A 72,089-nucleotide genomic window follows, 5' to 3' on the forward strand; every position below is an offset into this window, starting at 1 on the left:
GGACTGATGGTTCATCCCCTTTGCTGTATTCTATTCATTAGAAGCAAGTCACAGGTTCCATCGTCACTCGAGGAGTACGGATCATATGAAGGTGTAAACATCAGGAGATGGCAGATACTTTAAAGGCCGTCTGCCACACTTGCCTTCCTCACTTCCTACAGGTGTAGTTTCGAGGGCAGTCCTCAATAAACCTTCGGCATGCAATCGTCCACCTTAGAGTTGATATCCAGGGAGCAATGCCGGAGGCAAGGCAGTGAGCTAGACACTATTGCGGCAATGGCAACTATGGGCAATAGCAGTGGGAGACTGAGTAATTAATTTTCTTTCTATTAACAAATGTATAATAATTATTATAAGAATGACACATGGCCTATCTGTAAGGAAAACCAAGCCTAAAAATTACAAGGCGTCTTCAAGCAAGGATACAAAACAAAAATAATTGATTTTTAGGGCTGTAGAACAGATTAATATAAATAATAACAATTAGGCTTATTATGTTTCACGGTGTGAAAATAAACCTCAGACCACAGTCACACAATCAAAAAGAGATAATTAGCACTTTATTATATTAGCCTAGATTGTACTCTTACAAATTGCAGGACTACTCAACAAACAGAGCTGCCCTATTAGAGACTGATAGAAATTACACAGGCAACTGTTGGTATAATTACAGGATCAAATTCCACCTTGTTTATCAACACTCCCATTTTTATCCATCCCATTTACAATAATTACTTTTATTCTTGCTTATTTCTTGTCAGATACAGAGTGATATAAACAATATTCAAAAGGATCAATTTTCAATGATTTCTACACCATATTATAGGTATTTGCCACTGGAAAAATGTTTTTCCTTAGGTCTTCAGAGTGTGAAATATATATTGTGCCCTGACCTTATTTTTAATGCTTAAATACTGATGGGTTTTTAAATCAAGAGTTACAAACACCAAATGACTACACTTACACATTGCGTTGTCAGGGAAATATTTTAGAATACTTGGAGTATTCAACAGCTTATGATTCCAATGGTATTCATGGGTATAACTGATTGCCTTGCACTTTCGTGTGCATTCAAAATTTCTTACAAAAGAAGAAAGGTGAAAAAAAATATGTAATCTGCCCTTGATAATTTGTGGTGCTCAACAGCTGCACAGAAACAAGCGTTGAGTTTCTTGGGAAGCAAAACTGCAGCCCTTTAGAGAGGGGTGAGCCGCTCATCCTCTGTCATAAAGGTGTCATTGATGTGCCATCTCTTCGAGTCCAGGGGGTCACAGGGGATGCCATTTTCAATTGTGACGGTGTTTTCGCACTTATCTTCAGCGTCCTCCACTTCAGATGGTCCTTTGTTCTTCCTAAATGCACATAAAAAGAATGACTGGGATCTAGGAGGAGAAAGCATGGTCTTTTGCACAAACAGGGAGAGCAGAAAAGGAAAGGGGAACCTTAGAATGATAAAAAAAATTGATGCCTGTTTATTTTCAAATAAGCTTCAAATATCATAAAGAGCTGATGTGGTAAAAAGATGCTACCAAGATAAGACGTCTACATGGATGATAAATACATATTGATTAAAACGAGTGGTCTTATTTGGAATACTAAAATAAATATATATATGAATATGTATATGTATATTCACATGAATGAATGTTTGTATATACACATATATATGTATCATTCACACACATAAACTGCATGAAGGAATGTAAGGAAAATATATGGTAAATTGGCAAGTTAAAAAGTTTAGCTCTAGGAGGACTTCACAAAAATCGATTTTAAAAAAGTAACAGATTCCTCTCACAGGATTTGACAAATGAATGGTCTGCAAATGTTAAGTGAAAATCAAATTGAAATGAGATTATCAAGGAGCAAACTCACATTACTTTGTCGAAAAGAAGTAACCATTATAAATTGCAGGTATCACTGCCTGGTTCTACTCATTACAGAACAGTTGTGTTCATTTGTAAGCTGAGTTTTTGGAAATCAGAACACACTTCAGTGATTACTTTATAACTCATAGCTATAATTCCAGGTCATTCTCCCCAAAAAATCCTATATGACAGGATAAATTTTGAGTTTCTCTTTCTCAGACCCTTTGTAGACCCTGCTACCCCAACCCAAGTGGTAACCAGACCCTTAATATTTCCTTGGAGTGTGGAAAGCTGTATCCTTTAATTCAAAGGTTCTTCCTTTCTTTTGTGAAAGGCCAAAACAGATGTGAGCCAATTATGATTGATATCATAGAGTTAGGGGGCAAAAAAAAAAAAAAAGAGGTGGGTACCTCTAGACAACCACAGAAAGGAAGATTTCTCCCTAAGGCTTACCACAATTCACGTGTTGGGCACTGTGGAGGCATGTTGTTAAGCCTAAAGTTCCCAGGTTTGCCAAAGATTCTATTGTGCCAGAAACCTAAGGAAACTCCAAAGAGGCAGAGCTCAATGGATCACATGGCTGGGATGGTGGGCACTGCTGTGGTGACCAAGAAGGACTCCCACCACCAGGAAGGTCCCGTAGAACCTTAGTGAGTCTGTGACATGTGAGGAGGTAATGAAGACGCCCCAATGATGACTGAGGTAGAGTTTCCTATTAGTCCTATGTGAAAGTCCACTTTAATGTGCTTTAAAGAATATGGTGGAGGAAGAGAGACAAGAATCATGTTTATGAAAGAATGGCAGCTGATACAGAAGAAATAACAGAAATAGAAAATTGCTACTACAATAATAATTGATTCTGATGAAGCCCTCAATGTATAATAAACCATAAAGTGAGACATAGTTAGGGAACAGGTTATTTTCATGGTCTCAATGTATCACCCCCACAAGCAATGTACTAATTATAAAGAGACATTTGTATTTTGTCAAGGGAGGAATTTGTTGAACATCGCCAACAAAAAATCCATCCAATGTGACAAATTGACAAGTGAGTGCCTCCAGATATGACAAACTAAAATTATATATATTATATATTTAATTCTGTGTTCCTGCCCCACATCATCTCCAATTTTTTTAACCTCTCTCAGAAGGAGTTAAATTGACTCTCTCAGGAGGAAATAATCAGGAAAATAAAAATCCAAATTTAAAGATATTTTGTAAAACAGCTGATGTGGGCTCAGCACAGAGTAGGCAAAGAATTGGATGAACAGATACATAGGTGGCTGACTATCTAGTTAGACAGATGGATGGGTGGATCATTGAATGTATATCCATTGCTGATTGTCTGGATAATAAATTAATGGATGGATGGATGATACTGTAGACAAAGTTACTCAGACAGTAGCCCAAGGTAGATCTTGAATGGGATCCACTGGGAGGAAGGAAGAAAGGAAGGGAGGGAGGGAGGGAGGGAGGGAGGACGGATACATATGCATGTGATATTTCTTGTATCTCTTGTTATTTTCTCAAATGGATAGAGAAAAATATTCATTTTCCTACCTTAGGAATTAGGAGTTAGTATAGATTTTGCCAGGCTTCACTGATAACTTTTATTAGATAATTCCAAATGGCTGGAGTTCATAATGAAAGGTAAAATAACATCCAATAGTGTAGATCCTATTGTCATCACTTGAAAGTGCCATTCTATATGCCATTGTCAAATGTGTCACTACAGACCCAATGCTGGGTTGAAAGTTGGGGGTTTTAGTCCCAGAGACCTAGGAAAGGATAGGCTGCTGTGTTTTTCCATCCTCAAAGCGAAGACACTGCACTGGCTGGCTATTCTAAGCTCCAGAAATCAGCAATCAGTGCCGGTTAGGGTGGGCATAGAGTGTCATGTGATAAGGACCTCCAGCCAGGTAAAGTCACCTACCAGAGGACTAGAATACTTTAGTCCCATCTCCTGTGGACAGGACTATGGTCACTTTCCATGTCCTCCAGAACACAAAAGCAATTGATATTCTATAACCATCAGTCATACCACTCCATTCTTAGTATCCAACATTCATTCAATAACAATGTTTTAAGTGCCTACTGTGTGTTGGAAGAGATACAATCCATGTCCTAAAGTGAAAAGAAAGGATTCAATAAAAGGGGAAAACTCTAAATTTTCACTCATGCTCCCTCCCACCTATTTTTTATGGATCATAAAAGGAAAGAGTGATGTTTCAGCAGGGATGAAGCCCTGGTAACAAATGTATATTTATAAACTATCATCAAAAATTGCCTCGCTCAATCAATTTTCCCTCAAACTACTCCTCATTGGGCTTGGAATGAATAATAATCTCCATAACAAGAAACAGATTTTGAACAGTCCAATCTTACCCTGAAACTTCTGTAGGTAAGTATGAAAGCCTTATTACAAAAATCTTAGTGAATGGAGCAGTCTGAAGTAGGTGGCAATGCAACGCAGTCTTAGAACAATGGTTGCCAGTATTTATTTACCAGTTTCTTCACTTTAAAAAAATGTTTTTATTGAGTTAGAAGAAAAATTGCCAAGAGCTGAACCCAGACAGATCATTGCAAGGAATCCTGCCTCCGTCTCCTCAACCACAAAGGAAAAATAACTCACCAGGCATCCCAAAGGAATGGGAAAGAACTATAAAGGGAGATGCAAACAGATGAGGACAGCTTTCTCTTCTTTAGAAGAAGGACTTCTCGACCGAAAAGCTTCTGAGTGAAATTGCTGTGGAAATTTGGCAAACCGGGCTGTGTTGGTGGCTAATTAAGTACATATTGTTCTTTTGTGACCTAGAGTCAGCTGTACAGAGTCTTGGCATTGCTGGGCTTCACAAATTGCAGTGTCAGTAGCAGTGTGCTGGCTGATGGACATGATAAAACAGCTCAAAGGTTATCTTGCAGTAGTAATACAGCACTTTGTCACGTTTCATAGTGTGTACTGAAATAAACTGATTCATCGCCTGTGCATTGCACTAAGACTAATAAAACTTAACTATCTTTCTGAATCATCCTGATTTGATTTTCTGCTAAAAACGTGAATTCCTTTTCCTGCAAACTAAAATCGAGTGCTAATGACTTCCGCTATTCTTGCAAGGTCAGGTATTTCAAGAAGATTTTAAAAAGTGACTAAAATACCTGAAACTCCTAAGAGTCTTAAGAGTGAATATTTCTCATAGATCCAGAGAGAACAGGGGCAAAAGAGGGGACAAAAGAAGCATCAAGTGGCTCTCAGGACTAGGGGGTGTTAAGGAATAGGGTTTGCTCATGATAAAGAAATGGCACCTAAAAGCAGAAAGAGTATTTCTGTCTTCCATCAATAAGATAGGGCTGAAGAGCCAAGGCCCATGAATAGCCAGATAAACAACAAGGAACAGACAAATATGATTTTTAAGGACAGAATCAATTATTGGAGAATTGTGACTGTCCTCACAATCAACATGGATGATTCCTGGGGAAAACAGTGTTGCTGGAACTTTCAGTGGGCTTTGCAGCATGGCGCGATTGGTGAGCTTTGGGATCAAGTCCATCTGGTTTTAAGCAACGGTACCAGTACTTTCTAACCATATGACTGCAGGCAGGTCGCTTTATATCTGCCATGTGATAACAATAATAATAATAATCTATTACATGGCAGAAACCAGAGCTTTGCATACATCATTCATGTAATTCCCACTGCATTAATACGATGAATATTGTATTAGAATCCCTGTTTTTCAGATGAAGGAGCTCAGATTTAAATATGTACAGCAACTTGTCTTTCAGAATGGAACAAGACTGGTGAAAGGAGTGGACCTAGAACTCTATTTGGTCTCTGGCTTCACTCAAAACACATATTTGATTCCCACTGAGTATGGACATTTAAGAAAAGCAAAGGGAAAAAGAAAGATTTATAAGCTCTAAAATTTCTGCAACAATTAGAGAGCTAAGTGAAAAATATTATTCTCATTTTCTGTATGTGACCTACTCAAGGTCACCCAACTAAGAAACGCCAGGGCCTGAGACTGGAACCCCTAACCAAGAGTATTAATCCAGTGCTCTTTCTACTAAAACACACACGACATCATTGACATCGGCATCTCTGTCAGCATAAGGCTGACCAGACAACTAAAGCGCCTACTTCTGGACTGGGGCTAGACACAGATCTAGTACAAACATCAGTGCAAAGTATATTCAGTTCATCTTGTCTCTCTCAGGACTAAAGGCTTTGGGGGCAAATCGTATCTTTTCCATGATCAGAAAAGGCTTTCATCACAATTATCAGGATTCTCCGCATTTCACACTGCACCTTCTCCTCCCTTTTAAGCAATACTTTGTGCAAGAGAAACCCACCACAAATGGTATCAAACCTAAAACAGAGCAAACCAATTGATCTTCAGAAGGTTGTCATAATTGTCCTGACTCTATTTGCTAATTATTGATGCTCTCCAGGTTTACAAAAGGATTTGTCCATCTGTTTTCCTAGTTTGAACCCACAATGAATTTGTGAAGGCAAAGCTGTGACAACAGCCTCCCTTCTCCGGGGCAACAGATTATGATGCTACACACCCAATTATTATATTACTGCAGAGTCCGCTCAGAAGGAAATAGCTGATCCCAGTACAAACTAGCTGAAAGGCCAGCAAATGGCAGGATAATAAAATAATAGTAACAGCTAACACTTATTGAGCGCTCACTGTGTGCCAGGCGCCACTCTAAGCACTTTACCATCTTAACTCTTTTTATCCTGCCAAGTTAATTATTTCCAGTATACCTCGCTGTCTCTCTAGCAAAGTTATCTGTGAACAGAAGAAAAAAAATTTAACCAACTTGACTATAGCATCACAGATCAGATTCTCCCGAGCTTCATTTCACTGACTCATTGCCTATGCTTCCGGTTATCCACACAGTTAATGGATTTTATATAAGAGCAGAATTAAGTGATGAAGACCAAATCTAAACAGCCTATCTCCAGAGTCCATTTTTCTAACTCCTACACTGTATCGTACCAGTGAGAAAATTGGGAAACAAGGAGATGAAATCAATTCGCAAAGGTTGCAATCAATAGAAACCATAGACTTACAGCATTTTAGGATTAATACAAACTTTAAAATATTAAGTGTAGGTATTCAAATACTGCAAGAGAATATTTCTTAATATTCTAAAAAAACCCAACTTGTACCATGTCTCTTTGCATCACAGGTCATATAAAGCTCAAGAAAATCAAGCAAGCACAACTTCATCCTAATCTTTGAATTTAATTTGGGGACTAGCCCTGACTGGTGGGGCTCAGTGGATACAGTGTCATCCCAGATACCAAAAGGTCACTGGTTTGATTTCCAGTCAAGGCACGTGCGTGGGTTGTGGGCCAGGTCCCCGGTTGATGCCATACAGGAAGCAACCAACCCATGTTTCTCTCACATATCAATGTTTCTTTCCCTTTCTTTCTCCCTCCCTTCCCCTCTCTCCACATCATGAAAATGAAAAAGGGAACTGACTGTATAGGAGGACATATTTGCCAATGACACATCAGACAAGGGTTTAATCTCCACAATACATAAAGAGCCCATACAATTCAACACCAGGAAGATGACCCAATTGAAAAATGAGCAAAGGATGTGAATAGACACTTCTCCAAGGAGGACATACAGATGACACATAGACATATGAAAATATGCTCAACATCACTAGCCACCAGAGAGATGCAAATTAAAACCACAATGAGATATCACCTCACGCCTGTCAGAATGGCTATTGTTAATAAACCAAAAAAACAACAAGTACTGGTGAGGATGTGGGGGAAAAGGAACCCTAGTGCACTGTTAGTGCAATGTAGGCTGGTGCAGCCACTGTGGAAAGCACTGTGGAGTTTCCTCAAAAAATTAAAAACGGAACTGCCTTATGACCCAGCGATTCTGCTGCTGGGATTATACCCTAAGTATCCTGAAACACCAATTCAAAAGAACCTATGTGCCCCTGTGTTCACAGCAGTGCTATTTACAATAGCCAAGCACTGGAAACAGTCCAAGTGCCCACCAATAGATGAGTGGATCAAAAAAGTGTGGTACATTTACACAATGGAATACTATGCAGCAGAAAGAAAATAGGAACTCCCATCTTTTGCGACAGCATGGATGGAACGGGATACTATTATGCTAAGTGAAATAAGCCAGGAGGTGAAAGATAAATACCATATGACCTCACTTGCAAGAGGAATCTAATGAACAAAGTAAACTAATGAGCAAAATAGAACAAGAGACATGGAAACAGGGAACAGACTGACAGCGGCCAGAGGGGAGCGGGGCGGGGGGTGGATGGTGGAAGGGGAAGGGACTAGTCAAACAACATGTATGAATGATGCATGGACACGGGCAATGGAGAGGAGACTGACTGTGGGTGAGAGGGGTGGGCTGGGTGGATGGGGGGCAGAGGGGGAAAAATTGGGACAACTGTAATAGAATAAACAATAAAAAATTCGGAGACTAGATATAAGTTACGCTTATTCCACAGCATTCCACTTATCATTTGTGAAAAAAATTACAAAGGCCAAGATTTAAAACGATTGCCTTCTGTTAGTAACTAAGGTGAAACACATGGAAAGAAAAAAACCTCAGGAGACACATTTAGTTAAAGACACACTTGGCCAAACACATCTCACATGTCCCATCTGGGCATCAACTCTTGAACACAATGCATGTCCCACTTGGCAGAATTCCCCTTTCTCGTTATCAGAAGGGACAGTTTAGAAGCATTAAAGTGTCAAGTAAAGAGATGAGGCCTGCTTTCAGTTCCCCTCTGGATCAGAGGTACTTGTAAACAAAATTTTCTCCTTTCATCGTGCTGAGAAATCCTGTCTCTTCTCCCCCTGCCCCACTACCTTAGTAACTCTCCCACTGATCTGAAAGTCTCTTGAAATAACATCGTTTAGACAGCAGTGCCCCAGAATCCAGGTAAATGAACCCAAGGAATGGGAATCTATGCATAAGCCACTAAATTGGAAGCTCTCAAACTAAATGAATTAGAATTACCTGAATATTTATTAAAGTGAATCCCATTAAGAGATTCTAATTTAGTGGGTCTGCGATAGAGCCAAGGAACCTACATTTTAAACAAGTGTTTAAGGTGAATGGGATGCAGAGGGTTCATTCAAAGGCCACTTCAAGGAACACTTCTATATAATATCATAAGCACTGGAGGGATGAGCATCCACCAAAGGAAGGAAGTATCTACATAAAACAGCAAAAAAGTGTCTGGGACAAGATACTTGTCCCTGCAGCTGGCAGCTGCAGGCACTGGACAAGATGATGCAGGCCAAGGTGGGGAAGCCTGGAAAGAACTGCGGAACTGCGGGCATTTGGAGGTGAATGATGACCAAAGATTAACTCTGCGGATCCAAAAAGTCTGCTTCGCTCTATATTCAGCTTACAAAATTGTAACACAGACATTGAAATTGACCCTAGATATGTAACATTCATACTGTGTTCAGTAGAGAGAATGACAGTCATACAAAGAGCCATAGTTAAGTATAGGACATTGGACTCCAAAAAGTCTCCTAAAACAAGAGCATAAGTGATATTTTGAAAATCACCATTTTTTCCCGAGTTTCACATAGGAGGCTTCATTTTCAGTTAGAAGCAAATGCTCTCCTTATTTTTCCAAGTTGTGAGCAAATAGAAAAACACGCTTTAAGTCATTCCCTTTCAACATCTTACCTTCTACGTTGCCGGATTCCTGATAAAATCAATAGTGTGATTGCAACTATGACGATACAAAATATCACACCAAATATTATAATCCAGACGGGCACAGATGGGTCAACAGGTGGTGCAAGAGTGGAAGGAATTTTTAAAAATTCCAGAGTCTGGTCATTCAAAGAGAAGGCATTATTGATCCGGTTCCTATTCATTCTAAAATAGAATGAAAATAAAAACAAACAAGTCAGAAAAAAATTAGATGCAGAAGATACAGACCTATCTCTCCATGATTATTCCTCTATAAACACAGCTTCCCCACAGGAAGAGACTTCAGGTTGACTAGAGAGTTTGATGAGCACATTCATGCTGTGGTATCGTTTCACAAGCTGCTGTGCTGACTGCCAAAAGAGGTGCTCTTCTATGCACTACTGCTCTCCATTTTTGCAGACATGGTAGCAGTAACCAGAAGTCTTGATCTTTGATATCTGCCCGCCGTGTTTTATTCCTGATAGGTAGCATCTCGATTAAAATGACAGGACTCTATTTAAGATGATTTACATAAATACCAACAGTCCAAAAAGATAAAATTATATGTTAAAAAGTAGGTGATGAACATGAGAAGAAAATAAAACCAGGAAGAGGGGAAAAAACGGGAACACAGAAGCAGCTGCAAATCCATCAGTTGGATATTCTTTTCTCCCCATCAATTCAACAAACATTTGTGGGAAACTTACTAAGTACGAGATATTGTGCTAGGTGCTATAGATACAAAGTAAAATAAAAATACTACAGACCTTACAGTCTAGAAGGATGACAGATTAGCCCCTCTACAATCACAGTGCAATGCAAAATGTTCTATGAAAGAGGCAAATATGGGCACAGTGGGGGAGCACAGCAGAGGGCTAGGCACATTATAGTGAGAGGTCAGACTTGCTCTCCTGTGAAGGCAACTTCTGAGTGGTGTTTTGAGGAACAAGTAGGAGTTCTTTATACCAAAGTGTGTAGTGAGCACAGGAATGGACACACGGTATAGTATGATTTGCTCAGTAAACTGCAAGCACTTCCATATGACTACAGTAAATGGTGCTTTAGGAATCTGTAAGTCTAGAAAACATAAAGGTAGATGTGCTACTTTTCCTGGGGGAAACCTGCATTTTTGGTGGTGGTAGCAGTTAGGGAAGGGTTGGTAGCAAAGACTTATTTGACTGAATACAAAAAAGTGAGTTTCTAAATGGAATTTGAAAACTAAATGAGAAGATTTCTTGGAGATACTGTATGGCCCTTACTGAATTCACACTAGACAAGCTGACATCATCTACCTCTAGAGCAGCCCTGAAAAATAGAAATATAATGTAAGTCTCATATGTGACTTAAAATTTTCTAGGAGCTATATTATTTTAAAAAAGAAATAGGTGAAATTAATTTTAATAATATATTTTGCTCAATATATCTAAGAAAATATATTTTCAACAAATAATCAATATTGAGTGGGTTCACATTTTATTTTGCACTAAGTCTTTGAAATTCAATGTGCACTTTACACTTAGAGCATATCTAATCTTGGACTATGTTTCCAGGGCTCAATAGCCACATATGGCTGGCGACTACTATATTGAACAGTGCAGGTATTGACCTTGATAGTAAAGGCTTGAGAACCTCTGTAGACCCACACCAAGCTATCAGGAAAGACCTCCTTTAGCAAATAAAAACCTATGCTAAGGCATGATTGTTCATGAATATAAAGGAAGATCACAACCAGACTATCTACAGCGGGGCATAATTTCAATGTAATTTTTACCAAACTGCAGAATGTTTTCTTTTTTAAAACCTAATATTGATAATCTGGGAACACAAACATTTCCACAAAATAATGAACCCCACTACTAAGATCTAACTCAGAGGAAAATGAAAAGTAGCTCTGCATTCTCATTCTATCTACCTGGTTGGTTAACTCTTTGCTATTCTGTCACCTCTTTGGCTAATGAGAAGTTCTAGTTCAGTACAGACCAAACCTCAGTCCACCACTGAAATCCGCAATAGATATCAGTTAACAAGAATGTCTTTCAGCCAACACTGGCCTTGAATAAGGGTAGGTCCTCACAAAACAGCTAAAATAGACATCTTAGAACTGGTCAGTCATTCCCTCACCTCATACGTATAAATACACTAATAGAGAGAGAGAAAAAAAATCAGTGGACATGGTGGCAGCATGCCTGGTTTCAAGTCCTCATTCTTTATATTTCTAGCATGGTGGCCCTGGCAAATCAATTAATCTCCTGGAGCTTCCATTTCCTCCTCACTTATAAACCAGGAATAAGACTAATGTCTCAAAAATCACTGGTGTTGGTATTAAATGCCACAGGTGCATAAGAACATGCCTTGTGAACCAAAAAGTGTTATGCAAATATTATGTGGAACTAGCATCATTTTGCCCACCATGCAGATTCTTCAGCATTAAAATTCCCCTTACCGCCTTCTTTTCCCTCTATCCTTGCCTCTTGGTATTGCTTCCTTTATTTTCATACAATCCTGATGAGCCCTATCCATTCCCTGACATAAATTCCCATTCTGTTAGCCATCCTCACTCCCTATATAGCTTCTCCTGCTAGGACCTTGGAAATAGATATCTTGTGAACATGTTCACCTACATCCTCAACCCTCACTCCAAACACCTGCTCTTCTTCCTCACGTGAACTGAAGCCTGATTTAGTCACAGTGCCTTCATTTTCCTTGTGCCCCGCAAAATCACAGGGCTCGCATAAAATCCCTTTTCACGTGAAATACAATATTCCTGATTCTTATTACCTAAGCGGTGGATCTAAACAGTATTCTTAGTAGCAAAAAAGCAAGAAAAATTCAATTCAAACCTGCTTGTTAAAGCAGATTAAATCTTTCCCATTGATACAGATCATCAAAGACTGCTTCAGCAAGGGAAACAGATGATTGTTCACACACAACCTTTGTCATTTGATTATATACTAATTATCTTAAATGTTAATATTTTACAGAAAGCCAATGAGTTCTTCCACTAGATTCTTCTCCTTGGTAAAGAGAATAATATGCATTTCAGTAACTTACAAATCTTTTGTAAAGAGTTACTTTGTTTCTTTGTTTTTTCCAATATACCTTTGCCCAACATCAATCATGTGTGGGACTGGAAGTTTTGGCACAAGAAATGAACATTAATTGAAATAAAAACAAATTACATCCTTCTGCTTCTCTGAAGTAAAGAATACATTTCACTTTTGAAAGTTTGTTATGATCACAAGGAGAGTAGGAAAAGGAACTGTCAGGAAAAACTGTGCAAATCTGTTTTTTTACATTTTATATGTTTGTTTAGAGAGAGGGGAAGGGAGGGAGAAACACAGGGAGAGTAACATCAATGTGAGAGAGAAACATCAATCGGTTGCCTCTCCTATGGGCCCCAACCGGAAACCAAACCCACAACCCAGGCATGTGCCCTGTGATCTTTCACTTTGCAGAACTACGCCCAACCAACTGAACTATACTGGTCAGGGTAAAAATTGTGTTAATCTTGAAATGGGTAAAAAATATCACAGTGTCTGGCAAGTGCACCTTTCTGGACAGTTTCTACCATTTATTGTCTTTATTTGCAAGTCTGTAAGTTGTGTATAAAACTAACATAATGTAAATTATTCCTGTCCACATAAAATCAAGTGAATTGTGTCTGATGGAACATGACTGACGACTACCTGACGCACAGACTGGTGCATCTTTTTGTAAATGAATATCACCATTCCTCGACTTCTATGTATGCATGGTTCCTTGAAGTCTCATTTGGACTAGTTTTAACATTAATTAACTAGTTTCCTCATTAATTAATGAAATAATAAAGTCTTTGATAGAATTTATTTTTGGCTTGTATGAACCATGACTTGACCATTTTTTAAAAATACCTTTTAAAAAATGGTAGTCACAAAACAGTCATGGGGATATAAAGTGCAGCATAGGAAATACAGTGCAAAATAATGTAATAGCTACGTACAACGCCACATGGAAACTTGAAATATGGAGGGAACACTTTATAAAGTTTATGATTATCTAACTACTATGCTCTATACTTGAAACTAATACGAAACAATATTAAATGTAACATGTAATTGAAAAATTAAAAAATTAAATTAAAAGGTATCTTTTAAAGATAAAGACTATACATTGACTAAGGAAGGTAAGTCCTTAAAGACTCAAGAAATCTGAATATTTTTATGGGTTTTAAATAAATGTCAGAGGTATGACTTGTTCCTCAATATATCTTATGTTTAATCTTCTCAACAACTCTGAGAGAGGAGTACCATAATTATTCTCATTTTATAAATGATAAGAAGAAAGCAAAAGAGATGAAATAATTTGTCTATATTCAAATAATTAGTAAGAGTTAATTAGTAAGAGTTAAACCAGAATTAAAAACCTAAGTATTTGGGTTCCAGAATCGATCTGATGAACCATCAAACAATACTGCTGTACAAGGTGTCCTTGCTAAAAGAAGACAGCACTAAATATCCTCAGCTAATATTTAAACAGTATCTCTCAGCCACAGCACAACTCACATTTGGGCTTGAATAATTCTTTGTTGTGAGGTGCTGTCCTGGGCCTACTAAGGTGTTGAGCAGCAGCCCTAATTTCTGCCTACTAGATGCTGGGGGCAACCTTCCTTACCCATGTCCCACCCCACCCCCCGAACTGTGACCACAAAAATGTCTGTAAACATTGCCAAGTATCTCCTAGGAGGCAAAATTACCCCCGGATGAGACCCGCTGTTCTACACTAATCTCTGATACAAACAAACAAAATTAAGGTTTTGACATCTAATAAGTAAATATCGTGAAGCAGGGAGAAAATCCTTTACTACCTATGAAAAGAGTTGAATTAATCAATAAGTAGATTTACTGGTAGAAGGCATATTTCACAGTGATTACCTTATGGCTGACTGTATCTCATCAGCAGGAAGGGTGTGATTTTTCGAAGGATCTGTAACCACAAACCAGAATGACACCCGCTGGGTCACATTGCAAAGTAGGACATGGGAAATACTGCAGATGAGAAGAGGAAAAAAAACTGTAAGCAAAAAATACCAAATTTCATCAGACCATCCACTCTGGTATTATCGTCATCTTAAGAGATGTCTTAGCTCTCAATGAAAAATCATTTCTACCATTATGAAGAAAGATCTTATTAAGAATAAATTTATATAGAAGTTTACTTGGTTTCAAAATCATATACTTGAGGACCATTCTTTAAATAAAGAATCTACCCAAAAAAAATTTAAAAAAGAGTGACCTAGTAGGCAGCTTTAGGGGCCTCATTCTCCATCACCTGTTGGCTGACAGTTCCCCTGCATCCCCAACACCTCGCCTCTCTGACCCACAGAGGCTGCTCAGACCCAGATAAATACAGTGCCCACTCTTGATCCAATACTTGCTCTGATGAGCACAATTGCTATCCCTCTCCCATCCGGTACTGGGGCTGGACCAATACCAGACCTCCGAACTGAAGGGCTACAATCAGTTTACCATAGGCCTTTGGACACTGTTTCTGCAGTTACCTGCTTTGCAATTGAAAATTAGAAAACATACCTCCCTCTAAGCTTATAAATGGATTACCAGTAGAAATGACAAAGAAATGGCATTGTTGTTTAGAATGAAGACGTTCTATATATGTGATATGAAATTTATGAAGGCTGAAAATTATAGAAGAGTCCATGTGAAATCAACATTGTTGGCACTAAATGAAAAAATCCTGAATGAATCTCACCACTTCCTTAAGAGCAAAACTGCCAACAGGGACATTAGCAACTGTTCCAGAAGAAGGAAACATAAATCCCCTTTACTAGTAAATGCAAATTCGTTGTTTTTCCCTAAAAGAGCATTGAAACATATTGTGTCCATTTTTACAGTGAGGAAAGTGTCCTTCTGTCAATTTTCCGTACTTTTCAGAATTTGATGGAAATGATTATATTCTCTCTCTAAATGTCAAGTACAGGAGTCAAAGCCTCTTAGGCCCCAGAGGCTTTGCCCAGAGCCAAGCGCCTGGGGCCAGCAGTGGGAAGCTGCGGTGCCCCAGCCTCAGGGGAGTGCAGGGGAGGGGTGTTGCTGGCCGGGCGCGTGCAGGACCCGGCACACAGAGGGTCCCCATATGCCAACACCCCACGTGCTGGCCTTGCCCTCCGATGCCAGCAACCTGCTTTGACTCTCCAAACCGTGAATTTCTGGGACCAGAACTGCCCCTGGGAGACCCCAACCACGCAGCACCGCAATCGCGGGCAGCTAGCTGAGCAGGTACCAAAGCACAGCCGAAGCCATGATGCTGCCTCCCGCCACGGCTCACACCCTTTCCACCGCCCCAGTGCGCCCCTTCCCATACAGGGAGCAGTGCCCGGTCTCCTACATGCCCACGTGGTCCTCCGGGACTGGCCCCAAATCCTGGCCAACATACTGAGCCAGAATCAGGAGGGAGGAGACGTCCGAAGCTGGGGGGGCGCTTTCCCAGCCAGCCAGCAGGTCAGAGCCTCGTGGGGCTGCACTTTTCAGGCCATCAGAAGAGAATCATGAAGACGTGGTTTGGAAATGCCCGCCACCCCCAACGCATCAGGAGCCCAGTGACCATCAAAATTGCTCCTCCTCACTGCAAAGGCAGCTGCTTCTACACGCGTCCCCCACTCAAGAGCACCCCGACCCCTGTACCCCAGAGACCGTGCTGAAGGCTCTCCCTCCGCCAATGCGAGAAAGGCAGCAGGAGCTCAGACCCGTCTGGTGGGAGACCGCGGACACAGAGGGCATGAGGCAGAGCCCAGGGCCGAGCCAACTGCCTTCAACCGCAGAGAGAAACGGAGGGATCTTTTCCCTTGTTCCCAGACGGGGAGGAGGCGTCTTTCCCCCATCTGGCCAGTTGTATCCTCACGACTGTGTGCTTATTTTAAATAACCGTTATAGGCATCGCTAGTATCCTGGAGGCTGTCATGCCCTTTCTTGAAGATACACATAACGGGACTTCTTCCCTGCCCCAGTTTCTCACCTTGGCGCTGTTCACACTTGGGGCCAGGTAATTCTTCGCTGTTTGTTGGGCGCTGCCCTGTGCATCGCAGACTTTTAACGCAGTGCCCGGCCTCTGACCTCTACGTGCCGGCCGCATTCCCACCTTGTGAAAATGGTGCCACTGCCAAACATTCCGGGGGGTGCGGGTGGGAGCTTGGGGGGCGTGCGTGTGTCTCCAAACCACAAAAATGACACGGGTAAGAACCCCTGGGGGACAGTGACCTCTACTGGCAGAAACAGTCAAGCTGGGGCTCCAAAAAACGTGCGCTTCTGGAACACATCCAAGATTCGGAGAGGAACAGAATGAAGTGCTGTGTGCTTGGCAAAACACCTCTCCAGTTTTGTAGAGTGCCGCAGCACGCGATTTTGCCCTTACCAATAGTCAGGCAGTGTAACGTTTTTCCTAAGTGAGCTACCCGTGCAAGCTCTTCAGGTTGGCCAAAATTAAAAATGCGAAATAACAACAAATGCTGGTAAAGACGCAATGGGAATCCCAGGCAGTGCTGTGGGTGCCAGTGGGTCCAGCCATTCTAGCAGTGTTTTCTAGAACAGCGTGTGGCTACCAGCAATTCTCTTGCATGCAGAGGGGGAGAGAGCGCACGCGCAGTTAGGATGTTCTCGGAGAAACTCTGTCGGAGCTGAGGACTGGAACCACGTCAATGTCCATCAGCGGGGAACAGAGCAAGTGAACCTGGCACGTGCTATCGAGCGAGTGAGCGAGGGAGCACTAGTCCACAGGTTCGAGGGAAGAGAGCCCAGGGTTTCTCCACTCCTGGGCTATCGGGGCAGGTAAGTCTCTGTCAGGCAGGCGTGCTGGGCATTTCAGGATGTTTAGCAGCTGCCCTGGCCTCTGTCAAGTAAGTGTCATCAGGCCAGCTCCCATAGTGACCATCAAAAATGTCTCCAAGCATCGCCAGATATCCCTCGAAGGACAAAAACCACCCCCAGTGGGAAGCGACCGAACTAGAGCTACACATTTTCTCATAAAGGGATATACCTCAGAAAATGCATTATCGAATGAAAAAGGCAGGGGGTGGAATGTCACGTGAAGCACATGCCAGTTATATAAATTAAACACGCACACAGTAATACTGCCGGCACCAGGGCAGAGGCTGGGAGCCAGGGAAGAGGCCATTTGAACGCTTTGCCTATGTTTTTCTTTCCATCTGAAGTGTCCTTAAATACTAGTCAAACAGGAATTTCGTGGTATTTTTCGTTAGAGAGTCCGAGAATGTGCTGTAAACAAAGCAAAGTCCCTTCTCCCGTGGAGCTTGGTTTCTAAGTGAGTGGAGACAGAAGATAACCAAGTGAATAATGTACACACTGTCAAGTGGGGAGAAGCGCTATGAAGAAAAATTAGAGGAACGCATGCACTGCACCGGCGCAGCAGCGGCCCCCGTGCTCCCTGCTTCCCCTCTCCATGGAACTCTACTGCCCCTTCCCATGAATTCAGGCTCTTCACTCAGTGTTTCTTTAAGGTGGCAACCCATGCTTTCATGTAGCACCTTGGCAAACAAAGTAATAAAATATAAATATCAACTCCAAAATAAAGATTTTCAAAAGATTAAAATGTTGCTAAAAATACATCTTCAATGAAGGCCATTACTGTTAGATACAAAAAGCCTTGGACTGAAACTCTACAAAAGAAACTTTTATTTTAAAGATTACTTCCTGTCATTCGCTGGACTTGGGACGAGGCATTTCATTCTACACCAGTTACTAGAAAGGAGCTGAGATCTTAGTGTGTCGATGAAGGCACTGCTGCTGTTTTGAGTAGGAAATGCCTTGTTATGTGGAAATGTCCTGAGACTGGTATCACATTGATTATCTCTCATCCCCACCCTCTAAATGCCAGAGCAATCTCCAGGCATAGATATAAGCCAACAACATACACATTTCCATATGCTACAATACATGGCTGGGGTCAGTACCATACCCAGGTGAGAAACACGTATAAATCTCTGTAGATGCATAAAGGTCATGAAAACCAAAGGAAGATGGAGAGACTATCAGATTGGATCAGCTTAAAGAGGAATGGATTCTAGAACAGAAAGAGAAAACTGGTGTAAAAAAAGGGAAGTCTGAAAATGCTATAGTTTAATAATATTGAGTCAATGTCAAATTCTTAATTTTGATATATCTGCCATGGTCGCTTAACATAATAACATTAGGAAAATGGGTGAATTGGGTACAGCACAATTTCTCAACTTCAGCACTATTACATTTCAGGCTGCCTAACTCTTGCTTGTGAGAAGCCGTCATTCTTTTGAAGGATGTATAGCAGCATCCCTATGCTCTGCACATTACATGCCCGCAGACATTTCCAAATATCTGTGGGAGCGGCGGAGGCACAAAATAGTCCCAGGATGAGGGCTCTTGGTACATGGAATCTCTCTGTATTATCTTTGCAACCCTTTTATGAATATACCTTTTTTTCAAATTAAATACAAATACAGGCACAGAGCAGTTATTTTTAAAGTTCCCTACGCACGCTAAAATCATCTACAAGAATAAAACAAGGGAATGCATTAATAATGGTTCTTACCGGCTTCATTGATGAAGATATAACAAATACACATATACTTAGAATAAGGAAGAGCTGTATTCACACCTGAAATAATGGGAACTGTCAAGGTAAGGGTGCTGTTAATACTTATTAAAAACTAAAATTTGGTTCTGCTGTGTATTCAACTGTATGAAGTGTTGGTCAGAATACCTCCGACTGTACTACTGCCTTAGGAAGCACCATTTTTATCATTTACCCAAGGTTGATATTAGCCAAAAAAAGGGGAATAGTTTTAACTCAGTCTTAACAGACCTCATCACAAGAAAAGAATCCTGCAACTGTGTGTGCTGACAAATGTTAACTAGACTTCTTGTGGTGATCATTCCCCAATGTATACAAATCTTGAACCACTACGTTGTATGCCTGAAGCTAGTATAATGATGTATGTCAATTATACCACAAATAAATAAACTAGCCAATAGCACAGCTAAATAAATAATCTACATTTTTAGGCTGTAAATATAGAGGGGTCTGCTGGAAATCTTTAAATGTACTTCAATGACCATTTCGACCAATTGTTTTTACAAAAAAAAAAAAGTGATTTTAACACACACACGCACACACAAGCGACTTCTTTCGGCAAATCATTGAAAAGGAAAAGTTCCCATGCCTTTCCTCAAGTGTGGAGAGCCCTGGTCTGAAGGTGATTCTCCAAGAATCGGCTCCCCTGCCATTTCTCTTCAATGGCGCCAGACAGGGCCAACCGCATCCAACGGCTGCTAACAATCGGGCTCTTGTTTCTGGAAATGAAAAGGACTGAACAGGAGCTGGGCTGTGTCTCACAAGCACAGGACGGTTAATCCCCTTACCGTGGCTACAACACCATGTTGTTCCTTTATAGATCACAAGACTTATCCTTGAATAACTTGGCAGAGCAGGAAATCCATTCTATGCCCTACACCATTAACTCAAACAAAATACCATGCCTGAATTAGACTTCTACCTCTCTTGCTAAAAATGACACATTACCTTAAAGCCAATATTTGAGTAAACTAGGCAAATAAATTTCCCAGTTTATCTGGGAAACACACTAAAATTTAAACTTAGAGTCTTATTTTCCATACAAATGACTTTCAACATTTTAAAATTCCTGGGAAACTATTTTAGTAAATATGGCCTAAATCTTATTGTAAAATCTTGAAAACACATGGGTGCTGTTTTCAATAGAAATTCCAACTTCAAGTAACCTCACATAATGAATACAGAACACTATCATTTAAAATTTTTTGTCTATCTTCCATTCTGCTTTTAAGAATGTCCAAAAATAGCAAGAAAACCACTTGATATGAAGATTTGCAAAAATCACATTTAGTCCATCCTCCTATAATTTCTACCAGGGGCAGCTTCTTGGGTGTGGACCCTGCACTGTGTAGAATGTGCTTTTACCCATCATTTAAATCTCAGGGCCTAGCACATAATAGCCTTTCAGTAAACGTTACGGAATTCTGTGACTACAACCACAGCAATGCAGTTGAACAGGCTGGCCTCGGTAGACCACAATAAAGAAAGAGGATCATGTTTCTCACACCATTGCTTTTGGGCACTGCGTCACCTCTTGTTCCGCCACTCCTTGATGGCATCTGGTGCAGATGGGTAGCTTTCCTGTCACTTCTAGCTATTAAAAAGTTCAGAGCAGTCTGATCAAACGTCAGATCAAAGCTGTCTTCCTGCCTCTGACACACAGCTTCTCTTCGAGGGGTGCTGGCCTGAGGGTCTGCTCCATTCTTTTACTGTCAGTGCTCCATGTCCTCCTGCGCATCACCCCTCACCACCCCCATTCTTGCTCATTTAGGGATGGAAAAGGGAAATGGAGATGGCGAGGGTGGGCGTCAGAGAAAAAAAAGGCAAAGTTCTTTTTCTTGCCAGGGCTCCATGTGGGCCCTCTCGCTGTTACATCCTCTGACTTGGTGGGTGCCCTCGTGTTCTCCATCCAGAGTGCGTTTGTGGGGCCTTTGGGGACCTGTCTGGGGACCTCTGCACTGCATCTTCCCCTGATGTGGACGAGGCACTCTGACCAACATGCTCCATCTCACACTCTGCTCTGTCTCCAAGGTGACTTCCAGCCCGGCTCTGCCGCCTTCTCTCCCCCCTGCAGTCGGTTCTCGGCCCCAGCGGGCAGTGACTCCATCCAGCTCCCATTAGCAGCCTCCACTTGGTCCCAGGAACACCTGAAGTACAGACTGCTCGCAGAGCTACCCTCTCTCACCCCGATCCCAGGAGGCTCAAGCCAGCCTTGCACCTTTAGACAGGTCTGGCTAAGAGGCGGGCACCAGATTCCGTCCCACAGTACACTCTCAATGACTGGGGACAGCCTCATAATCTCTAGAACTCCAGGTGCCTCTGCTCTGGTGGCAGCTTGAGATGTCCTGACAATGTCTGCAAGCTGGGAAACATCCAACCAGGAGATAAGACGCCAGTCTCTCCCCTCACAGACAATACCACGCTCTGTGAGCAGTTCTCTGCCTGACTTGAGGCTGGCAGGGGAACGGGCAAGGCTGTCACTCTTATACACACAACCCCTGGTGCAGCACGGGCACCAACTCATCAGCATGGACCCAGCTTTAAGCCCCCTGCTTGGATGCATGATGTCTACGCACCAGAACCAACCCCCATCCCTGTGCTATGGGGGCAGGGGGAAACACCAGGGCCTCTCTGCCGGCCCACATGCTCCACCTGGCTGACCCTCCAGCCTCCTCTTCCGCTGCCTGCCCGGGGGTAGTGGTGACTGCACCAGTTCAGCTCTCTTTAGAGTCAGGGTTACACTGGATCAAGAATATACCAGCTGTAAGTTTCCAAATATGCATGGACATCCTCAGGAGATGCTGAGCTCTCTGTCACTGGAGGTGATCGAGCTCAAGGAAGGAGATACTGTAGTAAGGACCAGACAAAAGAAGGGATGAAAATGAGAGTATTCATTCTTCCGTTTACTTCTGGACTATCTTTAGTGAGTTACTCTTACATTTTCAATTCAGTGCATCTCAGTATTTTCAAGTTTTCTGTAACATTCATAGAATAAGCAACAATGGGGTAGACAAAACAATAAATAGCAAATGTTCCAGATTGGAATGCCTGAAGCCATCCCAGAAAGGGATATTTCCCACCCTCCAGAATTCACACTGCCCCACACTGGCACCTAGAGACCTCTGAAAGGTAGAAGAAACCTGTCCAAGTTGCCAAGCTGCTGGTGGCTTCCACCCACCCACCACGTAGGGTATGGCTGCCTTTCTGCAAAGCTGTCTTCATCCAGTCAAGCATTTCATGGTGCCCTTTCCTACAGGGGGAGCCTATGTGTGTAAAGGTGCAGCCTCTTTTATGGCAGCACGTGTAGAAGGAGGCCCAGCACTTGAATAGCATTTTAAACACATCCCGATTCATGAGGCAGACTCATCACTCAGCCCCTGACAACAGTGTTGCTGGGACTCATACTGCTGCAGCCTTTACAGAAAAAAAACTTTGCTGACCCTGATCTAGTTTTGCACTTTTTGATTCTTTCAACTGATTTTGGCAACAAAACCCTCTATATAGCTTGTGCACCCAATTCCAAGGAAAATGCTTTTGTAATTAAATCAAGTCAGATATTCCCAGACTCCTGCACTTCTCCAGATTCTGGAAAAATATTTTTTTTCTGAAATGAATTCGTCAGAATTAATCTGAAATGTTTAAGCGAACTTTTCCTAAGAATGGGAGCATCTGATTTAACATAGTCATTTACAAGGTGAAATTTAGGCACTTAGAGGAAGTAACTGCACAATGAATACAGCAACACATAAAACTTGCTGAACAAGAAGGACTAGAAGACGAAAGAGACTAGCTGAGGGATTAGCATTGTGAGGTAACCAGGAGCTTTTTTTCTTTTATTTTTTATTTTGATTTTTTTGTAATACTACTATCTAATTTTTATTGAAAAAAGTTATTATAAATAGTTGTGAAAAGAATGTGTAAGATAAAAGTAAATATATTTTTTTCTAAAAAAATCCATAAACTAGAAGTAGAGCTCACTTAGGGCATAATTTTATTTTACTATAGACCTCATTGTTTTAATTTTTGAATCATGTGAATATATTACCTATTTTTAAAATATGTGTATTTATATGTGTATACACACAAATATATATATATATAAAATATATATATACATGCACATATACAAATACATGGATTGTATGTTTACTTTGCTCCCCCCAAATTCCACTCTTCTGTTTTATTCCTTGTAGTTACAGCCCATGTTTGAGGGAGGTCAATAAGTAGCAATCCTCTTTGCCAGCTTCTGAAGCATTATAAAATTAACACAAAAGAATGAAGGCTGGGTTGGAGGATATGACTTTAACCAGCAGACAAATTTCCTTCCTCATTTAAAAAAATCCTGAAATGAGATCAATTCCTCTACACTGTTCCAAATGGAACTGAGCTGAGGCAAGTATTGCCACAGACTGGAGTTGTATGCAAGATACTGAATACCTTATAATATGCACCTACCAAGCTAACCAGTCCTTCCAGGTATATGTGCCTGCCCGTGCAGGGCCAGATTCTGTACTTGCTGTAGGGAGCAGCACAGAAAAATGGCCTCAATCTGAGGGAAGGATGGCTCTGAAAGAGAAGGAAACCTATGCCCTATTTTTCCTTCCAGCTCACCAATCAGATCAGTCATTTCACCCTCGAGGGGAAGAGTGAGGGATGGAGGAGAGAGAAACCAGGAGTGTTACCCTAATCACAGACAGAGATGGTAAGAAACGTTACAAGTACAGAAAATTCCTCCGGAAGAATAGGTAAAAAGGCAAAACCATTAAAAACTGTACTAAAGCTTTGAAGAAAATAAACAAGGTGCTATGATAGATACCAACAGTGGGACAAACCTATAAATATTTAAGTTATTTTCAAAATGAGTGCTATGGACTTATTTGTCCCCCTCCCTCCAAATTCATACCTTGAAGCCCTAACCCCAACTGTGACTGTATTCAGAGACAGGGCCTATAGGAGGTAATCTCGGCTAAATAAGGTCATAAGGTGGAGCCGTGATTACATGGGATTGATGTCTTCATAGGAAGAGATACCAGAGAGTTCACTCTGTCCCTCTCCACCAACTTCCCCCTTACAGAAGAAGAGGTCACATGAGCATACAATGATCTGGTGGCACCTGCAAGCCAAAAGAAGAGCTCTCAGAATGAAATCTACCTTAGTAGCAGCTTGATCTTGGACTTCCCAGCCTCCAGAACTGTGATGAATAAACTTTTGCTGTTTAAGACACCTAGTCTGTGATATTTCGTTATAGCAGCCTGAGCTGACTGATACAATAAGAGTAGAATTCTTATCTATCGTATCTCTTCATCAGCAACAAAAATATGTACATAACAGAAATGTAGATAGCTTATGACATGACTATATTGTTTTAATATTCATTTTCATAGTGCCCATTGAACGAAGAGCATTGTTAAAACATGACATAAACTGTAAGCTGAGCTAGATTACAAAAGATTTTTAAACTATTAAGCAAAAATGTAGATTCCTTTAAGTTAGATTAATAAATTATTTTCAAGATCAAGTTTTAAATTATTCCACTATCTCAAATAACACTACAAATTATCAATTAAAATTTTTTTACTATTTACTTACTCTGTTTTTTCTCTCTTGGGAATTTTTCTCATGGAGAAAGCTACCATTGCTTTGAATAGATATTCTTCATTTGTATCCCAGGCATACTGAAAGAGAAATAAAACAGAAAATGTAAAATAAAGAGGCATGAGGCAAAAATGATGCATTGGGTTCTCATTGCAGTCATAGTTTGTTCTCTCTCATATTCTCTCTCTCTGTCTCTCTGATCCTTCTCATACATTAAAAACTGGAGACCATGACAAATTATGCCTCCACAATGCACAATGTTCAGGATAGAGTTTCTTGGACAGTCTATCATCCCAAGTATGGTATGTTTCCCTTTGCGTCATCTTCTTCAGAATCTGCAGTATTAGTAGCCAGTCAATAAAGAGCACATATGGACATCTAATCCTGGACAAATATAGTCAGTTCCCTCCCTCCCTTCCTCCTTCCCTCAGAATCTGATTCCCCCTCTCAGCTTCCTTTCCTTTATTAACATCAGTACAATTTTTCTTTTTACTTTCTTAGCTGGAAACTTGAGTGTATATGCATGTTATGGGCTGAACTGCCCTCTCCCAAAATTTATATGCTGAAGTCCTAACCCAGTACCTCAGAATGTAATCATATTTGGACATAGTGTCTCTCTGGAGGTGATTAGTTTAAAATGAGATCAATACAGTGGGCCCTAGTCCAATATGACTGGTGTACCTATACGAAGAGGAAATTTGAATAGAAACACACACTGAGAGAAGACATGTGAAGACACAGGGAGAAGACAACCTCTACAAGCCAAGGAGAGCAGCCTGGAACAGATCCTTCCCTCATGGGACTCAGAAGGAACCATCGTCAACCTCGATGACGCCTTGCCTTGGACTTATAGCCTCTAGAACTGAGAGAAAAGGAACCACTGCAGTTTAAGTGACCCACTCGGTGGTACTTTGTTTCAGCAGCCCTAGTAACTAAAGCGGCTGGCCTCGCATTGTAGAGGAGTAATCAAGTATTACTGGAGAGAGTCGCAAAACAGGGTTTGTAGGTTTAGCTCTGAATTCATGATGACTGACTCGCAACTTGCCTGAGAATCCCTTAGGCTTCTCCATCAGTTTTGTGTCTCATGGTTCACAGTGACTCTTACAAGGCCCCATCAGGCCCCTCCAGTCTCAGTGCCTTCCCTCATACCTCACTCTCACTGATGCATTTCATAAAATGCATCATAAAACTGTTTCATAATTTATAGATACGTCTCAAGCCATCAATTTAAACTCCCCCACCCTCCTGTCACCAAAAACAAAATTTCCTCCATAGACACACATCCTATCCACACTCTTCCCTGAAGGGCCAGATGTGGTATTTCTCCTCCTGTCAACGGCTGTCCCACCCCGCTCCATTAGGGTCACTTCCTTCTCAGGATCTCAACGATATGGGTTTCGGCCCTCCTGTTGTTCAATGCTGACTTGAACCTGTCCATTGACTTTTAACCACACTCAAGTCTTTCCCATTAAAACAACAGCAAAACCAAATCACTTTACTCAATCCCCCTTCTTCTACCTCCTTCTGTCTCTCTCTGGCCCTTCACAGCCAAAATTCTTAAAGGAGCTGTCCTTACTTCTGTCATCCTTTGTTCGCCACCCACTTCTTAACTCCCTTCCTCATCTGCCTTCTGGCTCTGCCATTCTACAGAAACGGCTCCCTCTAAAGTTGCCAGTGACTTGCGCATTGCCTAACACAATGAGCATTCTTCAGTCTCATTTTGCCCGGCCCCTCGACAGCATTTGCACTCTCGAAAACTCCCTTCATCTTGAAGCACTCTCTTCCCTGTTGTGATACATGAATTCCCTGCTTTCTTCCTGCCGCTGCACCACTGGCAGGTTCACCCTCTTCCACAAGGGCTTCGAGTTTTAGGGAAACTCTACGCTCTCAGCTAGACTCTCTCCTCATGGCACTCTGTACTTTCCCCCTCAGCACTGTTATTTACTCAAGCCTCCCACAATCACCTTAGAACAAATGACTCAGGATTGTATATCTTAAGCCGGCTCCATCCTTGCCTCTTTGTCAATAACAGCTCAAACACAAGTCCAAAATTAAAGTCTGTTCTTATTTGTACCTGGTTGCCTGGCTCATAAATAGGACATCGCCCTTCAGCTGCATAATTGGAAACAAAAGCTTCATCCTTGACCCCTTGTCCCTTCCTTGTTGTACCATCCCCGTGGCTCTGGAATCCCTTCATTGCTCTCTCCCCCACCAACACATTGTATTTCAAATGGACATCACCTCTCACCTACACTATTCCTATCCCTTCCTGATCAGTGTCTCCTTTCTACTCCAGTATCCTCCAATCTGTCTTCCACTGTGGTTAAACTGTCTTCCAACACTAATTCTGTCATGGCACCTCTTACATAAAACCCCCACTTGCTTTGAAAACAATACGAAAACTCCCACACAGTCCACATATCCTTTGGCCTGACCCCTCTTTTCTCTCTAAGCTCATCACATGACCTGCTCCTCCTTCCACCTCCCCCGCACCGCTCACACCAGGTTCCTTCATGTAATAACTCTTTGCACGTGCTGTTCCCTCTGCCTTTTTTGCTTTTATCCCTTAGTTCACTTCTACTCATGCTTCAGACCTCATGGCAAATGCCAGGTACTGAGGCCCCTGACAAGGCCAAAGCCCCCTTGTACTTCTTTTTCCTGTAATACTTCTCCAGGTAGCACATTTGCATTGGGTACACTGAATATTTATTGGACAACCAATTCTCCCATTACTATAAGCTCCACAAGGACAAGGACAAGCCTGATTTTAGCTGCTCTGCATCCCCAAAATCCAGCTTGGTACCTGCTCTCAGAGGATCCTGGGATAACCAACCCTAGATAGTGGTAGAGAGAGTGGGTTCTGCAGCCAGACTGGATTCAAATCTTACCCCTGCCACTTGCTGACTTGAGATCCTGAGCAGATCACTTAATTTCTTTGTACCTCTCATTCATCTGATAAGAACAGGAATACCCGTACTACCTTCTTGAAAGAGTTGTTGGAAGGGCTAAAAGAGCTGATGTGAGCAAAGGGTTTAGAAGGGGCCCAGCTAGAAAGTAAAGTGGGTTCTCAATAAATGTTGGCTCACATAATAATTATTATTACTTAATAATTATTACTTATTCACCAAGGGGTGAATGAAATCAAACATTGGTAGACTGGCCTCCAAACAGAATACCTCTAAGTTTCTTTGGTGTTCCTTTACTGTTTCTAGCCTTGGGCATCTTAACACATTCTACTGGGGAAACTTCACAGATTAGAAAACTGAAATGAGAAATAGAAAATACCTTCTTATTAATTTTTTAAAGATTTCATTTATTTATTTTTAGACAGACAGGAGGGAGTAAGGGAGGGAGAGAAACATGAATGTGTGGTTGCCTCTCACATGCCCCCGACTGGGGACCTGGCCCACAACCCAGGCATGTGCCCTGACTGGGAATCGAACCGGCAACATTTTGGTTCGCAGGCCGGTGCTCAATCCACTGAGCCACACCAACCAGGGCCCTTCTCATTAATTTGACACACTTTCCTGTTCCTATACAGACATGGGCTCCATGAGTATTTTTTAAATTTCAATTTAATAAGCATACATTTCATGTTGCTATTTTTTAATCCTCACCCGAGTTATCTTTATTGATTTTATACAGAAAGGAAGGGAGAAAGAAAGAAACATCAATGTGAAAGAGAAACACCAATAAATTGCCTCCTTTATGTGCCCTGACCGGGGATCAAACTCGCAACCTCCTGGTGTGTGGAACGATGACACTCCAACCAATGGAGCCACCCAGCCAGGGCTCATGTTGTTATTTTGATATTTAAGAAGAATTAAAGAAACTTTACGTTAGAATTTGAAAAAAATGTGCTATGGAAGATCTTATATGGGTTACTATGACCTCTTTTCAATGACTACAAAACTGGGGCTAACAAAATCCAAATGACCACAATAGTGAGGCACAGAGCCCAACCCAAACCTACTTGCCTCACTCAGGCCCCTCTGTTCTACTATGCTTGGTTGAAATGTTCAAGGATGCAAAACTGTTTTGTGTAATACAAAACTTCACGTATCCCCTAGCATACACTGTAGATAAAATATTTTAGGCAACATCATTTTCTTAACAATTTCTATTTTAACTACAATTTTTTTACTTGTAGAAAATATCAGATTTGAGGTCTTTAGAAGCAATCTATACAACTTTAAGATAACTGTGCAGAGAGAGTTATAATCAGACAAAGCACAGTGTTATTAGTAAACAAAATGTAATATGAACATGCAGGATCTCTACTTACTGCTTTATCTCCCAGAGCTGTTTTGATACTAAGTCTCACTTTAAAGGCATTTTCTGCACCTGCCAGAAAGGGAAAAAAAGGCAATATATAATAAAATCTGCCAAAACAGAGTCTAATAAATCCTAATATTTAATGCCAATCAAATCAACAAAATATATAACTCCAATTATACTGCCCCAAAAATTCCTGAAAGTTTAACTGCAATCACCTTAGATGGTTAAATTTTTCTTTCAAACTCATAAAACAATCAGAGGCTCAACTTTCAAGCCACAAGACGTCTACAGATTTAGAAAAATAAAGAGGCCTTTCAGTTAAAGACTTATCGAACATTAGAAAACTATTAATCCATTTTTTCAGTTTCAAGACTACATACCTGGTTGACAGAGTTCGGCATGAATAGCAGTCACCAGAAAAAAGAGCAGCCACAACATTCTTTCAGAGAGGAAAACACAAAGCAAACCAAGGGAAAAATAATCCACCCTCCACTTAAAGCTGCCTTACCCATTCTGTGATCTGGATTAGAATATCAGAGAAAAAAAGCAAGCCACCAGCTAGAAGGTTTAATGATTAACCCCCACCACTTGGGTTAATACTTTGATAGAAGCAGCCCATCTCCTGTCAGTTATTTACAAAAACCCAAACAGGTTAGCTGTCTTTTGCAAACTCTACCTTGAAAGAATGTTTCCTCTGCTGACTCAAAGGCTGAATCCTCCCCCGCCCCCTTTCTTGTGTGGTTCAGTGTAGGGTGAAAAGGATTGAGTCCTCTCTGGAAGTTTTCCTTGGCATGAACTCTCCATCTTTTCAGGCCTAAAGTATCTGGCTGACAGACAAGCTCTCCTAATTTGGCAACCTACTATCACTCCTTTCTATGTCTGGTGAACAAAGGCCTTGCAAGACTGGCCTTACCTGACACACTCCTGCAGGTAAGCATCCTAGCAGAGCTTCCAATCCAAAGGGAATAGTTTTGGTCAGCCCTAAGGTATGGCAGTTGCGTACAATCAAAGCTGATGATATAGAGCAGTGCTGTCCAATGGAACATTCTGTGGTGACGGCAATGTTTCATGGCTACACTATGCGATAGGGTAGCCAGTAGCCATGGTGGCTGTTGAGTACTTGCCGTGGGGCTAGTGCTGCTGTGAAATGGGATTTTTGATTAATTTAAGTAGCTGCATGTGGCTAGTGAGTACATTGGTCAGTGAGGCTACGGAGCAGTATTTAAGAGCTACCTATGTACCATGAACTAGGTCTACCGGGTCCTTTCTGTAACCCTCCAAAAAGCAATTCACAGGTGCTGTGATTTTAATTACCTTACAATGAGGAAATCAAAGTGTGGGCGTTCAAGGCATTGGTGACAATGGGAGGGGTGGAACACGTGTCACTTGAACTCTCTCCCCACTACACTGAGTCACACTTCATCTCGGGTCATGACTGGTAAAAGTTAAAATTGCAGCCAAGTTTCAGAGATGCTCTGAGTAAGATGAAGACTAGGAAAGAATCTTTCCCTGGTGGGCACTCTCTCTAGAGGCCAATAGAAGCCCGCACCGTGGGTCGATGTCACAGCTTTCCTCTCTACTATGCTGGCTCCTCCTGAGCTTGGCCCCCAAAGTGTGTCTGGGCACTTGAAAACCATGAGTGCAAAAATTAGGTTGGCTTAAATAGAAAAAGCGGAGTTTTAAAGCAACAATGAGAAAAATGTCAACGACGATACTTATGCAATGCTTTGACAATCATATCATTTCCCCGTTCTAGTTAGGGTACTATTTAATCATCGAGGACCCATTTCTGTTCGCTCTCTCCATCTGAGGAAGCTTTTCGACCCCTCCTTCACCTTGGCTGCAAGCGCGCAGTCAGGAAAAAGTGGGCTAGAGGGAGAGGCGGCCAAAAGTTCACTCATTGGTGGCAATGGAAGGAGTGGAATAGTTGACGCTTGAACCTTCTCTAAAAATTTCACTATTAAGTAAAATGGAAATTTCCTAGAAGGAAGAGCTCACAGAACGAACCCCTGCAAACAAAGTCAGACTAGATGGAATTATCAGACAAGATGAAGTCATCACAGGAAGGAAAGCCAGTAGATGGATTGTAACAAAGCTGACTACTGGCATCAAGGGACAAGCCATGTTAGAGACAGAAACCTGAATCGGCTTTCCTTTAGCCTTCAACTTCATAAAAGTATCAAATGCCTCCCTTTTGCTTTTACTTAATCACCTATGCAACTAGGATTGAAGACAGTAAAATGCTGAATTGTAGTGTAAGCCATTCATTTGAAAAGAGAAGAAAATCTTTTACCTTTGAGTGATGCCTTTTCAATGTTTGCTGTCTCATTTTAAAAACATAAAAAGAGCAACAGAAGTTCTGTATAGAAAATACAAAGGAGCAAAACAGAAAAATACAAAACACCCGTAATACTACCAGCACAGATGACCAATGTTAATACATTTAAAGAGCTGAAACACACCTTCCATAGCCTTGGATCTTCCTGTGTGATGCTGCTGTTGTTTTGTCTCATTGTAGCAGCACTATCAGGACAGGGTGATGTAAAGGGAATCACATGGACCTTGTCGTCTTCCTTACTCTAATGAGATTGCTGCTCTTGCATAGGATCTGGTGGGTCACACTAAATTTGATGTGTCGTAAGCTAAAAATCTCCTTTTATTTTTAGTTTACTAAAAATAGCTTTTATCAATAAATGATGTTGAATTTTATCAACTGTCTTCTCAGCTGATCCTAAACTTTTTAATATGAAACTTTTTACCATGTGGTGCATTACATTAATAAATTTCTTTACATTAATCTGTTAGATATACTCATTTTGATGATTTTTAACATACTTCAAGACTTAATTCCTGCATTTTTCCTTAGGTTTTTAGACCTATTTTCATAGAAGAATATCATGTAGGTCCCTTTCAAGTGCTGATTCTTTAAGTTTATTTTTTTTCCTGCTCTTATATTACCATCTTGAAAATATTATAGAAAGATTTCTCACATTGTCTACATTTATAAATACTTAAAAATGCAGAAAAAACACAAAACAGAGCTGAAGAATGTGGACCATACACATTTTGGAGGAAGAGTTCTTTCAAAATTATCATGTCTTATGTCGTCATTTATTGCAGGTTTCATATTTCTTTCTGAGTCCATTTTGGCTATTGACAATGTCCAAGAAAACCATTCATTTCATTAAGATTTCCAACTATTCTTGTGGACTTTATATAATATTTTCCACAAAATATCTACATTCATTGCTTATATCCCTTTTAATTTTCTGGTATCTTTTTTCTCATTTTCCATTATCTTGCTAAAGGTTCATCTAGTTTTGTTGTTTAATCCAAGAACAAGATCTTTAATTTAATTTTCAATTTTTTTTTCTGCTTTGTGATTCATCAACCTTATTTACATTTATTAAGTCCTTACCCCTATTGCCATTATAGTGGTTTCCTTGTTCTTTTTATAACTCTTGAGCTGGCTAATAGGCTTATTTATTTTTAATGTTTCTCAGTTAATAATGAAAATATTTGTGACTATTAATTAATTTTCCTTGGAGTACTCTTCTGGCACATGCTATAAGAAATGTAGGTGTACAGCGATCTCCTCTGTATTTTCTAAAAAGTCTATAATTACAGCTTTAATTTTTCTGTATTCCAGTATTTGCTGAGAAACATATTTGACAATCGCAAAAGAAACAGCAGCCCAAAATGAAATGATTAAAAATACCATTTTTATAGGTTCTGTCAGGTGAATAGAAAGAGAAAAAAATATAACTATAAAGTAAGACATTCACGTAAAATAGGAAGGCCTACAAGGTATGGATCACTTCTAACATGCTAAAGGTAATTTAACAAAGAATTTGATAGCTCAATAAAATAGGTGGAACACAGGACTAGATACTATTGTTCTTGCCTCTTCACATACTGTCTTTACTTTCTTATACTTTTCAGAATATGTTATCGATTTAGTCTTTATCTTCATACACAATTTTAAGTATTAAACCTCCAGAGAATTCACATCAAACTTGTTTCATACATATTGGAGCCTAATAACTTATTAGTAGCAGTGGTAATGACAAATAAAGCAGTTTCAATCATTCTGAATATGTTACTATTGACTTCTGTTCCTAGTTGAGAGAATATAAATAAAAGGTTCAGATTACTGTTGCCCTGAGCAAAAGGAAAGGCACCGAGTCTCCTGAGACAGGAAAAAGAAATTGATTTTTCCATGTTTTCACATACTCCACCACACTATTGAAAAGCAGTTTCTTGGCACATACCTATCTACTGCTCTGGACGGTAAATATGAGATCATATGAAAACATGTGAATCGTTCTTTTAGTTCATGTGAGATGCCTTTTAAAGTTCATCGGAGCTGTAAAAGCATGTGGGGATATGTATGCTCCATTTAGTACCTACAATAAAATAAGAGGTAGGAAGAACCAATATTGATTGCTTTTAAATCTTGACCCTGATTATTGTTTTATTGTCACATACAGTTACTTCACAAACCTGTAACACTTAAAACTAGTAAACTGTGAAACCATTTCAAATATAACTTTACTCTGTAAATTTTTTATTGGGTTTCAAGAAATGTATTTAGCTGTGACATTAAAAGAAATCAAACCTTTAATAGCTGAACATGTAAATTTTAAAAGATAAAAACCTTGTACTTTTTATACTAATGGCTCCACTCATTTATGGTATTTTCTAAAACAGAGGGTGGAGAATTTTAAATAAATGTGATTCTTCCTCATTTAAACTGAAATGAAATTGATATACTATAAAATAAATAATATCAAGATGTTTATACTAATTAGTCTAATACTTTCAGTATAATTAGTAGGTAAAAAATTATTTTACTCTCTCTAAATTGTCAGTGTTAAGATGCATGGCAAGATAAAGTATTTTGTCTATTGTGAAAAATAACTATATTTTAACTTAATGGGGGTTCTCAGTGGGGGTGGAGGGGTGGCTTTTTTTCTTCCAGAAGACATTTTGGCAATGTCTGGAGACATTTTTGGCTGTCACAAATGGAGGAGGTGTGCTACTGGCATCTAGTGGGTAGAGGCCAGGGTTGATGCCAAATATCCTACAAACTTTAGAAACATCACTTAGGCCTTTATCTGGTACCTTTTTTCTCCATGTATTTGAGTTAATGGAAATAACTCACAAAAGGCAGAGCAAGAGATAAAAGGGAACCAAATGTATATGTGTGTAAAATCAAGCATACTCTAAGATTTTAACATCCTTTGTTCTATATTCTTATACTAGTAAAATGAACTCATTTATCTTTTTATTAAGATGGCTGTAAGAAAGAATAAGCCTGGTTGCTGGATCCAGTCTCACAGCCCATGACTAATAAGCACAAAGACATCTAAAACTCACTGTCACTGAATGATGTTTGTACATTACATTGTCCTTCTTCTCCCTGTCATTACACTGGAATCCACATTAAAATCTTCATTAGCACCCCAGTGCCTATGTCAGGGAATCCAAACTCTTGAACCTGTAAGATCTGAACCGAATTTGGGCATTTTAGATGTATCAACACTAATGCCGCTGCCCCACCTTCCTCCAAGCCATCCTGCCAGCTAGTCCCTGCAAGTGGGCCAGGCCCTACCTCTGTAAACACACAAAAACACAAAGGTGTGTGTTTGTTTTCACACTATTTCCTTAGCTTCAATACTATGAGCTTTCCCCTTTTTTATCTTTAAACATATTAGCCATTGTTACAGGCCTATCTCAATATCATCTCCTTTGAGAAAATTTTTTTTTGTTTTTATTATAGCTTGTTATTTGTTTTAAACTTGCCCAATCTACTTTCTTTTCTCTCCTTCTCCTGTGTTACCATAGCATTTTGTTCACATTCATACAAGCATCTATTGCTAACATGAGTTACTTTTGTACCCTACAAACTTTAAGTTCCTGTAGGGCAGGGACTATATTTGGTTCGATTTTGCATTTCTCATGGCCCATGAATATTTGATAACTTAATAACACTGAATTGACTTATATGAATTTTAAACTGGCATTCTAAGCAGCTCAAGACTGTGGAAATGAAGTATCATGAGGTACACCGCATTTTTTTTTTCCATTCTAGCAAGAGAAAAACAACTTCATTATCTCTGAGAAACAAGGAATCCTGAGCTTCGGAATATTTTTGTCTCTACTTTCATACCATATGCCCTTTTTAAGATGAGGAAAAAATCTGAACATACACTATTCAGACGGCTCATCAAATTTTTAGGTTAATCAAAAGCCATAACCACTGTGAACTTTGTCTTTTTTCCACAGGGTAACATTTTTCTAGTTCAGGGAAAGTTAATCACTGCTGTGTGGAAATAAAGATTAATTCAGACAAACTGAGTGAGTGTAATCCTGCCAACTTAACATTCTTAAGGTAGAATTTAAAGGACACTTCCTTAAACAGAATGCATGTGTGCTTGTCTGCATGCTTCATCTTATGTGTGAAGACCAATACATTAAAATGAGTCCCATGTAGTAAAAGCAAGAGTTTACTGACATTTCTTCCTAGATGTTTAACTCTTTCCAATGTTGCTTGGTTGTTATACAAAGAATATTCTCACAGTTTTGGTAAGACATGGTTTTCTTCTAGGCTAACATTATTGCAGCCATGCTCTATGGAGTAGCATTTGCCATCCTTCATGTTCTATTTGGCTGACAGTGTCGCACAGTTACGTTTAGCCTTGCCTGTAGGTACTTGCTTTACCTACCTTTATAAAGAGGTGGAGGGGCCATTGGGCCATGTGTCTTTTAGGTTAGATGCTCTTGTTTTCATAACAGAATCTTAAACTAACCCTATTCTGGTTGACATACAAAGCATGAGTTAATCAACATATCAAAGTGTCTGTCCTTAAGTTTTGGCCAGCAATAATCACCTTCATCTTTCTACTGTCTGAAAATCATCAAAAGATTATAGTAAGAAATGTTTTTTGAGGACTGCCTAAAAGATGTGCACGCTAGACCTCTATTACTACAAATCTGAAATGTCAGATAGGTCATTACAGCCACTCATCCATCCTGCACCCACAACAGACATACAGTTACTCTATTTCAGAACCTTTTCTTTCTCAATGTGGACTCAGCCACAAAACTTCCACAAGCAGCTATTAAACCAGTTGACATGTGAGTTGAAACTTAGTTGCCATCACGGGGAATGGTGATCTAAATGCTGTTCCAGATAAAGCCTGTGATCTCAAATGAAAAGGAAGTTTGCCTGCTTTGTGATTGTGGCAACAGCTTACATTGAGGATATTTATATAAAACTCCTTACAATACTTTCCTATTTCACAGTATCACGATGAAAAATCAGGATTTAAAGTCACACACAAAAAAAAACAACACCCCACCACAAACCTGTGCTTCTTCAAAAACAAACATGGACCCGGAGAGTTTTATGCTAACTGAAATAAGTCAGACAGAGAAAAATAACATATGATCTCACTTATATGTGGAATCTAAAAAAACTAACAAAAGCAAAAAAAAACAAACTCATAGACAAAGAACAGATTGGTGGGTTGCCAGAGGCAGGGTGAGGGGTGAGGGTGAATTGGGTGAAAGGAGTTAAAAGGTACTTAATTACAGTTATAAAATAAATAAGCCATGGAATGGAATGTACAGCACGGCAACTATAGTTAATTATACTGTATTGTAGATTTCAAAGTTGCTAGGAGATTTAATCTTACAAGTTCTCATGACAAGAAAAAAATTTTGTAACTATGAGTAGTGACGTATGTTAACTAGACTTAATATGGTAATCATTTTGACATGCATACAAGTACTGAATCATTATGTTGTACATCTGAAACTAATATGTCTATTATACCTCAATTAATTAAAAAAAAGGACCAGCACTTACTAAGTCCCTTTCCACCTAGTAACCAACCCTTCCATACCACATCTTCTTTAACTTTCTCATCAATTCTTGTCCCATCCAAACTTAAGTGGGGGTAATTTGAGGCTGTTAGCTGTTTGTGGTCTTCTTTTGTCACTGGAACATAGTACCCCATAAACACAATTTAAACGAATGAATAGCTGAATAGCTAATAGAAAGCGCCCTGCTCCCAGGAGTGCCGGTTCAGAGATTTCAGGACAGAAAAAGGAAAAGAAAAGCTGGTAATAACCGCTTCATTTTTTCTTTGTGAGCCCAGAATTGTAAGTGAAGGAAGTAAAGAGGCGTAATCTCGGGGCAGGGGGCCATAAGCAGAGGTCTAAGTATGGTATTGTCGCCACAGGCCCCAGATAACAGGAGGGCACTAGTTGCCTAGGAAGCCATCTTAAGAACACATCAAGAAGTTTTGGAGCGTGCTTACTCCGTGCAGCTACCTAGTACTAAAGGTCCGCTGAGGGACTGCTACACAGTTCCAGTACGTTCCCAGTTAAGTTTACTATCCAGATTCTGCTCATACTTGTGGTACTTGGAGCTGGGAGAAATACAAAGAAAAGCGAATTATTAGACGAAGATCTAGGATCCGCAAGCTTGTTCCATTATATAAATGCCGCTGGCATCTCGGTTTAAGGACCTGGATGGTTTCCGCCGGAAACTCGTGGGTCCCGCCCACTCCTCCCCGGCTTCCCAGGACCAAACTTCGCCAGCGCAGGGAGAGCGAGAGGCGTGGACTTGAGTAGCAGGGAACCGAAAGTGGGTGGCCTGGGAACCAAGGGAGGGACCGAGACTGCTTGCAGAAAAATGGGAAGGAGGGTGGTAAGCCCGACCAATGCGTCTTGCCGCGTTTGAGAGGCGGAACGTCGGGATTGGCCAGGACAGAGGAAAAGGGAAGCCTCCAGAACCGGAGGGGCGGGGCCTGGAACCGTGGGAAGGAACGCTGGCGACGGCCTTGTCGGTGGGGGCGTGGCCTACGAGTGGCCCAGAGGCGTGACCGTAAAAAATGGGACTGGAAGCCTGAAGGGTGTGGCCGCTAATAAGGGCTTGACGAAGTTAGCCGAGATGATGGGAAGGGTAAACTCAGGCAGAGGAGTTACCAGAGTTAAAAGCAGGAACAAGAGCACAAGGGAGAGACGGGGAGCCAGCAGAACGAGAGTGGCCCGATGTAGTAAGTGGGACGTGAAAGGATTCGGATCAGGGACAGAAACACCGGCGGAGAGGCGGGGCCACGAGTAGCGTACCGGACACAAATGACGTAACAGGGGGCGGGGTTGTAGGCGGAGAGCAGGGACGTACCTTGAATGTGAAGGCGTGCCCCCTTCCGTGGGGCGTAGCTTTGTCGCTCTCAGAGGCATCACAAGGCTGGCCCAGCGGGAAGGAAGATTGGACCCAGGCGGACGGCAGGGCGCGACCAAGTTAGCGTGCACGCGCGCGACCGCGGCAGAGGTTCGGAGCGACCTAAGCAGAGGTGCCATTAGGGAGCGTGGCCGGGGCTGGGGCGGGGGCGAGGGGCTGCGTAACGTGAATAACCGGAATGACGTATCCCTGCGTGAGAGGCGTGGCGAGACGCAAAGGGGCGGGTCCAAGATGGCCGCGCGCAGGAGCCTCTCATTCGGGTAGCGAGTGCTGGGGTTTCTGTTCAGAGAAAGGTTCGGGTAAGTTTTCACGGGGATATGGAGCGTGGGCACCAAGAGATCGTAACCTGCTAGGGAGGACAGGAGCCCTTCCACATATACGACCGCGCTGTGTGATGCGTCCCGGAGCAGGGACAGCCGTTAACCTCACTAGGATGGCCACATCCCGGCGGCATTGCTGAATAATGGTGGGGAGGAGGCAGGGAATCGTCCCTTCTTTACTCTAACGCTGTTCCTCCACGCTGAGTGTCACTGGACAGCTACACCCCTTTAGCGTTCTGTCCATTTAAAAGTAGAACAGCCGTCCCAAAGATTTTGGGAGCTGAGCGGGGTGCACTTCCAGAAACCGAGGCGCCTCAGTCGGACTCATTCAGACCTGCATTGTTGCTCTTTCCCGTGTAAGGGGCTATAGAGAGATTCACAGCCACCCCCAGGGCGGAAGGTCAACAGCATAGCTGTGTTATTTGGACAACTCTCAGCCTTCTCTACTTCTCAGTTCTTTTTCCCTTTTACTTTCGTACCCCGTCCCGGGAGCTGGAGGGGAAGAACCTACAAAATACAAACTGTTGGTGCCTATGATTCTTTGTGGCATAAGTTACAAGCTACTGCTCTGAGGCTCCTGGAAACTTGTTATAATTAGTGTAATTCTCCTCGTTTAATTTTGCTGAGAAAGCTTGAGAAATATGGAGAGATAATGAAGTTGTGTACACTTTAATTTGGGTAGGATTTATTCTCTGTCGGTGGAAACCACATTGCTTTTTGCTTTCCCTTCTTCCTTTACTTACAATCTGGCCATTTCCACTTTGCTATTTTAAAGTGTTGCTGGACTATGAAGAAAAGTCAGAAACCTATGATGGGAAGCTGTCCCATACCCTACCCATAATTTGCCCCTGCACATCCCTCAGAAAGGTTGCAGTACTGAGCCTGCCTGGGCATCTACAGCGAACCGAAGATCACCCCACCCACCCTCCTTCCCGCCCCTGTAAAGAGCTGCACTGTACCTGAATGTTTTGGAAATGAAGACCTTTCAGCTTTCTAGGGCTTTCCTTATTTACTCAGAAGTTGTAAACTCAGTATGAGGACTGAAATTCACCTAAAGGCCAAAATGTGGCAAGGGCTCCATTCCTGTGCCTGTGTGTACACCTACCACGCAAAAGGCTACCAGCACTCATAGCTGAAACAGTAAAAGTTAAGAATTTTGGCTGAAGATGAATATTGGGACATTCTGATGGGAAGAGGGAAGTGCATTTCATATCATTGGCTGCACTGGAGCAGCACACAAACCAGGTTAAGAAATGTATTTTGAAACCGTTGGCAACCCCAGGTTAGGAATATACTCTCAGAAAAGACGTGGGTGAGAGAAAGAAACTAAAGCTTTCTCAATCGAGACATAGAAATGTAGCCTCTAATTTAAGCTGAGAAAATTGCAACAGGCTGAGTTCCTTTTTATATCACAAGGTGAGAAAATGAAGGGTCAGCCTGATAAAAATCAATGAATTTTTTCAATGTAATTGTAAACTTTAGTAGGTGCTTTTTTTGCTGTCATATCTGTATGTATATGACAGTTCAAACACTGGGCATTTAATAAATGCATGATCTATGAATGATTTTAGAAGGCTGTTAGAGTCTTTTCCTTTTTCACACATTTCTAAGTCTGCAAAAGAGATGAAAAATGTATAAGTAAAATCCAAAGGCATAAATAAATTATCAGTGATAGCAGAGGGCATATAGCACAGAAAGCTTCCCTTCCCTGGGACCCATCCAGCTTATGGTCCCATCTTTCTGGACAGATTTAAGGACAGACAGATTGTCCGTGAAATCCAGAAATGTAGGCTAGTAGTTCGTTGTGTGCTATGTTTGAGGATTAACAGTATTTGTGGTTTCACAAGCTTGGGTTATGAGATCTGTGGGTAAGTCTAAATAACCACCTCTCAGTAAAGTATTACTTAAATAATTTAAGAGTCACAATCAGCTTTAGGCAGCAATGTTGACCTTATACACTATATACCTGTTCTCGAAAGTGTCTGTCATTTTATGTTTTGGTGTATAATTTTGTTCTTAAAGCACTAAGGCCATAGCTGACTTGTAATTACTGAATGTGTTTGATAAGGTGAGAATTATTTTATATACTTGAAATACTATTATTGCAAATGTGTGCTTTTGACAAAAGGAAGTATTTTTGTTCTAAAACATCCAGTGAACTGTTTTTCATTCATACATGATGATCAACATAAAAATATAAAGCAGTTATAAGTATATTCAGTGTTAATCACTTTTCCTGTACCTGTACTAAAAATATATTTTATTAATAAAGTACATTCTGCATTTATAAATTCCAGGACTCACCTGAAGCCTATTTTTAAATTCTATTAGCATATTTTAATGATAAAATTTGCACTTTATACTCTAGGTGCAAGTTCATACGCATTTTTCTGATAAACATCTTTCTTCCTGAAGCATATACATGGACATAAATTATCTCATGTATTGTTAGAGATACGGTAGCCCAGCATTAGCTATGCTGAGCTTCTGTTTATTTGGATTTCCCTGGACCCCTCCTTGCCCCTGACCTTCCATGCTCCACTCCTTTCTCCATTGCCTTTGACTTCCTTCTCCACCCCTTGGCCTCCTTATTCACTCCTTTTTTTTTTTTTTTTTTTTTTCGGTCTCCCTCTCTACACCTGATACTCCCGGGGGGAGGGCGTGTTCCTTCTCTCTCTAGCCTCATAGCCACCAGAGCTGCACTGCCCACTCTCCTACACCTTTCCTCTCAGCTGTACCTTGGATGTGAGATCCAGCATATAATTAGATGAGGAGTGTCACCTTTCCCTCCCCGCCTCGTGCCAGGGTCTGCTTCTCGGATCAGGGGCTTATCCTCATTCTACCACCAACATCATCCAGCTGGAAAAGCTCACAGCCGTCTTCACCTTCCTCCCTTTTCTCTCCTCCAGCTGAGTGCAAAACCTATGGTTTGGGGTTGTTTTGTTTCATGTTTTACCAAAAGGGTGATCTCTTGAAAGCACAGGGCCTTGCCCATCTCTACTTCCGTGCAGCTCAGTGCTTCATATTCTCCACTTGGAGTTACTGGAATTCCATTTCAAACTCCCCATGCCCAACCCCGAGCTACTGATTTCCCACCCAACGCCTTAGTGTCCCCATCTCCGTTCATGGCAGCTCCCTCCCTCCAGGTACTTAGGCCAAGACCTTCCAGTCATCCTTGACCCCTCTCTGGCACATCGCACGGGCTGCATTTGCAGGGTGGAGCCGACACCCAACCACTTCTCACCGCCTTCACCGTGACATCCTTGGTCCCGGCCCCTGGGTCACCCTGAATGGTCTGTCTGCTCCTTTCCTGCCTCCCGTCCCAGGCGACTTCCAAGAGGGCACCCTGACTGATCTCTTACAACTATAAATCGCATCATGTCTCCCCTCTGCTCCCAAAACTTCATGGTGTCCCCATTTCGCTTAGAGCTGTAGTTCCCAATCAGAGGTGATCCCCCTTCTCCAAGGGACACCCGCCATGTCTGGAGACAGTTTTGATTGTCACAGTTGGAAGAAGGGTGCCACTGGCATCTAGTGGCGAGAGACCAGGGATGCTGCTAAATGTCTCACAATGCACAGGTCGGCCCACCATGACCACAGGGGGAAAAAAAAAAGTTATCCAGTCAAAAATGTCAACAATGCGAAGGTTGAGAAACCTGAGTTGGGGAAAGAACCTTTACAATGGCCTAGAAATCTACTCGATCTGGTGTCTGTTATCTCTAAAGCGCATCTCCTACTTACTGTCTTCCCGATTGACCCCACTCCTGCCCTGCCGGCCTCCTGGCCCTCCCTTGTATGTGCCAGACACACTTCCACTTCAGAGCCTTGCCATGTAGATATATATTCACAATTCTGATGAGCACTGTGAGCAGGAAGAAAAGGGCACTGGGCCAATCAAGAGAGGCATGGTCAAGGGAGCCTTCTAGGAAGTGACGTTGGATGTGGTTATCAAAGGGTAGACTAACCAGGCACTGAGGGAGTCACAGTGGTCCAGGGAGGGAGGAACATCGGGTGTTGGAAGAACTAAAGTCCATGCAAGCAGGAGCAGAAAGTGAACCTGACGGACAGCAAGTGAGTGTTGGCTGGGGTGACTAGTGAGTTTCAGACACAAATGTGGGTACACTCTTGACTCTCATTTGGGCCTCCCCCCTCCCTGCGGTGTGTACAGATAATCTGAATGTGGTTGTCCTATTTAGAGGTTTCCACATGATCTGCCATGTCTTCTGTTCACAGCTTTTACTCCTCGGCCGCCCTGCCTCTGGGTTATTAGGTTCTGCAAGTTCTTTGCAGTCTGACCCAGACCTCCAGCCGAAGATGGTGATGATGAGCAGCCTGAGAGCCGTTCTCCAGGCCTCCCCCTGCAGATCTCTGTGGGGGAGAGTCCAGCCCCCCAGCGCCCCGCCAGTGAGGCCCTGCAGCCTGTACACCTGCACCTCCAGATCCCGGAACCGCGCCTGTGAGTACACCGCGGCCTCAGCGGGCAGGAGGCCAGCAGTTTCGTAACAGTCCCGCGTGTTGAGGATCTGTAGGCAGGACGTCAGTGCCCTCCACGGTGGCTTTATAGGGACATACCACGCGGGTAAGTCTGAGGTGTGCCACGTGATGACTTGACACACGTGCATATTGCAAAACGATTACCGCAGGAAGAGTTGGAGAGCGCTTTTCTGGACCAGTTTTAACACGTTAAAACGATGTCACGCAGAACTAGGACAAGGGAGATATCGCAGTTCCAAGTACTTTGGAACCCGTCCTTTATAGCGTCTTGTTCGCATCGTCTTTGTATTAGGGTTGATCCACCAACCGCGAATGATTTCTGCGCATCTGAACATCCTGCAAAATGCACATGCATGCTTGCTAGCGGTTCAGAACAGTCGCCCCACACTCTGGAATATTCTTTCCCGAGTAGCAGGTGCAGTTACTTCGGGCTGACCAACTTGTCACGTGTGTGCTCTGCTGTAAACCCAGCCGGCGAAGTGAGGCAGCGGATGGTCTTCGGGAATCCTGTCGCATCCCATCCCGCGCTGAGATACCAGTTACATCTGGGTCTCTGTGGGCCAGGGACTCTCTCCTGTGGGACTGCTGACATGGAGCGGGTGGTTCTGGGGAGTCGGGGGCCGTTTTGCGCACTGTGCGATGGTGGAAGGCACGCCTAAATGTTTCAGGACATTCCTGAATGCCCCCTGAGGGACAAGATAACTCTGGTAGAAAATAACTGGGCTGGTAAGAGAATATGTGTGTTGGTAGAGAGATGAGTTCAATGAAATGGCTAAGTGTATGTTGTACGTTTTCTACTTTTCACCATGAATTAGCAGAGTTTTAGCTTGCTTTATTCAAAATTGTAGGTTTTTAAACTCTGCCTCCTAGTGTTTATTCTCTTTGACCCTATACGCATATAAGAAAAGGAATTCATTAGTAATGCTAATCTAGCTAAATCCATTGCCTTGAAACTGCTTCATAAATACATTTTTATTGACAATGTATTTTATTTCCTCCCACATTGAGTGTGTTCCCATTAAAATGAACTGCCAGATTTACAGCATGTTTCTGGTTGCTGGATGTGGCTTCCTACCAGCAGGCCCACATCCTACCCACACTGACCAATTTTCAACACTGGCACTTTGAGGTCTAAGGCTTAAAGTAGAGAAAAATAGACGTTTATCCAATTACTAAAGTTTTTTGCTTGTTTTTTGTTTGTTTTTATTTACAGAAAGATGAAAGCCCAATATGCTCATATCTTTAAGATAGTTTGCTTCTTTTACTACTGACAAAAACTGAAAAGTACTGGCTTGGGGACGTCAGGGCTTCTCTTGATTAATTTTTCACATCAAATGAAATATACTTTTGTACAAGTTACTGTGACAGTCAGCATTTGATTTGGCTTTTGTCATATGAAACCATCTCTCCCTGTTTTCACCCAGAAGACCCATAAGGTCCCTGCTCCCTGGGCCAGTGCGCATGTCTTTTTCTGCTTCCCTGGCGTAAAAACAATATTCACTGTGTCTGGCAGCTCAGTGCCCCAGCAGAAGGCCCAGCGCTCGCTGGCGTGTGGCCAGGAATGAGCAGGCGTGCTGAGGGGTAGCCGAGATACCTGGGCGGTGCCATGGCGGCTGTCCTGGTCCTGGGAGTGTCGTCCTCATCACCACAGGCTCGGTGCCTCCCCCAAGTTGGACCATATTTAAAACGGGGTGCGGCAGAGTATAGAATAATGCTGTCCAGTAGTTAAATAATGAGCCACATAGAAATCTAAATACAAATCAAGTATTTGTGATGAATATTTAACACCCAACTTGATATATACTGTACATGTAAGATAACAGATTTTCAAGAAGTGTGGAAGTGCAAATTGTTTCAATAATTTTTATATTGATTACATGTTAAAATGGCAATTTTGGAATATATTTGGTGAAATGAAATGTTATAAAAATTCATTTCACTTCTAAAAAAACTTTTAAAATATGACTCCTAGAAACTTCAAAATTACCTCTGTGGTTGGCATTATATTTTAACTTTTAAGCACTACTATAAAAGCATAAAGACAAATAATAAATAGTGGTTAAAACGTGAGATCAGTTAAGAATATGTTTGAAATGGAATAAAAATATAAAGACAGACAACGATGGGAAAGGAACGTGAAAGGAATTAATATTTATGAGTGCTGTGTGACTACGCACTTGCTGAGTGCCTCGTTTATGTTCCCAACAGGTCTCTGATGGCAGTATCATCCTCTCTATTTTTCAGTTGAAGAAAGCGAAGCTCAAGGAGGTTAAATGTTCCTTCGCCAGGTCACACAACTGGCAGCTGGAGAACTGGATTGAAAATTGGGGGACTACAGCCTGCACAGAGCCCTTGAGCTCCTGCAGGTTCCGCAGGTGCAGGCCTCCCACAAGCTCCCTACTTCGGTCCACTCCGGAGACTGAGTGTTTTAAGGAGACCCACGATTTGGCTTACGTGGGTATTATTGTTTAAGACACACAGCCGCGGCAATGACTATTGTGAAGGGAGCCTTTTATCATACTCAGAGATCCCTAAAAACAGGAGGCATGGCATGTCACTCAGGGCCACGTGCAAAAGCGCCAGGGGTGGTCAGGAAGCAGAGAGGGCAAAAAGAAAACGTGCACAGAGCCTTTATTGTGGGTCCATGGGAATCAGGTTTAGGACTGGGTACCATACTTTCAGTGGGTTCTGGGGCAGAGAGTCTGTAGTTCTCTAGTACCTGGCCGGGGGGTGATTAGGGCAGAAGAGTAGTGGCCCACAGTTTAAGAACCCTATAAAGGAGGTGGTTGGGGTCTGCACTCTGGATTTGCAGGTGAAAGGCATGGTCCCAGTTTATTCTCTAGGAATTACCTAACCCTGGGAGGGGCAGCCCCTGTAGTTCAGCAGGTCCTCAGATATCAAAGCATCAAATATAGAAACTGGAAAACATGATCATTACACCGAGGCTCCTGGAAAGGCCCTTGAGGACTCAAGGACCTGAGCCGAAAGCTGGGCCTCTCTGTCCTCTGGCTTCACTGACAGCTTCAGCCTCCGGAATCCCTGCAGGCCAGGTGCCGGTGAGGCCCAAGAGTGGGGCCAAGGGGACTCATTTCCCTGCAGACTGCGGGCTCCAGCCTGTCAGCAAACAGCCTGCTCATTTGTTTTGTATCTGCTTTCATTCAGTGGCATTTATAACATTCTAAACTGTCAGTTTAATTGCAGTTTCAGTACTGGCGATTGTTTTTAGCAGTTACCAGGTGTCTGATGTTAATTCACACTCTATTACAATTGTATGACAGAGTGAAATGTCAGTTGTTTTAGCATTTTCTTATTTATTGTTCTTCAGCTACACAAACATAAAGAGCTACAAAAATTGGTGTATACTGTTCCATCAATTAAGCAGAAGGTAGTTTTGTTTTGCAAATCACTTGAAATAGATTTATGTTTCAGTCTCAGACGAGAGATACTAATAAGGCCCTTTGTGTTGGGAGATGTAATGTACCTCAGTGGATTCCATTGGTGGGCACTGGCCACTCCGGTTGTACTGCCGTGCCAGTGGGCGCTCGGGGGGCCGCGAACATAATGGGGTCCCCTCCTCTGCTCCTGACACCTGCTCCTTCTCAGGCCTTGGGGACACCCTCAGAGCAGCCTTCTTGACTCCTGCTACCCTCCCTCAGGCAGGAAGCAGAGAAAAGGTGGACTGAAACTTGGCTTGTCCACCTTTAAAGAACAACTACCTATATCCTTCAGCATGGGAACCTTTGTCCAGCCCCAAGATGCGTTGTTCAACATTCTGAATACCAAAGGGGCCGCTCCCTGAAGTCCATACACTCTCTACCTCCCTCTCCCTTCCTCTGCATCTCCTCCTTTTTCCTCTCCTCTCTCTCCCTCCCTTTTGAGTCCAGGATCCTAGCTCCTCCTAATAAGGCGGAGGATTCTATTAGTCCCTACTTATAATAGAAACTAAAATACGTTGGAAAGAACTTAACATAAAATGTCAACAAGAAAACTAAAACATTCCTAAGGGACAAAATGACCTTCAATGAATAAAATTCATACCATGTTATTGAATAGGAAGACATCATATAGGTGTCTAATGTCAATTCCCCTTAAGTTCTCCACAAATTGTTTATTCTCCATAAATTTTATGTAATCCCAATAAAAATAACAATGGTTATGCTGTGGGAGGGTGCACTGTGGGAGTGTGTTGAGCAGCATCCTTGGCCTCTACCCACTGGATGCCACTAGTACTCCTAAATAGTGACAACCAAAAATTCTCGTCATTCTTGAAGGTCCATTGCAAACTTACCACTCATGCTAATTTCCATTACCCACTAACTAATGAAATCCATATGTCTTGGTGCATGAGAATAAGAAACAGTCGTCAATGGCTATGAAAATGGGTTTTAACTAATCATGTTGATTTACCAGTAAAAGCGTATGTGTGATTCACTCATAGCTATAGCTTACCAGCAGAAGACTGGTTGGTCAGAGGGTCATTAGCCTCAAACCAGAAAACACCAACTGGGTTATATTGCAGCTAGGATGTGGGAAATTCTGTAAACATTGGGAAAAAACATAAGAAGCCCACACCCAATGGCATTAGACCATTCAATCTAATGCTATTAATTATCACCTTAAGAAATGTAAATATCTATAAAGAGTCATTTTATCATATAAAATGTCTTAAGAAGAAAATTAAAGCATAGGAATTTTTTCTTTCAAGATCAGATACATGGAGATCATTTCTTAAATAAGGAAATGGTAAAAATAAATAAGTTCATCAGTGAGCATGTAGTGTTAGGGATCTTGTTCCCCAGTACCCGCCAGCTGGCCACACTCCTGTGTCTCGAGAAGATTAGCCCATCTCAGACCTCAGAAACCTGGTTCTCCCTCATTAACATCTATTCTTATGTTAAGACAGTTAATTAACATGTTAATTTATGTTCTTCCCATTCAGCTGTTCACCTCCCAGACCTGGATGGAATCTATTGCCCAGTCTTGGCTTTGATTGATTGTGGGTTTTAACTTTCTATCTCACATCCCAGCATTGGGATGCCTTCTGCATGAGCTTTGGAGGGAAATTTTCACAGGAAGAGGTTGATTTACACCACCTTGAAGCAACCTCCAAACGTAAGCACTGTAACTGGTTCCTCAGTCTTTGGATGCTTTGTTTTTGAACTTGGATATTTTCAACTGTAGTGGAAAATGTGCTTCGTTGTAATCCAACATTACCAGTAGAAATGAAAGGAAAGAAATGACATTAGTGTTAAGAGAAAATACAATCTGCCTACGTGTAGAGGAACACTGAAAATTATGTGAGAATCCATCTTAAATCAACATTGTTGGCGCTAAATGAAAAAATCCTGAATGAATCTCACCACTTCCTTAAGAGCAAAACTGCCAACAGGGACATTAGCAACTGTTCCAGAAGAAGGAAACATAAATCCCCTTTACTAGTAAATGCAAATTCGTTGTTTTTCCCTAAAAGAGCATTGAAACATATTGTGTCCATTTTTACAGTGAGGAAAGTGTCCTTCTGTCAATTTTCCATACTTTTCAGAATTTGATGGAAATGATTATATTCTCTCTCTAAATGTCAAGTACAGGAGTCAAAGCCTCTTAGGCCCCCCGCCCAGAGCCAAGCGCCTGGGGCCAGCAGTGGGAAGCTGCGGTGCCCCAGCCTCAGGGGAGTGCAGGGGAGGGGTGTTGCTGGCCGGGCGCGTGCAGGACCCGGCACACAGAGGGTCCCCATATGCCAACACCCCACGTGCTGGCCTTGCCCTCCGATGCCAGCAACCTGCTTTGACTCTCCAAACCGTGAATTTCTGGGACCAGAACTGCCCCTGGGAGACCCCAACCACGCAGCACCGCAATCGCGGGCAGCTAGCTGAGCAGGTACCAAAGCACAGCCGAAGCCATGCTGCTGTCTCCCGCCACGGCTCACACCCTTTCCGCCGCCCCAGTGCGCCCCTTCCCATACAGGGAGCAGTGCCCGGTCTCCTACATGCCCACGTGGTCCTCCGGGACTGGCCCCAAATCCTGGCCAACATACTGAGCCAGAATCAGGAGGGAGGAGACGTCCGAAGCTGGGGGGGCGCTTTCCCAGCCAGCCAGCAGGTCAGAGCCTCGTGGGGCTGCACTTTTCAGGCCATCAGAAGAGAATCATGAAGACGTGGTTTGGAAATGCCCGCCACCCCCAACGCATCAGGAGCCCAGTGACCATCAAAATTGCTCCTCCTCACTGCAAAGGCAGCTGCTTCTACACGCGTCCCCCACTCAAGAGCACCCCGACCCCTGTACCCCAGAGACCGTGCTGAAGGCTCTCCCTCCGCCAATGCGAGAAAGGCAGCTCAGACCCGTCTGGTGGGAGACCGCGGACACAGAGGGCATGAGGCAGAGCCCAGGGCCGAGCCAACTGCCTTCAACCGCAGAGAGAAACGAAGGGATCTTTTCCCTTGTTCCCAGACGGGGAGGAGGCGTCTTTCCCCCATCTGGCCAGTTGTATCCTCACGACTGTGTGCTTATTTTAAATAACCGTTATGGGCATCGCTATTATCCTGGAGGCTGTCATGGCCTTTCTTGAAGATACCCATAACGGGACTTCTTCCCTGCCCCAGTTTCTCACCTTGGCGCTGTTCACACTTGGGGCCAGGTAATTCTTTGCTGTTTGTTGGGCGCTGCCCTGTGCATCGCAGACTTTTAACGCAGTGCCCGGCCTCTGACCTCTACGTGCCGGCCGCATTCCCACCTTGTGAAAATGGTGCCACTGCCAAACATTCCGGGGGGTGCGGGTGTCTCCAAACCACAAAAATGACACGGGTAAGAACCCCTGGGGGACAGTGACCTCTACTGGCAGAAACAGTCAAGCTGGGGCTCCAAAAAACGTGCGCTTCTGGAACACATCCAAGATTCGGAGAGGAACAGAATGAAGTGCTGTGTGCTTGGCAAAACACCTCTCCAGTTTTGTAGAGTGCCGCAGCACGCGATTTTGCCCTTACCAATAGTCAGGCAGTGTAACGTTTTTCCTAAGTGAGCTACCCGTGCAAGCTCTTCAGGTTGGCCAAAATTAAAAATGCGAAATAACAACAAATGCTGGTAAAGACGCAATGGGAATCCCAGGCAGTGCTGTGGGTGCCAGTGGGTCCAGCCATTCTAGCAGTGTTTTCTAGAACAGCGTGTGGCTACCAGCAATTCTCTTGCATGCAGAGGGGGAGAGAGCGCACGCGCAGTTAGGATGTTCTCGGACAAACTCTGTCGGAGCTGAGGACTGGAACCACGTCAATGTCCATCAGCGGGGAACAGAGCAAGTGAACCTGGCACGTGCTATCGAGCGAGCGAGCGAGCGAGGGAGCACTAGTCCACAGGTTCGAGGGAAGAGAGCCCAGGGTTTCTCCACTCCTGGGCTATCGGGGCAGGTAAGTCTCTGTCAGGCAGGCGTGCTGGGCATTTCAGGATGTTTAGCAGCTGCCCTGGCCTCTGTCAAGTAAGTGTCATCAGGCCAGCTCCCGTAGTGACCATCAAAAATGTCTCCAAGCATCGCCAGATATCCCTCGAAGGACAAAAACCACCCCCAGTGGGAAGCGACCGAACTAGAGCTACACATTTTCTCATAAAGGGATATACCTCAGAAAATGCATTATCGAATGAAAAAGGCAGGGGGTGGAATGTCACGTGAAGCACATGCCAGTTATATAAATTAAACACGCACACAGTAATACTGCCGGCACCAGGGCAGAGGCTGGGAGCCAGGGAAGAGGCCATTTGAACGCTTTGCCTATGTTTTTCTTTCCATCTGAAGTGTCCTTAAATACTAGTCAAACAGGAATTTCGTGGTATTTTTCGTTAGAGAGTCCGAGAATGTGCTGTAAACAAAGCAAAGTCCCTTCTCCCGTGGAGCTTGGTTTCTAAGTGAGTGGAGACAGAAGATAACCAAGTGAATAATGTACACACTGTCAAGTGGGGAGAAGCGCTATGAAGAAAAATTAGAGGAACGCATGCACTGCACCGGCGCAGCAGCGGCCCCCGTGCTCCCTGCTTCCCCTGTCCATGGAACTCTACTGCCCCTTCCCATGAATTCAGGCTCTTTAATTGTATTCAGTGTTTCCACTGGGATGCAACTCAATGGGCTTAGAGACTTGCTCCTAGTAAGCACAGGTTAAAAGGGAAACTTGGCAGATGCCATCTGCTCCAAAGCATCAAGTTCAACATCACCAGTGATGTGATGTGGACATGGTCACCTTGACAACAGATGTGGACAAAGCTACTTCATCTCAGGAATCTTCAAAAATCCTCATGCTCTATTAAATCATGAGAAACCATCAGACAATATCAAATTGTAAAGTCTGGAGTCAGTAGTGTTGCTCCAGCATTAATTTCTTAGTTTTAGATGAATGCATTGGTTAGGTAGGATAATAACATTAGGGGAAGTTGGGTGAAGACTCTAGAGCAGGGTTTCTTAACCTCAGCACTTTGACATTCGGGACCAGTCCTTGTGGAAGGGACTGTCCATCTCTGGCCTCTACCCACTGCATTTAAAACCAACAATGTCCTCATATATGGGACACAAAATTATCCCCGTTTGAGAACCATTATTAGACAGGAACTCTTTGTACAACTCCTTTTTAAAATCTAAAATTATTTCAAAATAAAACATATATATGAATTAATATGTAGGTATATTTTAGCAAGAGCTAAAGAGTATTTGAAAAAGGTGTCAAGGCACTGTATAATGAACTATGGATATGACATAAAAGAAGGCAATTAATAATAAGAATTCTCATTGTCACCCTGACTGGTGTGGCTTAGTGAGTTGGCCATCATCCTCCAAACCAAAAGGTCACTGGTTCGATTCCCTGTTGGGGACGTGCAATAGGAAACTGATCAATGTTTCCTTCTTTTTCTCCCTTTCTTCCCCACTCTAAAATAAATAAATAAAATCTTTTTTTAAAAAATTCTGATTGTCATCATTGATAACTATGTAACAAAAACATTTGCTTAGAAGATTTTAAAAAGCTGCATATAAATGCAAGATATTGGCATCCATTAGCACAAGGGTGGTCTGAATACTTAGATCAAATTTTTAGAAAATTGTTCTGTTCTATATTCAACTGTCTCAAGTATTTATTAGGATATCTTCCAGTGTACTAGTGTGTCTTATTAAGGGCCATTTTAATCATTTGTCCCAGATTTATATTAACAAAAAAGGGAGGATGGTTTTAGCTGCTTGGGCTCTTCTTCAACAGGAGAAACTAGGTGTCCCTCCTGTGTAATGGTTAAGCCTGTAAAAGTAAGTCTAAGATGGTACACAAACAAAAGTCACTTTGTGCTCAACAAACACCAACCACAGAAACCTAATTGCAGAGATGTGTTTATATTTTGTTCCCATACAGGCAGTAGAACCAGCAATGAGTAAGCACACCTCCTAAAATAGCAGGGGGCGGGGAGGGCCCAGGGGAAGCACACTGCTGCTTCTGGCAGTGGCCACAGGACCAAGGTCATAGAAGAAGATGGGGACACACTCAGGGACTGGCGCTTCCTTCTGGTTTGCGTGATGCTTTGAGAAATCAACCGACGTCTTGTCTCCCCAAGAGTGTGAAACTGCAGCCCAATGAGAGATAAACCCAGGCAATGGGGAGCTGCTTTGACTATGGCCAACCTCAGTCTTAAAAGACCTCATCACAAGAAAATAATCCTGCAACTGTGTGTGCTGACAAATGTTAACTAGACTTCTTGTGGTGATCATTCCCCAATGTATACAAATCTTGAACCACTACGTTGTATGCCTGAAGCTAGTATAATGATGTGTGTCAATTACACCACAAATAAATAAACTAGCCAATAGCACAGCTAAATAAATAATCTACATTTTTAGGCTGTAAATATAGAGGGGTCTGCTGGAAATCTTTAAATGTACTTCAATGACCATTTCGACCAATTGTTTTTACAAAAAAAAAAAAAAGTGATTTTAACACACACATGCACACACAAGCGACTTCTTTCGGCAAATCATTGAAAAGGAAAAGTGCCCATGCCTTTCCTCAAGTGTGGAGAGCCCTGGTCTGAAGGTGATTCTCCAAGAATCGGCTCCCCTGCCATTTCTCTTCAATGGCGCCAGACAGGGCCAACCGCATCCAACGGCTGCTAACAATCGGGCTCTTGTTTCTGGAAATGAAAAGGACTGAACAGGAGCTGGGCTGTGTCTCACAAGCACAAGACGGTTAATCCCCTTACCCTGGCTACAACACCATGTTGTTCCTTTATAGAGCACAAGACTTTTCCTTGAATAACTAGGCAGAGGAGGAAATCCATTCTACATTCTATACCATTTAACTCAGAGAATATTGTGCCTGAGTTAGACTTCTACTTCTCTTGCAAAAATAAATTATCGTAAAAAAAATTTGAGTAAACGAGAAATAGTCTTAACTTTCACCTTCAGTTACAGCTTCCTTAGAAACTACTTTCAAAATTGTAATATTCCTGTGACTTACAACTAGTAGTTAAATAAGTCTTAGAGATCAAATGGACAGTATACTGATGATGGACAACAATACTATATTGTAAACATCGAAATTTGTAACAGATTAGCTCTTAAGTATTCCCACCACAAAAAAGAAATGATAATTATGTGACATGATGGAGCTATTACCTAATGCTACAATGCCAATCATATTACAATATATAAATGTATCAATTCAAAATGTTGTATGCCTTAAACTTACACAACATTATATATATTTCAATTTGTAAAAATCTCTGTGAAACTGTTTTAATAAATCTGGTCTAAATCTTATTGTAAAAACTTGAGCTCTGGCTGTTGTGGCTCAGTTGGTTGGAGTGTCGTCTTGTAACTAAAAGGTTGCAGGTTCCATTCCCAGTCAGGGCACATGCCTGGGTTGTGGGTTTGATTCCCCCAATGCAGGTGCCTGTGACCCGCCCTCCCACCCCCCGTCTGGATGGGTATGGGGGGCAACCAGTTGATGCTCCCCTCTCACATCAATATTTGTCTCTCTCCCTTCCTCTCTCTTAAAAAAAAAAAAGCAATGAAAAAACACGCCCTCAGATGAGAATAAAAAATAATGTTCTTATTAGTCTCAAATACTTCAATGCATTTTTTATCTTACAGTTTATAAGAGGAAGTCTGTACAGTTTACCCACTATCTCCAAATACATTTTATTAAAAACTTCACATAAACATCTAATAATATTCTTTTCAAAGGAATCATGAATGAACACTACACTGTTAGAGTAAATTTCTTATACTTACAAAAGCATTATATGTGACTATTTTACATTGTTTTAATGTAGATGTATCATAATATTAAAGAACTATGAAATGGCAAATTTCTCAAGGTAATAAGATTTTGGTATCAGGATACAGCAAATTCCTGGCGATGGGCTGATGTGCTTATATGTTTGCATTTGTTTGACAACAACAAAAGTTGTCGTCAGATGTGTAGCCCAACGTGGCATGGTTTAAAATACCATCTTTTCTAGGTCCTGTCAGGTGAATAGAAAGACAAAAACTCAAGTGACAGTATGAGACACTGTCAATAACTTGACTTTTGAATCCAAACACACCACCTTACATATCACATAGTACTTACATATCACATAGAAAGTACTAAAAATAATTGTTAAATAACTTGATGGAAATCTCAATCTAATAGATGGAAAACAGACTTTCATACTAGGATTCTTGCCTCTCAATGTACTGTCTTTACTTTCTTATACTTTTCAAAATCTTGCACAAATTTAGTGTTTGTTTTGGTGTACAGGTTATAAGTAGTGAATGTCCACAGGATTCATATCCTTGTAACTTGTTTCATACGAGGCTCATTTCAGCAATTCCACATATTGGAGCCCAATAACTTATTAGTAGCAGTGGTAATGATGACAACTAAAGCAGTTTCGATCATTCTGAATATGTTACTATTGACTTCCAATGTTCCAAGTTCAGAGAACACAGATAAAAAGTTGAGATTACTGTTGCCCTGAGCAATAAGAAAGGCATCGAGTCTTCTGAGACAGGAAAAAGAAATAGATTTTTCCATGTTTTTTCATACTCCACAACACTATCGAAAAGCAGTTTCTCAGCACCTGACTATTGAGCTACTGCTCTGGAAGGTAAATTAAATATGATATCACACAAAAAGAAAACATATGACATTCTTTTTATTCATTTGAGGTGCTTTTTAAAGTTCATCAGGATTGTAAAAACATGTGGGCATATATGTAGGTTTCATTTACCTGTAATAAAACAAGAGATAATGAGAACCAATGTTGCTTTTTAATTTTAACCCCGATTATCACAAACAGAAATGAATTAAACCTATAGCACCTAAACCTACTACAGAAAACTGCAAAATCTTTTAAAATATGATGTTACTTTGTACATTTTTATGTTTTTAGAAATATATCTGGCTGAGACACATTAAAAAAAATTAAAATATCTATACTTTCTGAATACGAAAAACTTTTAATAAGATTTTTAAAACCCTACACTTTTAAAACTAGCATCTACTAGTTATTTAGCACCACTCACTAATTTTCTAGAATAGAAGTTGTAGAGTTTTAATCAAATGTGATCCTTCACCATTTAATTGGAATGAAATTGATATATAATAAACAATTTGAAGAGGTTTATAATAACTACCCCAATATTTTCAGAACAATTAGAGAGGTAACACATGATTCTACTCTCTTTAAGCTATCATCAGGTTAAGATATACTCATTTAGGGGGGTAAAGGATTTTGGCCTTGCAAGCAAACTTATTATATTTTAGCCCAGTGGTTCTCAATCAGAGGCAATTCCAGCCCCCGCACCCAAAGAATATTTAGAAATGTTTGGAGCCATTTTCACTTGGTAGAACTTCAGGAGGCTGGGAGTTTGGTGACACCTAATCAGTAGATGGAGACCAGGGACTCTGCTAAACATCCTACAATGCACAATAGAGCCCCCATAACAAAGTGTTGCCCAGGCACAGATGTCAAGAGCACTGAGTCTGAGGAACCCTGTTTTAAGGTCACAAACTTTCATTGTGCAGATGCTTTTAGGTCAGGGACAACGTATTCCTAGTTTCCCAGTATCAGAAACAACAACCTAGCGTCTAGCATATTGGAGACAATAGTTGGTGGTGACAATTTTGGTATCATTACTCTTATTGCTCACATGTATAAATAAATAGGCCACATGTCATATTCTGTGGGAAACCTCCTAGCTGTAGGTATAGTGAGCTTTCTCCTTACCAGCTTAGGTACCAATGATCAGGTTCAATCTTGAACGTTGTATAGAACCTACTTAGGAGTGCACAGTTTACCTTGCAGAGTTCTCAACTTGGACACACCAGTATTATATGGAAAGAATGCAAAAAGTTTGCTTTTAATTAACTTTTTATGCTGCTTGTGCAAGTGAAGTTTGACTTTGACTCAAGTCTCCTTTTTTAAAACTGCCTTCCCTGTGGTGACTACAGCATTTCAGCTCTTCAAAGCTCCGCATTTATGAAGGTTTCTTTCCACATTGCCACCATCAGCGTAACTTTTCAATTTGCAAATTTCATCAATCTTTGTTTCCCTTTATTGACTCCTATTCTTCTTATTTGGGGTTATTTCCATGAACACAACTAATAAGTAAGAAGAAAGGACCAGTTAAAGGCCTAACTAATGTTTCTCTAAAGATTACCAATTAATAAACTTATGGGATACTGGTTAAATGAGAGATCAGTCTAATATATATAATGTGTAATATTTTCATCACACATATCATAAGCTTAACATTTATCATCTTCTCTAAATTCTGAATTTACTTTTATAATAAGTTCATGTATCTGCTTATCAAGATGGCTAATTATAGAGTAGAAAAATCAAACCTATGATCTTATTTCTAATTAAATCTCAAGCTCATTACCACCATAACTGATTAATTTTGCCCTCCCTTATCTACTTTATCTGACTTGCCTAGCCAAAATTTCATTTTGTTTTTCTGTTTAAGACTTATAGAAAAAAATCTAGACATTTTGATGGTTGTCAGATGAGAGTGGGGTTTGGGAGATGGGTGAATAAGTGAAAGGATTAAGAAGTGCAAACTGGCAGTAACAGAATAGTCATGGGGATGTAAAGTACAGCATAAAGAATATAGTCAATACTATTCTAATAACCATGTATGGTATCAGAAGATACTAGATTTATTGGGATGATCACTTATTAAGTCATATAATGTCTAATCACTGGGTTGTACACCTGAAACTAATACAATATGGTATGTAAACTATAATTGAAAATAAGAAAAATGATTTACATTTACAAAAAGAAAATCTTGCCTCAGTTTGTACTCAGATTTTATCTCCTTTACATATCCCCTTCTTGAGTAAACATTTAACTATTAGTATTAAGTAACAAGATTGAAAATTCTTTTTTAAAAGACTATTTATTTACCCCTAGAGAGAGAGAAAAGGAAGGAGAAAGAGAGGGAGAGAAACATCAATGTGAAGGAAACAGTAACAGGTTGCCAGTTGAGAATCTGGCAACCGAGGCATGTATCCTGACTGGGAATCAAACCAGTGACCTTATGTTTTGCAGGCCAGTGCTCATTCCACTGAGCCACACCAGCCAGGGCTGGAAATTCTTTTACAAGAAAAGACTACATGGTTTCGGCACCTTCCTTCTGGCACCAGATAAGTTGATTCCCACAAAGGCTGTTTAGAGGAGGAAGCCACTTCTCTCTTCTTTGTGTCCCCACTGGGGTCCTGCAGGCCCTCATTTTCCTCTAGTTTATGACATTTGGGCTGTTTGGAAACTCCTCTAACTAAAATGCATATATACTGCCAGTATCATTGTGCATTCCACTCCCTTGCACTTGATAAGTACTCACAGTTTGCTTTTAATAATAATGTTAAATTACAAATTTTGATGGAAAATTGGAGTTTGTGTAGCTTTGGATGTATCACATGGTTCCAAAAGATCTAGCTGGAAAGTAAGAATAATTGATTATAGGATTTTAAATTTTTTAAAAAGATTTCATTTATTTATTTTAGAGAGAGGGGAAGGGAGGGAGAAAGAGAGGGAGAGAAACATCAGTTTGCTAGAGACACATCAATTGGTTGCCTCTTGCACCAACCTCATCCTGATAGTTTATAGTCTATTTTAAGATGAGAAAATCTTATGAAACTAGGATATTCAAATGGCTCATCAAATTTTGTGGGTTAATTAACAGCCATAACCATTATGAACTTTGGCTTATGTTTTACAGGGTAACATGTTTTTACTTCAGTGAAAGTTAATCACTGTTGCTTGGAAACAAAAATTAGACATCCTGAGTAAGTGTAATTTTGCCAGCGTTATATTCCTAAAGTGGGAATTGAAAGGGCAGTCACTTAAATGGCATGTATGTGTGCCTGCCTATGTGTCTCATCCTGTGAATGAAGACAAATAAATCATAATGACTTCCATGCAGTAAAAGCAAGACTCACACCTCGTCTTCTGGTGTTTCCTCATAGATGTTTAAATATTTACACTACTTCTTGGATGTTACATTGAAAGTTTTTCATAGCGTTGGCACTTCTTTCTTTTTCTAAGCTAAAATCTTTGCAGCTAGAAAAGTCTAGTGGGACTTTTTGGTCTTTAATCACCTAATAGGCTGCCTGTTGTAGTTTGCCCAGAGGTGCCTAGCCTTGCCTATACATACTTCCTCTGCCAGCCTTTATAAAGAGGTGACAAGGCATCGGGGCATTGGGCCACTTCTGTTAGATGTTCTCATTTTCATAACAGAACTGTAAACTTCCTTCCTCCTCAAATTATATACATGGATCAATATCTCAAATTTTCTGCTCTGAAGTTTTGGCCAGCAACAATGACCTTGTACTCTGTACCACATAGGATAATTCTCAACACCCTATAATGGGAAATGTTGCTTTTGGAGACCTGCGTGCAAAGCCTCGATTCCTTCACATCAGAGATGCCAGATAGGTTGTTGCTCATAGCAGCTAGTTACCCATCCTGCAATGTCAATCACAAAACTTTTTCATTCTGACTGTGGACTCAGCCACAAAACTTTCCAGCACAGTTATGCAGGCAGCTTCTGTGAACGAATCAGAGTTGAAATGTAAGTTGAAAAATACTTACCATCCTGGGTTACAATGATGTAAACGCTACCCTGGATTCGGCCAGACCATTCAGGACTTGGGTACTTTACTCAACTGAACAGGAAAGTTTGGATAGTTCATAGCATCGATTTAAAGCACTGTGCTTTATAATTGCAGCAATGGTTTCCATTGAGGGGAACTGTGTAATTCCTTATGACACTTATTTTCCACTTAGCTCACATCACCTTTATGAGGGATCAGGATTTCTCTTGGTACTAAAAATCAAGAAAAACTGTACTCAAAATAAATCAAACAAAAACCCAGCTTTTATATCTTATGAACACAGGAAACCCTTAAAATGACTGTCATTCTCTCGATGGACATTCAGAAGTTTGCAGTCAAATCTCTGGCTACCCTTTAACGAGGACATTTTCCTCCACACTTACAAGGACAAAGGATCCAGTGGCTTGCCTACCTGTTTATCTTATCATTGGCTACATTATTCTCTTTCTTTTAAGTTCCCCTTTTCTTGATCCCTTCAACTATGTCTTTTACCCAATATTGCTTATATTTTCATAAGTCGCATCAAATCATTTGTGAAGAAGTAAGTTACTGTTAACTACATAAATAGTAACACAGTAGCTTAGCATGTATTTGGTCTCATTTCCTGTTATTTTTAAGGCAAGAAATGAATGATATTTAAAACACTTTATATAAATGAAGCAGAGTTCTCAGGGTCAGAGTGAGCCTAATGAAAATGTTCTACTGAAAAGTTGTTCTTTTCTCTGTGTTCCTTCTAGTGCAGCATTAGTGAATGTTCCCACTGTCTTCAAGGCACAAATGGAATGGTGGGTGGGAAGGGAAGAGAAGGGAACTAATACGTGATCTTAAAATCTTTATTGCTGGCATATGAAGAATTATATGTAGTCAATCTTGTTACTATGGAGCGAAAAATTATAGCTCTCTACATGAGTTAAAGGGGCATGCATTCAGTGAAGATTTATTAATAAATTTATTGTGTAAGGGACTGTAGTAAGTACTCTAAAATTGGCTTCCTATGTTTTCTGGCCAAAGATATTCCTACTAATCATATCAAGAAGACCTGTGGTTACTGTCCAGTGACAAAACAAACAATTTAGTAAGGAGTTTGATGTCTTATTCAAGGGAAAACAGTCCTTGACCTGGGAGAGTATGGTGCCTCCCAAGCAGGGGAGCGCTCTTCCCGAGGGACCTGGGGCAAGAGCGAGTTTTGTAGGATGTTAAAGAGGCAACGTGGAGGTGGGGCAGGGAGGGCTAGGAGGTCGGGGTTCCTGACTAAGGCAGGCAGGCCGGCCCTATTTTCTCAGGTAGGGTAAGCTGGCTAAAGCCGATTCAGGCAACTGTGACTGGTACGTGTTCGGTTTCCTTGACAGGTGTGTCTCATAAACGCAGGTTGACTTAGGTTTAGATTGCACATGGGCTGGGCCACCGGGGCAGCCTCCATTTTGTGGGTCCTGATATACAAATTAACTTTATCATGACCAAGTCCTTTCCCATCTACCAACCCCCTTAATACATCTTCCTTTCTAGTCATTTCTTGTATCAGAACCAAAGTTGGGGCAACTTCAGGCTGTAAGCTCCTTGAGGTTTGTCTTATTTATCACTGGAATACAGTACTTGATAAACATTACTTGAATGAATGACCGAATGACTGATAGAGAGAGCCCTAACCCAGAAGTGCCTGTTTAGAGACTTTGGGACAGGAAAGAAATCTGGTTATAACCTCTTCTATTTTTTCTTCCTTCTGGACCCAGAGCTGTAAATGGAGGGAGCAAGGATCACATGGGCAGTAGACTTATCAGGGTGATCACTTCACAAGTTATACGTAAATGTCAAATCACTATGTTGTGCACCTGAAACTAATATAATATTGTATATCAACTGTTGTCAAAAATTTAATTATTTTAAAAATCTCTGGCCCTCCTGAAACAACTATTTTGGATCTGATGGCCTGCATACTTAAAAGTTAAAATCATCACTGGCTGCATTATTTTTCATCCATTTAGTCCCCTCTTCCTTGGTTCCTTCAATTATTTCTTTTATCTAGTAATGCCTACATTTTAGTAAGCTGCCTCAAATCATTGGTGGAAGAAGATGAGGTAGAACTAACTGTATAAAATCAACTCAGTAATTTATATAGGGGCTGTTATGTGGATCAATTCTTAAGTTAATTTTTCAGGCAAAAGTGAATGACAGTTGAAATATTTATAAGTGAGTCAGGGTTCTCACGGTCATGGTGTTCTATTGAGACATTCTTTTCTCTGTGTTCCTTCAAGTGCAACATTTTGAATATTTCCACTGTCTTCATGCCAGAAATGCAGTGGAGGGTGGGAAGAAAAAAACTAACTAAATATGTGATCATAAAAGTTTTATTGCTGACATATGAATAAATAAAAGTAGCAAATCTTACTGCTAGGAAGGGGGAAATGTTATCTTTCTACACATGTGAAGAGGGCAAATATTCAATGAAGATTTATTGAAAATTTATTATTTAAAAAAGTGTACTAAGTCCTAAAAACGTGGTTTCCTGTTTGTACCCAAAAGCATTCCTACTAATCAACTCAGGGAGACCTGCGATTACCAAGTTATTTTCCCCTTGTCAACCACTTGCCACATCATCTTTAATGTTCCTGTCATAATCGTGGCATCTAAACCCAAACTGGGACAGCTTCAGACTGTAAGCTCCTCGAGGCTTGTCTTACTTGTCAGGGGAGCGTGTACTCAATAAATATGATTTGACTGAATGACACATATTTCTGTACAGGGGTAGAAAAGCTGGTTATAACCTCGTCACGCTTTTCTTATGGCAAATGGAGAGAGTAAGGCTAGCAGAGTGATCTCTGAGCGCAAGCTGGGCTGCAGTCAGAGTTTCAGTCTATGTTGTCTTGACAGGCTCTAGAAAGCAAAACTCCCTGAATGCTTAGGAAAGTTCGTCTGGAGGAGCCATCAGGAAATACAGGACTTTTGTTTACTCCTCTCATCTGTCTGAGGGACTAGAAAGAAGTTCAGAGGATGTGAAAACTGGCTCTAAGAAACTCAGGTGAAGTGGACGTGAAAACTCGCGGGAAGGAGCAGAGCTGCTTGACCTGTCCAGTGTATGCGTTTCCCTGCTGAGCCACCTACTCTTGTATATGGTATTGATGTTTAGAAATGGTAAAAACCCGAGGAAAGTCATTTTTTTAGACTAGGCTCTTAAGCCTGCAGTTTGACTTCACCCGACAAAATGACTCCAGCGCACAGTTCTCGGCCAGGTTTTCTCTAGAGACAAGCTGAGGAGGCGCCCACACAACATCGAATTCCTGCGACCAAATCCCGCCCGGGAAGAGGGAGGGGCGGAGCTGGAGGGGAGCGCAGGGGCGTAACCGAGGTGGGCTGGGCGCTGGGGTAGCTCCGAGCGCGGCCGGAGAGAGGGGCGTGGCTAGAGCGGGACGGGGCTGGACAGGCCTAAGGCAGAGGGGGCACTGTCCGGGGTGGTGTGGCCAGGGCAGCAAGTAAGGACGTGGAGGTGGAGTGACTAGTCGTACGGGGCGTGGCCTAAGGCGAGGGGCGTGGCCATGGCAGTGGGACAGGACGAGGGGACGTGGCTATGATGGCTAAATTTGCAAGCTGGAGTACCCGGAGTAAGATTCGTGCTCTTGGGAGAACGCTCAGGTAAGGGCCTACTGCGGTGCGGAGCGGAGCGGGGCTACAGCAGGGGCTGGCCGACTGGGGGAGGGCTGGACACTCCTCACATACCCCAGCACCGCCCCGCAGGGTCCTGGAGCTAGGACAGCTGATTGCCTGTATTGCTGGGGGTCCCCGTGGGTTGCCCTGTCGACCGGATAGGCTGGCAGGGCACCGCCCTCCCTACCCACCCCGCTCCCCGGAGCCCTCTTCTGTGGGAGTCACCAACCACAGGGCTGCACTGCCTTTAGGGTTATTTGCACTTGGCAGGAAAACAGCTGCCCCAGAGAATTTGTGGGGCGCGTGAGGACAGTTCCTTAGGAGGGAGATTTGCTAAGGCTGGTTGGATGTGAATAACTCAAGAAGCTGCGAAGTAGCTGGACACAGGGGTAAGGACTACAAACCTGAGACTGTGGTTTCACAAGCCGAGGAACGGCAAGCTGGGACTGACTTGGGTCACGATTGTATTTCTTCCCTCCCCTGACCCAGGGTCTGTGGTCGGAGTCACAGCCACCCGCCTCCCCCAAAGGCAGGGTATCAGCATTACAGCTGTGTCGCAGGGACAAATCTGAGGCTTCTGTGTTTGGCAATTCCTTCTTGTCTTTTCGTTTTGTGCCTTGCCCCAGAATTGGAGGAGAACCGCCGAAGTACAAATGTTGATGGCAGTGAGTCTTTCTGGCATACGCTATTAAATGCTACTTCCTTGAGGCTGGTGGCAATCCCTTAATATTCATGTTAAGTGCCCTCCCTTCCCATATAGTTTAACTGGGAAAGTTTGAGAGGTACAAAAAGTTAATGTGTACACCTTAATTTGGATAGAACTTGTTCTCTGCCAGCCATTGAAAACCACATTGCTTTCTGCTTCCCCTACTTCCATTACTGATAAATTCGGTCATCTTCACTCTACTATGAAAAGCCATGCTGGAATGTGGAAAGGAGTAACCAGATTTCTCTAGTGAGGGAAGCTGCCTCAGACCCTCCCGCGGGATCTGCCCCAGTGCATCCCTCAGAATGGTTACTGTTCTTGGATATGTTGGAAATGGGAAACCTTTCAGCTATGTAGGGCGTTCTGCCTTTACTCAGGTGATTTTTACATCAGTACCAGGAGTGAAATTCACTGAGAGGCCAAGAGCAGCAAGGGCACCATTCTCTGTGTCTGAACACCCCTCCCTGGAGCCAGGGGAGAGGATGTGAAGGTTCACAGTTTGAATGCAAGTGAAGACTGAGCGAACTGTGAGCAAAGGAATGAACATGAATATTTTAGAAATCTCATGGAAGGAGGATAGGCCGCACATGAGAAGTTAGTTGCAGCACACTAAGTAGTTACTAAAAATGTATTTTGAAACCTTTGGCAACCCCAGATTAGAAGCATAGTTTCAGAAAAATAGTGGGTGAGAGGACGAAGCTGAGCTGTCTCAGTCAAGACATGGAAACATAACATCGAATTTAAATTCAGAGAATGGTAAGAGGCTGACTTCTGCCTAAATCAGGAGGTGAGAAAATGAAGGGCCAATCTGATAAGGATCAAGGAATTTTTTCAATGTAGTCACAGCCTTTAGTAGGTACATCTTTGCTGTCTCTTTTTCATACGTACAATTGGCTTAATCAGGCAGAGTTCAAATTATTTGTCATTTAATAAATACATGATTTACAAATGACTCCTTTCAAGGCTTTCAGAATCTTCACCTTTTTACACATGTTTCTAAGACTGCAAAACAGCAGGTCAGGGATGTGTTAGTAAAATCCAAAGACATGCATAAATAATTAGTGTTAGCAGAGTCGTATGGTATATAAAACTTAGCACTCCTGGGCCCTGTCCGGCCCGTGGTTCTGTAAAACTCAATGTGAATGGAGCCACTTCAAAATGGAGGTGGAGCTGTCCCCGCAAAGGAACTGCCTTGCATGTCTTACTCCTCAAACCTTTGGATGGTTAAACCTGGGCAAATAACCTTCAGACTGAGCCTACAGCATTGTGTACCAAACAACTGCAAAGCTAATAGGAAAGTAGACATGACTACATGACAGAAAATGTAAGACATTTTCTTTAAAATTAACATTACTCTGTGACCTTATCTACAGCTATAGAAATTCCTTCCTTGGCTTATTAACACCCACAGAAATTCCTTCTATTCCTGAACTTATTCTCCTTTCCTTTCTCATAAGAACCCCTTGCCTTCACCTCCTCATCAGAACACTCTTTGGGTTTCTGCCTGAATCAGTGCCTCCTGAATAGCTATTCTTTGAATCTCAAATAAATGCTTTGTTGCTTCTCACTTTGACCTTTTATTTTTAGGTTAACAGTTCCATCTTTAAAGACAGTCTTTAGTATGGACAAATTTTCTGTGAAATCCAGTAATGTATGGTAGTAGTTTATTAGTATGTATTGTGATTGATAATTAAACATTATTTGTGGTTTCACAAGCTTACATTTTATGAGATCCTGGGTAAGTTTAAATGACTGTCTCTATAATATTTAATGTAACAGAGAGGACTGGCTTTAGGCTTGAATATAAATAATCTCATGTACTGTTAGAGATACGGTAGCCCAGCATTAGCTATGCTGAGCTTCTGTTTATTTGGATTTCCCTGGACCCCTCCTTGCCCCTGACCTTCCATGCTCCACTCCTTTCTCCATTGCCTTTGACTTCCTTCTCCACCCCTTGGCCTCCTTATTCACTCTTTTTTTTTTTTTTCCGGTCTCCCTCTCTACACCTGATACTCCCGGGGGGGAGGGCGTGTTCCTTCTCTCTCTAGCCTCATAGCCACCAGAGCTGCACTGCCCACTCTCCTACACCTTTCCTCTCAGCTGTACCTTGGACGTGAGATCCAGCGTATAATTAGATGAGGAGTGTCACCTTTCCCTCCCCGCCTCGTGCCAGGGTCTGCTTCTCGGATCAGGGGCTTATCCTCATTCTACCACCAACATCATCCAGCTGGAAAAGCTCACAGCCGTCTCCACCTTCCTCCCTTTTCTCTCCTCCAGCTGAGTGCAAAACCTATGGTTTGGGGTTGTTTTGTTTCATGTTTTACCAAAAGGGTGATCTCTTGAAAGCACAGGGCCTTGCCCATCTCTACTTCCGTGCAGCTCAGTGCTTCATATTCTCCACTTGGAGTTACTGGAATTCCATTTCAAACTCCCCATGCCCAACCCCGAGCTACTGATTTCCCACCCAACGCCTTAGTGTCCCCATCTCCGTTCATGGCAGCTCCCTCCCTCCAGGTACTTAGGCCAAGACCTTCCAGTCATCCTTGACCCCTCTCTGGCACATCGCACGGGCTGCATTTGCAGGGTGGAGCCGACACCCAACCACTTCTCACCGCCTTCACCGTGACATCCTTGGTCCCGGCCCCTGGGTCACCCTGAATGGTCTGTCTGCTCCTTTCCTGCCTCCCGTCCCAGGCGACTTCCAAGAGGGCACCCTGACTGATCTCTTACAACTATAAATCGCATCATGTCTCCCCTCTGCTCCCAAAACTTCATGGTGTCCCCATTTCGCTTAGAGCTGTAGTTCCCAATCAGAGGTGATCCCCCTTCTCCAAGGGACACCCGCCATGTCTGGAGACAGTTTTGATTGTCACAGTTGGAAGAAGGGTGCCACTGGCATCTAGTGGCGAGAGACCAGGGATGCTGCTAAATGTCTCACAATGCACAGGTCGGCCCACCATGACCACAGGGGGAAAAAAAAAAGTTATCCAGTCAAAAATGTCAACAATGCGAAGGTTGAGAAACCTGAGTTGGGGAAAGAACCTTTACAATGGCCTAGAAATCTACTCGATCTGGTGTCTGTTATCTCTAAAGCGCATCTCCTACTACTGCTGTCTTCCCGATTGACCCCACTCCTGCCCTGCCGGCCTCCTGGCCCTCCCTTGTATGTGCCAGACACACTTCCACTTCAGGGTGTTTGTACAGGCAGTTCCCCATGCCTGGAATACCCTTCCTCCTGATAATCATATAGTGAATTCCTTCACCTCCTTCAATCCTTTGGTCAATTTTCACCTTCTCAATAAGGCTTCCCCTGAGCAATTTGTTTAAGCAGCTAACTCCCCTTCCCAGTGGCACTCCAAATTCACCTCATTCTGCTCTACTTTTTACTGAACATACTTTAATTTAATTGTCTCTCCAACTGACTTATGTATTAAATTGTTGTTTATTATTTGTCTTTCCCTACTAGAATGTAAGTTCCACAAGGACTTTGTTTTGTTTTCCAATGAACCTAGAATGAAGTCCGGCATTTAATAGATGTTTGATTGGTGTCTTGATGAATGAAAGAATAAAAGAGTGATGGGATTGAATGAAGGATGGTTGAAGGAATCACCTCATCGCTGGCTTTCCTGGCTCCATTGTTTGCCCACTCCGATGCATCGTGCGCTGTGCTGATGGAGTCATCAGAAAACATCCGTGCTTCCTCCTCTATAACATGGAATAATATCTAAAAGACTTCCAGTCTCTTTGAAATTCATATTCTACAAATTAATCCCAAATGTCCATCTATCCCTACTTTCCAATGCATCCCCTAGGCATCTGCTTGGCCAACACCTTAACAGAATTAGAATTATGGGAACTTTAGATACATTTGGCTTCATTATGAAAAATAAGATTTTGCAGGGTTTTGTTTTTGTTTTTGTCAAGAAGCATGAGGTAATCTTCAGAGTCAGTGTCCGCTGCAGTGAGATCAGCAGTATTCTTAGGAGACAAACAGAAGTTCAGATTTCCAGACCACTACATGCAGCCCACTACTGGGTGGACTTTGTGGAAGAGGACAGCCTAGAAGGTGAGGTTGACATCAGGCCCTCTGGAGCTCTTGTGTCCTCCTAGTCCTAGAGAGCCAGTCTGGAAGTGGACAAGAGATGCTTCCTCTGGATGAGGTGTCATCAGTCAACTACCCTTGGCGTTGTGCACAGACAGCATGATTGCAGAATGCAGAGCAGTCCTCAAGGCATAACCATGGCCTTGGAGTTCAGCTCTAGCCTTCTGCATGAGCTCAGCCTTGCTTTTGGGCTTTCCTGATGGCTCTCGAGCTAGACCAAGGATCAGTTATCCAGACTGCTCTAGGTGCTAAGGTAACAGGCCTCAGACCCTCACATGGCCCTTTGTGCAGGGCCAAGGGCATGCCTACTAGTTTTTACAACTCTCTTGATTGTCAGGCATGCTGTTGACCTTGTCTTATCACAACATTCTCTTTGAAGGACAATCCAGCATGTCCCTTCTGTTGAGTATACCTTGTCCTTGGCATTGTGTTCCTGGAAATTACTAAGTCTCCTTTTTAATTTAGATTGTAAGCAAGAAAGGAATCCTTTTCCACATGCTTGCTCACCTCCCCCTGACGCTGGGATTGATTACTGAAAAAACACAAAGTTCTGTCTATTCCAGCCTCAATAGTCCTCTCTGGCCTCAGCTCCTAAGCACCCCTGCCCCGCCATGTCCTCATCATGGCTGACATTATCCCTGTCCATCTCTCTATCTTTGCCCCTGCTGTTAAAATAGACTCTCTCCTATGACACATGGTTCAGATGTTATCCCCTCCTGAAACTTAGAGCTTCTTCCCTCTGTTCTCAATGAATTTATTCATGAACGTCATCACACCTGGCTTTGATTAAGAAGTATTTGTTTAATTATGTTAAGTGAAATAAACGATACTCAGGGAAAAAATATTATATAATTCCACTTATATGAAGTATGTAGAATAGCCAACTATACAGAGACAGAAAGTAGAATAGAGGTTATTAGGTTTTGGGGGGTCAGGAGGAATGGGGAGTTATCTTTTAATGGGTAGAGGTTACATAGGAGATGATGAAAAAGTTTTGGGTATAGATACTGGTGGTGGGTACACAACATTGTGAATGTATTTAATGCCACTTTTAAAAAGTGAAAATGGTAAAGATTACGTATATAATATTTTAAAAAGGTAACTGAGAAAAGAAGTTGTTTGTTTAAATAGTTTTTCCTTGTAGATTGCAAGCTTGTGAGAATAGTGAGAAAACATGACTTTTTCATCTTCACCCAGTACAGTGCTTTGGATGAGATAGTCGCTCTTTATTGCTTCAATTTTGGAATGGAAGTCAGTAGAAAGAACAAAAGAGTAACGTACATTTTGACATACCTGCTCCCTCCAAAAATGTATATATACAAACATACACATAAAACTACTACAAACAAAAGTGATTTTAACTTGGTTTGAAGAGTCCCAGCCCCTTTCATCAGTGAAGGCACACTTTAGGTGTCACTGCCTTAAAGGCTCCTGGAAGGGAGTCAAGCCTGCTGGTAAGGAGCCTCCTAGGGTTCCAGAGGTTCCCCCAGTGTCCTTTCATGTGGTGACCTGCATCTCTGCTCCGTGAGGTCTGTGTGTTCATTGGAAAAGTGTTGCATAAAACAGTGCACAGTACAAGGCTTAAAGCTGGCTCCTCATCACACCGTATGTTACAATACTTGTCCAGGCATGTGAATTACTAACTAATTAAACAGAGTTCTGCCTGGAGCCCTCAGTTGTTCCTTTCAGGGTAGCAACTGCTTCCTGCGTTCCCTGGACACACCTCACCTTTCCCTTGGGTCTAGCCTTCTCCCCTCTAGCTCAGATCTGGGGGAGTTGAGGGCAGTGGTCCAGGGTGGGAGAGCTAGTTTGCAGCCAGTTAATAGGAGTGAAGTACATGAAGAGAGGGGAGGGCGAAATCAGAATGGATTCCTCTCCCATGGGGGTCCAGAATGGGTGCTTTCTCTGCACTGCGGGGGATCCTAATGTGCTTTTTTTATATCTTACATTCTTCTTGAAAAGGTGGTATGAACAATAAAATTCAGGTGTGTAAGTGACATATGTCTTTAGTGGCCTCTCAATTTCTCTTTCTGGGCTATTTGGCAGCTGTCCTCTCCTGGCGTTGCCAAACTGTTGAGAGACCTCTAATAAGCCTAAGGCAGAATCTGAGGAGGATCTGGCACCCGCTGAGAACTGAGGATCGGTGTGTGTTTCTCTTCCCATACCATTTGCATTATTTTATTAGTCACATAATAAAGTTAGATGTTTTAAAGTATATAATTCAGGAATATTTTAGCACATTCATAATTGTTGTTCAGTACCACTTCTCTCTAGTTCCAAAACAATTACATCACTCCAAAAGAAAACCTTGTACCCATGAATCGACTGCTCCCCATTTCCCTCTCCCCCAGTGCCTGGCAACCACCAAACTGCTTTCTATCTCTAGATTTCCCTTTTCTAAGTATTACATAGGAGTGGAATCATACCATATGTGACCTTTTTTGTCCAGCTTCTTCCACTTGGCATCATGTTTTTGAACTTCATCCACCTTGTAACATGTATCAGGACTTAATTTCTTTTTATGACTTTGTTCGTCTTTCATTTCGGCACCCAACACACTGCCTGGAGCAAAGGAAATGACAATAAATGTCTGAATGAAAATGAATACTGACAGAATTCCCATCCCTGTAAGACCAGGTTAGGTTCATATTTGGGTAGGTCCCTCATTCAGATCAGCCAGAGCTTTGGGGGTCCTTCAGGTCTTATAGATAGGGATATCAGACCCTCCTCTTAAAATACAAGCTTTTTCATTTTTTAAAAAGATTTTTTAAAAAGATTTTATATAGCCCTGGCTGGTGTGGCTCAGTGGATTGACTGCCAGCCTGCGAACCAAAGGGTTGCTGGTTTGATTCCCAGTCAGGGCACAAGCCTGGGTTGCGGGCCAGGTCCCCAGTCGGGGGCCTGTGAGAGGCAACCACACATGGATGTTTCTCTCCCTCTCTTTCTTCCTCCCTTCCCCTCTCAGTAAAATAAATAAATAAATAAAATCTTTTTTAAAAAATAAAAAGGGTTTCCAATGCATAAATAAACCTACAAATGGATCATAGTGACATGTAGAAAAAGGAAAAAAACCTTAATACTGAGAACATATAGCAGTCACTTCACTGTTCTCAGTTCTTGAAATTAGGATCAAGGTCTTCCCTATCACCAAGGTCTTCTTCACCTACTCAGATCATCAAGTAGCCATCATATGCCAGGCACTGTGTTCCTAAGAGATGCAGCTGTGACTAAGAGATAGTCCCTCCCACTGTGGGGCTTAGGCACTGGGGAGATGGAGTCAGGAATTACATTCCTGATGAGGTATTTATTTATTTCAACTGTGATGAGCTCTATGACCGAGAATAAGAGTGCACTGAGCTCATGAAGAGAGGGCGTTGGTCGAGGGAGACTTCTACGAAGGGACATCAGATGTGATTATCAAAGGGTAGACTAACCAGGCACTGAGGGAGTAAGAGTGGTCCAGGGAAGGAGGATCATCGGGTGTTGGAAGAACTAAAGTCCACGTGTCTACTGTGCAGGTAGAAGTGTGAATTTGATGTGAGGCTGAGAGGTCAGCAGGGTTAAAACACTCAGCCATGAAGCCAAACCATACTCATTGTTACTCCAATAATGTCCTCAAAAGTTGTCTGAATACATTTCAAGAAATCACTCTAAACACTTTGATAGCTACACTAGAGTGAATGTATGATCAAGAAAAAAAAAATTTCATTTTTGACCTTGTTTGCTTACTTGGTACAGGGACAGGAGTTTTCAGGCAAAGTGAATGAATCAATCAATATTGGATGGAGAACAGGGGAGAAGCATCCAAAGTTAACATTACCCTAATTCCAGAACACTATAGTGAATGTCTTGGAAAGCATCATCCTCTGAGACTCTCAACTCTGAACATGTGAGGGGCAGAGAGGTCATTAGTGCCTAAATTAATATTCAAATTGAATCTACTGATAGGTTAGTTCAGGATTAACGTTCTGCATTTTCCCCATTAACCAAGGGAAATCGTGTTACACCTAAAATTGGCACAGTCTCAGGTTATATTTTACTTTAGATTTCAAAACCACTTGTGACTATTTTGGCAGAATGTATATCTGAGGTGGTTGTTTTTTAAACAACCCAGATGTGGATTGGTTTTTTTATGTAGGCTGCCTGGAAGGAGCTTTAATCTTTGGCTGCTTCTTACATATAGATACCATGCTGAACAATTTAGATTTCAGGAAGTGAATATCTTTTTTTAATTTCAGGAAACTGGACTGTAAACAGTCTTTTCATTCTTGTGGTTAAAGAAAATCATTTCTCTGGACCTCTAATATTTGCTAATCTCAAGGGAAAGGCAGGGTACATGAGTCAGTCATCCAGACCCTGCCAATGAGGTGACCAATGAAT

The 72,089-nt window shown here is 41.9% G+C and overlaps 2 protein-coding genes across 3 annotated transcripts in view; one reads left to right on the forward strand and one right to left on the reverse strand.

Moving 5' to 3' along the window:
- Positions 1-577: 577 nt before the first annotated feature.
- CLTRN (collectrin, amino acid transport regulator) lies at positions 578-29,719 on the reverse strand. Of its 2 annotated transcripts, none has more exons than XM_054581089.1 (6): positions 29,580-29,719; positions 29,079-29,137; positions 24,788-24,873; positions 14,497-14,610; positions 9,578-9,772; positions 578-1,352 (listed from the first exon to the last, which is right to left on the reverse strand). In XM_054581089.1, exons 1-6 carry the CDS (start codon positions 29,581-29,583, stop codon positions 1,196-1,198), a joined length of 615 nt encoding a protein of 204 aa, XP_054437064.1. In that variant the 5' UTR covers positions 29,584-29,719; the 3' UTR covers positions 578-1,195. The 2 variants fall into 2 exon arrangements, with proteins under 2 accessions (XP_054437064.1, XP_054437062.1); XM_054581087.1 differs by having other exon boundaries at positions 29,452-29,584.
- Positions 29,720-62,778: 33,059 nt separating this feature from the next.
- The window catches only part of LOC129076912 (carbonic anhydrase 5B, mitochondrial), a 26,216-nt gene continuing 16,905 nt past the window's right edge, over positions 62,779-72,089 (forward strand). Inside the window, exon 1 of the mRNA XM_054581086.1 lies at positions 62,779-62,889. The gene's annotated coding sequence lies outside the window, so the exon portion shown is untranslated. The remainder of the gene's footprint in view (positions 62,890-72,089) is intronic.

Source organism: Pteronotus mesoamericanus, unplaced genomic scaffold (assembly GCF_021234165.1).
Source record: "Pteronotus mesoamericanus isolate MK-2021 breed Mesoamerican mustached bat unplaced genomic scaffold, CSHL_Meso_final contig_65, whole genome shotgun sequence".
Classification (NCBI taxonomy): domain Eukaryota; kingdom Metazoa; phylum Chordata; class Mammalia; order Chiroptera; family Mormoopidae; genus Pteronotus; species Pteronotus mesoamericanus.

Coding starts and splice junctions, on each gene's coding strand:
- CLTRN (XM_054581087.1), bottom strand. CDS start 29,509: ATGTTGTGGCTGCTCTTTTTTCTGGTGACTGCTATTCATGCCGAACTC. Junction 24,874..29,078: donor CAGCTCTGGGAGATAAAGCA/GTAAGTAGAGAT, acceptor TTTCTCTTTCAG/TATGCCTGGGATACAAATGA. Junction 9,773..14,496: donor GAGATACAGTCAGCCATAAG/GTAATCACTGTG, acceptor ATTCTATTTTAG/AATGAATAGGAACCGGATCA.